General features: G+C 44.7%; 1 protein-coding gene and 1 non-coding gene across 8 annotated transcripts; one reads left to right on the forward strand and one right to left on the reverse strand.

Annotated features, from left to right (window-relative positions):
• The first annotated feature begins 4,333 nt into the window (after positions 1 to 4,333).
• LOC126531652 (sodium-coupled monocarboxylate transporter 1-like) lies at positions 4,334 to 41,352 on the forward strand. Of its 7 annotated transcripts, XM_050179284.3 has the most exons (17): positions 4,349 to 4,634; positions 11,040 to 11,231; positions 11,808 to 11,876; positions 11,958 to 12,009; positions 13,374 to 13,441; positions 17,413 to 17,493; positions 18,892 to 18,965; positions 19,434 to 19,574; positions 23,598 to 23,727; positions 24,486 to 24,574; positions 25,542 to 25,651; positions 26,218 to 26,285; positions 27,988 to 28,074; positions 33,226 to 33,386; positions 35,178 to 35,275; positions 36,345 to 36,475; positions 40,730 to 41,352. In XM_050179284.3, the coding sequence occupies exons 1-17, from the start codon at positions 4,488 to 4,490 to the stop codon at positions 40,838 to 40,840; spliced, it is 1,809 nt and encodes a 602-aa protein (XP_050035241.1). In that variant the 5' UTR covers positions 4,349 to 4,487; the 3' UTR covers positions 40,841 to 41,352. The 7 variants fall into 7 exon arrangements, 5 of the variants coding, with proteins under 5 accessions (XP_054927316.1, XP_054927315.1, XP_054927313.1 ...); XM_055071340.2 differs by lacking the exons at positions 36,345 to 36,475; positions 40,730 to 41,352 and adding an exon at positions 36,195 to 36,332 and having other exon boundaries at positions 4,336 to 4,634; XR_008612745.2 differs by lacking the exon at positions 26,218 to 26,285 and having other exon boundaries at positions 4,341 to 4,634; positions 40,730 to 40,818.
• Positions 6,500 to 6,573, reverse strand: TRNAP-AGG (transfer RNA proline (anticodon AGG)). Its single transcript has one exon. It is a non-coding gene; the product is annotated as a tRNA-Pro (tRNA).
• Positions 41,353 to 70,015: the final 28,663 nt, after the last annotated feature.

The raw sequence follows: 70,015 nt of genomic DNA on the forward strand, positions 1-70,015 counted from the left end.
CTTCTCTCTCTCCTTTTTTCTGTCTTGGTGTCGCCCTGGCTTCCCCCCCCCTTTCTCTTTCTCTCTGCCTTTCTTTCTTTTTTTTTCTCCCCACGCTCCTACTCTTCCGCTCTTGTCCCCCCGTCTTGGGAACGAAGCTCACAGATGTCGGACGACCAGCGCTCGTTTCCTCTGAAGTCTCTCCCTTTAAAACCAGCCGCCAGCGACAAGACCCGCCCCTGACGTCAGTGCACTAACCGTATAAAACTAACATGCCGATGACGACGAGGCCGCCTTTGACGAAGGTAGGTCCTCCTATCGAAACGTTGGCCAGCCTTTCTGAGGCACCTTATCCTTGTTTACAAACTTTATACCACCGTGTTTCTCAATACAGTCGTTTCTACAAAGCCATACTTACGAATCTCTGGCATTAGCTGGCTAGCTCATGCATCAGGTCACCGCGATATCTCAGCGACGAGTAGGTCGTGTCCTTGTACATACACATAGGTTGCGAGCTCACGTGAAAAACGACAGCGGTGCGTATGGAATAAAAAACGACGATAATTACTTGCCGAGAGTGCAGCAAGTTAACAGTGCTCTCTTATTATAGCAAGCAAAGCATAAAAATAATCGACGCTGAAGTGCGCAGTAAGCGCGCCAAAAAAAGAAAAAGAACCTTTCAGGCGTTGCCAGTACAGAAGTCCAATCAGGGTTCAACCTTTACTTTTGGAGGTTACCATAAAGAAAGTACCGTAAAAAGCGGATTAAAGGTAGCACTAAAAAAACAAAAACTAATCGTGGCAAAAAGTCGACTGTCCTCTTATGTACGGGCCATTTTTTCCCGGTTTACACCATTCTTTTTTAAAAAACCTTTTTAATGATAGTTTGGGGGTTGACCCACATTCTGGTTTTTACGGTAACTCAAGTCGAGTCAACGCCGCAGTCATCAAGTCATGCTACGGAGTATTTCGTCTAATCGAAATAGAGCTTTAACTATGATATTTCGAACTTTCGAAATTTTACGCGGCATGTGAAAGACCTCTGTGTTTTAATTTTTTGTTTGACAAAACGGTGCTAGCAGCAAAATGAGTCCGCATAGAAGAATATTACAAGAAAACACCCACCTGCGAAACATATTAATATAACGGTATCATCTTCTCACAGCCTTGGACACAGCTGCACCGAGAAAGATATGACTGAGGTGGTTCACTGAGGTCACTGACGGGGTTGCTTAGCACGTTTGATTGCTTTTTTTAATGTGTTTAACAATTACGCCTGCTGCACGCCAATCCCTTTGACATGTTTTAATACCTGGCGATCTCGTCTCGACACTTTGAAGGCGCTGTTTTATCAGTAATGTCGTCCTTGACGATCTGGTGCGCTCGTTTTAGTACGCTAACGCCAACTGACATGGTATTATCAGCAGCCCCTATGCGGTTGCAGCGTTCGGTTGTGCCTCTTAAAAACGCATGCAAATCAGTGAGCGAGAAGACGGAGTCGTCCAGGGGACCCAGGTTGTTTTCAACATGCCTACATAGGAGCAAAACCAATTAACAAAAAGCAGCAGTATACAGTGCTTCTGGGTAGGGAAGCACCACGACAATGCGATACACCAGTTTAAAGCAATCGTATGGCAATTTGCTCAGGTAGCCAACCACAATACCGATCGATGTCAGCCAGCGCCGAACAGAGTTTTGTACGCTCCGCCATTGAAGACCGCGCTGGGGGTCCAAGCAAATGCGTCATTGAGGGGCCGTCCTGTGAAGTGGCGTCACCACAGTTAGTTCCGTGAACGGTGGGCGGCCTAGCAACCACCGAGATGCAGCGGTGTCAGTGAGAGAGGGGCAGTGCCCATCCAAACTTAGAAGGCTGTAGGTCAAAAGTATGGAATACAGGCCGCCGAGATGAGTAGGCAGAAGCTGGACATAAAAAAGGAGATTCGATGAACGCAATGTCCGATAGGTCACAACAAATGATATTTTTCGCAAAATGCCTAAAGCGTCGTCATGAACGGAAACGTGCAGCGAATGGAGCTATATACGCACAGTGATGGACAGAACTAAACAGCGTTCATGTTCCCCAAAACAAAGGGTAATACCAAAAGAAAACCGATATATCCTACGTTTGCGCTGAAATGTGGACGCAGCTCTTCTCAAGACGCCATCAGATGGATTGGCCCTCAATGCCCTGTACCAGTGGTGCAATAAAAGTCAACAAAATCACATCAATTGTCCATAGTGCAGCAGCATAAATGGCGTACAGAGACGCGAAGTGCTTAAGCAAGCCACGTGTTAAAATTTCAAACACGTGACTGGCTTAAAAACATCCGAGATCGTTATCTTGCCGATAGCGTAGGTCTCGCTTGCATTTACCTTTTTTTTCTGATCTGCGTTTAACGCGTACGTTTTTTGTTTGTTTATTTCAATTGTGGTCAATATATTTCTTGACTTCAAGAAATAAAGAAATAGGTGCACTATATTTTTTTACTTTTTTTGGTGTGTCTTTTTCATGTTTCGCGATGTAATATTTATGATTCCGCGAATATTTCAATTGTCTAAGCTAAAGTGACTGGACGCTTCATCGCGACGTTTGTATAGAAGTTTCAGAGCATATAGGGCCAAATTGAAAGATATCAAGTGTACTGGTCTGTCGCTGCCCGCACTTGTGAAATATTTTCCGGGGCACAACTGCAGTGAATCGATTTGTTTTGTAAAAGGTCTACGAACGAGCGTAACGAGCAACACTTGTTAGGCGCCGAATACAGGATGAAGTGGTAAAGTAGCTCATGAATGCGAAAGATGGTAATACCGTGAGGATATGTTTATTTAGTATGGAGTGACTTATTTCATACTTTATTAGGGTCCTAGATCAACACCATAGATTTGGTGTGATCGTTGATTGCATCAACCATTCCTGATATTTCGCATTGCCAAATGTCTTTTATGGCTTCGTCATTCACAAGCAAGCAAATGCTGCTTGTCAAGGCAAGAAAGCGTACTAAGGTGGCCCACACATTGTTGCTCTTGTTACCACTCTGTGCCCGATGGTCTGCGCCCTACACTACATAGTCACTGCAGCAGTACTTGCCTCCATTATAGCTTTTGAAAGCATTTAAAATTTTGAGCACAATTCCAACATTTCGGTTTCAAACGCAAGTATTCTATTTGTGATTTTCTATTTGGCACTTTCAAATACTTAGTCAGATTAAATAGTCTATGCAAACGTCTCACCGATGCCAACCTATGCTTGTGGTCCACCTGCTTCTGCAAGTGGTTGCTGTAAGCCACTGCCGCTTAAAAGTACTTCGGTATTTCAGCAACTCAAATTGTCCACAAGGTGAAAACTATGTGCTGTGGAAACGTTTCCGCACAGATCAAATACTCATTGAGCGTAATTGTGCAGAACGCTTTAGTGCATAATACGAATGAATGAATGAATGAATGAATGAATGAATGAATGAATGAATGAATGAATGAATGAATGAATGAATGTAACGCCGGCCTAAAAACTAACAATGCGCATCCGACTTTGCTCCTTTGTCGGAGTTTAAACGTGGATCACGCTTGTATCTGCCAATGCAAGACATGTACGTGAGCATTTATAAATCTCGCTGCTCTTACGGGCACTTTCAGGCACAACTAGGGAGCTAGGCTAGAACACATTTATGAGTACGCAGTCAACGCTGGTGCAAAAAGTTACTACAAAGATCTTCATTCCAATGTTAACGAAATGCGTTATGTCCCTAGGAGTAGTGGCCGCTTCTTAGTGCTCAGTCTGGCTGCCGCATGTGTCTAAGATCTCGCGTATATACCAGGGAATTACGAAAACACCCTAATAAACACATCTGATGGCAGTGCCTTGCGCCCAACGCTTTCAAGCACACGGTACTTTCTAAACTGCCACCGAACAAGCTTCCCGGCAGCTGGGAGGAGTCGAAAAAGTACGGTGCCCACTCCTCGTACAGCACGTCGATGCTGGATCGGGAGGTGTCAGCGGAGAAAAGTGGCCGTCTCTGGTGTCTGAGTTTATATGAAACTAATAAATGTTACGTTCTTTTCCTGCTTGTCTTCCAACGCACTGCACGGCTTGATTTCAGGAACTGCCCAAAATTGGGTCGAATATTGGGCATGCCCTTAGTGTAACAAAAGGAATGTCGCCCGGGTTTGCAGGGATCACTGCTTGGAACACGCGCGTGTTATTCCGAAGCGAGACTTCCATTAAAGAAGAGAGAAACGTGGTCGTCTCGCGCTGAATCAGAGAACGGTAGACGGAAGGAGGAAGCGCAAATTACTAACTCATGAACGTGCAAGAACTATGTTTACGCTGACCGCTCTGCTAAAAAAGCAGTCGCTCGCTTTTGTTCTTCGCAAAGCACGCAGCCGCGGTGCAACCTTGGACCGCCGGATGCGCGGGCGGCAGCTGAACACCGGTCTGTCAACGTGTGGGGACACGAAAGCGCACCGGTTGAGGCCGACGTCGAGTTCCACGTTTCTCGCAGCATTGCCGTAATGGCGCTCCGGTACTTCCACGCGGCCGACTACTTTGTGCTGGTGGTTGTGCTGGGCATCTCGTCGTTCATAGGCGTGTACTTCGCCTGGAAAGACCGCCGCAGCACCAACAAAAAGGATTTCTTCGGGGGAAGTAAGCAGCTACAGGTGAGAAAAAAAAAAGAAAGGAAAAGTTCGCGAAATGTTGCCGCTCCGCGAGTAAGCAGCATTCACGAGGGCGCCCGTTGTCTCTGTGTTACCCGTTTTACAGTGAACACCCGCTATGGACTTTAAAATGGTAGTTAGCCGGATGTGTTCGCACGACGTTATAACATTGTGAACAGCACGAGAAAGGGACTATAGGTTAGCGAAAAGAGATGAGACGGGCGCTAGTTATTTCTGTTATTTATTTTGCAACACTTCAGACCACTAGGTGGCCCAATCTGGAAGGGTCGTACGAAATCCGGAGTAACAAGGAAGACAACCAAGAAAATTTTGAAAAAAAGAAAGTGTAACAAAGCTGAGCAATACAAGTAGAAATAAGCAATCCTTAAAGTAACACTCCGTTTCGCAAACAAAACAATTTCCGCCAAATATACGTGAATGCAGCGTGTTTGCTCTGGAACAGTCCTAGAAAACAAACTATATTTAAATGTATTCGTCTTAGCCAAAATTGGAACCAGCTATGTTTCGCGAATGTGCCTGGTTTTCCTTGTGTTGTGAGGCCTAACACATTTTGGTAAGCCTAAGGTAATATTCCCTGCAAGACATTTGAATAAAAATGACAATAGCAACATTCTTAGGCGCAATTCCAACTAATTCATATTGTGTTGGCGTATTAATATAGACGGTGAGTCAGCTCTTCCTTATTTATTTAAAATGAACCATGCCGCCTTTCTTAGAACGCACTTTAGCTCTCTGATACCTTTTTTATTGATGGGGTCCTTGAGAATAGCGGCATGTGGAGATTTGCCCTAATACAAGACTTGTAGGCTAATTGATTGGCGGCAGAAGGTGCCGATCTTAGTTTTCTCTTAAGCAACCACAACTTACATATTGCTGAAGGACATATAGCAGATATACGCGAGCACCAGGTGTGATTTGTTGCTGAAACAAAGCACCGAGGTATTTGAATCACGCCACTTCCATTATCCCGCGCTTATTATCAGAATGTGTTATCAGAATGTGTTATAAGAATGTATCAAATAGCACCTTGGGTTATTTTTCCTTGTTGCTTACACCAACACACATTTAGTCGTATCCAGTTCTATGTCCCAAGGAGTGCACGACTGATCAATTGCCTGTAAATTTTGTTGTAAAATCATGTTTTCATTAAAAGCGTAAATAAAAAAACACAATCATCTGCAAATACTCTAATGCACTCAGCACCTTGATTTACATCTACCAGGCCATTTATATAAATTATCAAAAGTAGTGGCTCCAATACACTTTCTTGGAGCACATTATAATAAACATTTAACAAAGAAGAAGGGGGATTCGAAATTTTTACAAATTGTCTTTATGTCTGAGTTAGGCATTCATTCCTTTGTCTATAGGACACATAAATCCTATGCATTCTAATTTTTGCAGTAACTTGTCATGCGGCACCTTCTCAAACGCCTTCGATAAGTACAAAACCAGCACATGAAGCTGACCTGCAACGTCGAGAGCGCATTCGAATTCGTTTAATGTTTGATACCATCTGCGTAACTGTTCATATATGTTTTCTGAAACCTTGATATTATGGGTGGCAAAATTTTTCGCGTGTTTGAGAATTCAAGAATGTGTTATGAAATGGCGCGTTATAGCAGTTTGCAGCATGTGCTTGTGATAGACACGGCTGAATTTATTGACTAATCAATGAAAAACCGATTGCCAGATCAATTATGGCAAATCAGTTTTGCGGAAGCCCGGAAAGTGGAGGAAAGTACCTGAAAGGTAAAATTAACATCCGCCAAATTTGTAGCACGAAGCTACGAAGGAAACCCGTACAAGATTCTCAGAAAGAAAGCCTAGCAGTTGAAGAGAAATTCGTCCTGGTCCAGGACTCGAACCCGGGACCAACGCCTTCCTGGGGCGGTTGCTCTACCGCCTGAGCTAACCAGGAGGCGACCCGATTGCAAAGGAAGGGCGAATTAATTATATGTGCAGTTATGCTCAAAAAATCAGTTATTTGCTTTGACCATAAAGGGCCGCTCTCATTGGGAAAAAAAAGTTGGGGCCACAACTATTTAACTGCAAAAACGCCAATAACGCACAGTTAGAGTCCTGAAAGAAGTTTTAGAAGTGACGAGAATAGCAGATATTTACCAGAGCGCAGTAACTACGTTCTGTGGTTATACGTGGCATTTTAATCTTTCTGCGAAGTGCCCTTGATTTTTACGTCATCACAAACTGTTGTGTAAGGTTGTATAATATTGTATGATGGACTCTGCTCCCTTGAACTACGAGTCAATTACAAGTAACTGCTCTATATTCTGAAATGACACTTCTTGCGGTGCAAATGATATGTTGTGACGTACCGCATGCCAATTTGAACTCGATGGGGACTCTGCGTTAGCGCTTGCGAACCCATATTTACCTTATATGTTGATAGCGTCTCTTTTCTTGTGTCCGTTTTAGCGGGCCAAGTATGTTACGTACTGTCACTGCCTTTTTCTTTCTCGTTTGTTTCTCTTGGCAAAAAGGAGTAACGAGCATCAACCATGATGTCACCCTCTCCTGCACGCACATTTAAAAATAATAATAATAATATAGAAAAACAGGTAACTGTAGCCATAGGTTTTCTGAAACCTTGCTGTTATTGGTAACAAAATTTTCCACTTGCTTAAGAATTCGAGAGTGTACGAGAGTCACTCAAATGAAAACTGACTGTGTCATCGCGATCTGGAGTCAACATTTAGTTTTAATGTGTCTAAGTTCATTATTTTTTATATATGTCTGCGTGAAAAGGAGTAGCCGGCGCCAATTAAAGGCGACATCTCCCAAATACCATGTAATAAAAAAAAACTAAAATGTTTCTTTAATTCTATATTGCACACAGATGGCACAAAGATATATCACTTTTGAAAATAATCTTTCTAACGCTCAACACATGTTTTCCAGCAGTTACAAAGTGCCTGTATTTCCGTGGAAAAGAATTCGTTTGGGAGTGTGCACACCCATACTCATGCACCCCGTGGCGCTCACTCTTCATCAGAACGAAACTTGTTGCCGCCTAGGGCTTCTTTCAGTGGTCGGAACACATGGAAGTCACTCAGGTCAAAATCTGGTGAGTACGATTGATACGGAAGACACTCAGACTTCAGGTCTGTTATTATCGTAACTGTTAAGCTTTGGAGTTTTACGTACCAGAACCACGACATGATTATTAAACACACCGTAGTAGAGGATTCTGGATAAGTTTTGACCACGTGGGGTTCTTTAGCGTGCACCAAATAGACGGCACGGGGGCTTTTTGGCATTTCGCCCCCATCAAAATGCGGCCGGCGTGGACGGGATTTGATTCTGCGCCCTCGGGCTTATCGACGCAACGCCATAGCCACTACGCTACCACATTGGTATGTTTCAGCTATTGCACGGGCTGTATCAGGGCCGTATATTGTCATGTTGCAACCGAAAACCTGCAGAAAGCAATCTACAGCGTTTTGATTTGACTGCCGGTCCAAAATGAATATTTAGGAGGTCAGAGTATGATTCACTAGTGATAGTGGTCCCTCGCGACGTGTAGTGTTCCAAGATGGCGCCTTTTTCGTCCCAAAAGGGGATCAGCATAACCTTTCCTGCTGGTTGTTGTGGTGGGAGTTTCTTTGGTTTGGGTGATGATGGATTACGCCATTGCTTATCCGCTTTCTTCGTTTCTTGTCGGTGGTAGTTAACCAAGGTTCCGTCCCCGGTGACGATTCTTGCAAGCAAGGTATCCCCTCCGTGGTCAAAGCGCTGCAGAAGTTGTTCATACGCATCAACACGTAGCTGTTTCAATTCAGGAGTTAGCAGCTAGGGCATCCATCTTGCAGACACATTGTGAAATCCGAGGACATCATGCATAGTGTGGTATGCTGAACCCTGATTGATGCTTACACTTTCTGCAATGTTATCCAACGTCATTCGGCGATTTCCAATCACGATGGCTTCAACGGCTGCAATGTTTTTTGGAGTCACAACAGGATGTGCCTAACCCGGACGAGGTGCACTGGTCACGGACGTTACACCGTTTGCGAATTTGTAACCGTAGACTTGCCGCTGGGACGCACGTGCATCACCATACTGGACCTTCGATGCGCAATGAATTTTGATAGGCTTCAACCTTCACTATACCAAAATTGAATCTCAGAACGCTGTGCCTCCCCGGTGCAAGTTGCTAGTGGGGCGAATATTTTTACACTGTTGCTGCGCCGGTGTATCTGCACCTTCGCGATGCCACCACCTAGTGAACATTCGGGGCACTGTTAGGAACATGTGCGCCAACGTTACAGCTATGCTACTGGCACCATCTCCTTTTATTTTGTTACATATTTGCGGCTTTTCATTTGACTGTTATATGAAAAAATGACGTGTATTAGCAGTTAGCAGCATGTGCTTGTGAGGGATATTGGTCTGTATTTATTGAACGATAAGTGATACGCCTTTTTTGTGAGTGAAAGCAATCCTCATACTGCGCCAGTCGTCTGGAATTGCACCTGAGCTCATGGAGAACTTCGAAAAATCTGTCAGTAACAGTGCTCTCTGTTCAGCGTACACCTTCAAGAAGTAATTCGGAATGCCCATCGGATCCGGCCCGTTTTTTTTTTCAGTAATGTTAAGCAGCCTAGACACAACACCTAACACCTTCTTCAGTTACCGTTGGCAGTGCCCCTGTCATGTGTTCCCTGAATATTAGTCTTATTTTCACGCTGTTCGTAATATTGTATCTGTTATGGCTTGTTTGCATTGGGACACAGCGTCTACAGCGGCGCGCCATGTTTCGCCACCGAATCGCCGTGTATTTCACATTCTTCACCCTTTGCGCCGCCGGATGCTGCCGCCAGCTCTCGAAATACCGCAAGAACAAAGAGAGCACGCAATTTTTTTCACTGTCGCTAGCTGCCCAGTATACACTGTGGTTACCCTAACACTGCCTGCTCACTTTTCGTTTAGTTTTGTACGCACGCGTGAAGTTGCGCGCTTTTGTTTTTCGCTTCGGTTTGTTCTTTGCAACAGCATATTTGTGCTTGGCATGCCACTTGTGAAGAATCGAGTGACTTCTCACAGCTTTTGTTAACAGCTCTGCTGTCGCGGTAGTTGACACGACCTTTTGAAAAAATTCCAAAATGCCGAACTCTAAAACTGTAGGCGCCATTTGCAGAGTACCGCGATGGATGGCTCACTTGCTGGTTCGCGTACTGATTGATATTGTCACCTGGTAGTGACGTATAAAGAACTCAGTATCAATACCCTGGAAGACGAAACTAACTTTTATTGGGCGAACCTGTGTCCACATAAATAGCCTACACTTAAAGAACGGCGACAGTGGCGAACACAGTCGGCGATCGTCAAAATCTAATCTGCGGGTCAAGCGCGTCGGCTTTTATACGTCAGTCGTCGAATGTTCCAGAGTAGTCGCTGGGACCCGCATGCCTGCCACAAAGTTCTACACCATTCGTGTCGGACATACATGCAATCAAACAGCGGATAGAATTATCGATAACGTTCTAGAAACTTCCGATGTATGTAGGCGCATCCTGTGCTGAGCGATAACATTGGTTAGGCGGTGAAACCTGGTCACCCGATAAAGATAAACAAGTACACGTGTCAATATGCGCGAGGGATTCTGGCAGCAGCTGCGGTAAAAATAGGTCTGGAACTAACACTCAAGGAGAGGGCCTTTTCGGCGAGATTCACCACAGCTAAATTGGATTACGCGCGGCTCCGATGCCGTAAGTCACAGAGTAAAAGGTTTAAGCTGCATTCGGCACAAGCTCTATTCGTCGCCATACCACTAACCATCTGCAAAAAAAAGCATTCCTGGCTACCTGCCCTTGCTCTCGACCGGCGCAGTATCACGCTGTGAGTAAGCGACTGCCATGCGACGCCTCCGTTCTCACCGATATAGTGGCAACTATCCTCTAATTTCGATATCGAAGATCATCAACCTTGAAGCGCAGTATTTCCGGCATGCGTGATACATTTATACATATGTGAGGTGATGTGTGGCGACAGCTAAATTTTTAACAGACTTACCACTTGTGTGCTATGTTCGCAGCTACAGCATAACAGTTAGTCAAGGCTTCTGATGAGCAGCTGTTTAACTATGTTCACCTTGCCTCCACTCTCTTGAAACGGTACCATACGTACTCTGGTAATTCGAAATGTTTTCCGCACGATTCGCACCTAAGACAAGTATATTCCACATTCTTTCGGCACCATTTGAACAAGAACAATGTTGTAAACGCCTGGAATTACCCAAACACGTGACTAAAATTCTAGTATGGGTGAAGCGAAAACTGGGAAAAAGCAGAAGAAACAAAGAGACGACGCATTTTTGACAACTGAGACATGCCCTGAACATCATTTTATTTGGTATTGCTTGTGCAGATGTGTCCGGTGGCAATGTCCATGATAGCCAGTTTCATGTCGGCGATCGCCATCTTGGGCATACCGGCAGAAAACTTCCTCAATGGCTCCCAGTTCATGGTCAGCTTCATCAGCATCATCATCGCCAGCGTTCTGGCAGCTCACGTGTTTATGCCCGTGTTCTACGATATGGATATGATCAGTGTGAACCAGGTATGCTGGTTGCTCGAAGACCATTGCACTATGATACACCGACAATAAATTTTGTACATTTTTATTTATTTCATTGACAGTTGCTTGTTTCACTTCCCATATAATACGGCAATGTAGAAATACATATGGCGAAGTGTATTTCTAAGTGCATCTGCACCGATTCCCTTTACTTTTTATAAGCGGTCAAACACGGTTCATCTGCCTGTAATACTGGGAAATCGTCTATTTATTTGCTCCTTATGAATGGCGGTCCCAGGCAGAAGAGTCACCGGTTTTTGAAGACGATAGATCTGCCTACAGCTGACAGCACCACTTTCACCGGTCACATCTACTTACGCGCTTCACTCGACGTCTCTTAATGGCACACGAATTGCTTGTCGCTGCACAGCAGAGAGTATACTCGGCGTCTGCTCGGCGTCTACTCAGCGACGACGTTCGCAACAACGTCATCGTCACGGCACATGGCCCGTATTTAAATTTTCTGATCACTGTTGCGCGCTAATCTCCAGTGCGCGCCGTAATGTGACGTGCCTTGTCTTCCCAAATATTCATTAGTGCTTGCCCTTTCTCTTGCAGTACCTGGAGAAGCGGTTCAATTCTATGGTGATCCGAAAGTTTGCTTCCGCCTTGATTGTGATAGAAATGGTAACGTGCGGATAGATGAAAAAACGCGTAGTGGTCTAAAGCTCGATTCTCACTCTTATAACACACTTCTCTTTATTGCAGTGTTTCTTCATGGGAGTAGTGCTATACGGCCCGTCACTTGCACTTGGCTCGGGTGAGTTCCTTCTCTGTGATAGACATCGATCAATGTGTGCCGCTGCAGTTCGTGGGATTGATAACTGATAGCTTTGGCAGCAATAAAGAACACATCTAATCTCTCCATCGTTAACCATACTATTAGCCAGCGACAGCCTTCACGCAAATACATAGGAGAATAGTTGGAACATCTGCATACAAAGGATTGATTCATCGGCTGCCTGAGCAATTGATTTGATTGTTTTAATTGACCATATCATTTATCATTTATGTCAACTCAGAAAATTTTATAGACATGAAAAACTGGAGGGCGTGGCCTGTCTTTTCGTGTTCATTTTTTTTGCTTGATTCTTTATTTGCCAGCTCCCAAGGTGCTCCGGAAGCACCACGTGTTTTTTCTCGGTGCAGCGATGGCTCACATCGCCCGATTTCAAGTCGCCCACTTCGCATTCGCATAAGCTGAATTGGAAGAAGAACTCATGCAAAGTCAACTCCCTTAAAGTGATGCTTAAATGAGGTCTCAGACTGTGCTTACGCATATTTTTCTTGTTACTTTTTGTTTTCTCGCTTTTGTTGCGAGAACCTTTTGAAAGGTGTTACGCTGACCCTGGAACGTGCAAAGCAACACTGAACAAAACCAATGAATGGCGGTGCGGCATAACCCATCCTTCTATTCAGGGCTGTTTTCTATTCATCTGTGCACAGGCTTAGGATAGATCTCGACGAATAAACGTCTCCCTCCGTGACTCTAACACTTTCATCGTCACCTATGCCAAAACGCGGCTTCTCTCGCTGGCGCCGGAAGAACCCCCGCGGTGTTACTGGACTTCCCGCCCATGTTGGTCGCAGCCTTACATGTGGTCATAGTGGCAACGTAGGCAACATCGTTCAGATTCTAGTAGACATATTTGAACACGTTCGCCTTTTGAACCAACCAGAGAGGCCGTAGCAGCAGCTCTATGAGCGAATCAATTAAAACAATATCGCGAACACATTGTGGAATTATCATCCCTGCTCTCGCTATCACGGGGTTACTAGGGATGACACAAGAACGAAACGCGAAACCAAGCATGGCTAAATTCAGGGCGCGAACTACTGGGACACAAGCTAAGGCACAAGAAAAGACAGGAACGGGCACTACTTGCAACTGCGTGCGGCCTTCTCTTGTGCCTTAGCTTGTGTCCCAGTTGTTCGCGCTCTGAATTTAGCCACGCTTCCATACCAACTCGCCCACATTTCATTTTTGAGCGAAAATGAGGCTAAGAAGGCAAAGAAATCTTGGCTTTAAAACTAGAGACCTTACATCTTTGTGAACCATCATTGAAGGGTAGTGATTGTAACGATAGTACTAATTATCTTCGATGTGCCAACTATTCAATGCAGTGACGGGCCTTCCAGTGTGGCTCTCCATTGTGCTGAACGGAAGTGTTTGTGCCTTTTACACAACACTAGTGAGTACTCCCGCGTTCCTCGCCCTTCAGTTTTCACCTGGGGCATGATTTATCAATCATGCGAGTGTTATACACGTACAATGACGCAACGGGCATATACTGAATTAAAAAGTTTAAATTACTGACACTTAAGTCATGGCATCAAGTGCAATGCTTTTCTTCTTTCCAAGGAAATGGAAGCGTTAGCCCGTCCCTGTATTCGAGGGCGGAATTTACAAAACACTTTGTTCACAAGTACCACTTTTGCTGAAAATATCTCGAACATGCAGATTGACTTCGGTTTTCTATTAAGAACACGTCTATTTTAAGAACGTTTTGTGAAGATCGATATAATGCGAGATTACACCTATAAGTGCGAGAGAGAGGTCATAAGGGATAGGCAGGGAGATTAACCAGGCTGAGCCCTGTAGCCTACCTTATACTGGACAAGGGGGAAAAGGGATTGAAAGAGAAGAAGGAAGAACGGGGTTCACAGTTTCCACTGCTACGCACACAAGCGTTCATCACTGAGTCAGTCATAGGTCGTCATACAGGCTGGCGCATTTCAAAAAACGCAGCAGTGCCTTTGTGGCTTTGCACCTAGCAGACGCACGAATCCACGGGCCTAAGATCTTCTCCTCTGTGAAATAACGGTCGTCTAAGTGCTCCAAGCTGCGCGAAGGGCCCTCCTCTGTCTTCGTATGTAGGTAGGGCAGTCACGCGAGAAATGTATGGTCGTTTCTTCGACACTGCATCCGCTGCAATTGGAATCGACTGTCTGCCATTCCAATTAGCCATGAGTAGACGTTTGTGAAAGAACCTCGTACTCGCAAGCGGTGCAGTAGCGTTTCTTCTCGCCGCGGTTTTAACCATGTAAAAGTTGCACTGTCATATTCGGGTCCATGGCATATAGGCGCCGGTTAGTGAACTCCGGTGTGTTTCATTTCCTTACAGTAATAATATAGGCAAGACCGCTGAGGTCGCGCACTGCATCCGTTCCCGACAATAGTATCGATGTGTTTTCACGTACATCATGCACCTCATGGGCAGCTTTGTCGGCACTTTCATTGCCATTATTATTGCAGTGCCCAGGTAGCCACTGAATTACAATGTCGTGGCCTCCATCCACCGCTAGATGGTAGTGTAATCGTATCTCTGCTACCATTTGTTCATGTGCGCTGTGGCGCAGAGCTGATCAGAGTGATTGCAGGGCTGCCTTTGAATCACAGTTTGTAGCCCAGTGACTTGGTGATAGTTGCTGCACGTATAGCACTGCGCTACGGAGAGTGGAAAGTTCGGATCCTGTCGGTGTTTTGTCGAGGCAGATCTTGAACATCTTGCAGATTGACATCAATGGAATAACTACCGCACCAGTACAGCTGGTTAGAGTCGAAGAGCCATATGTATAAACATGAACTCGGTTGGAATATGAATCATGCAATAGATGTAGAGTGGCTTGATTCAGGGCACAAGTTAGCAAGTCGGAGTTCTTTCGAACTCCTGAAATGGAAAGCCACACTTGCGGCTGCCGGAGACACCACAAAGGACAAGGTTATCTTGCTGCAGGCATGAAATCGGATGGAAGAGAGGATCGGTACGAGACTACAATGCCCGAAAAATTTACATCTGGTCTACTTTCCGAAAGAGAAGCAAGGCGTTCATACTGTAGTCAGGAAAGGTGACGAAGATAAATTCTAAGGGTTTCTGTGACGATATATGTACTGATGGGATGTTCCTTGGCGATCGCAATTGTCGTGGCTGTTGAAGCGCATCGCGGTAGACCAAGAAATGTTCTATGCACTTGAGCTTGTTGCTCTCAAGCCCTCTGCGATTTTTCCTCCGGGTGCTTGACAGCACCTGACTGCTGTAGCGCAAGAAACCCATGAAGAGCGCTTTGTACAGTTAAAACATATAGAACACACCGATGTTCCTCATGCTTTTCCAGCAATGGTTTGAAAAGGTGTCTGATTGAGAGGAGTCGCTTTCTTAGGTAGGATACATGGGGGCTCCAGGAGTAGTCGCGGTTGACAATCATTCCTAAAAATCGATAGGTTCTCTTGTACAAAATAGGTTGGCCATTAATAGGCACCGGGTATCACGTCATCGATTTTAGCGTGAAAGCGATTAATGCGTACTTTTCTGTTGAAATTCTGAGGCCTTGTCTCTCAAGATGAGTAGACGTCATTGCGGCCTTTTGTAACCTTGCGCGAACCTGCGGCCGAGTTAGTCCTGACGTGCAGATGCAGATGTCATATGCGTAAATTGACAAGATGACCGACTGTAGCAGGAATTCTGCCAGCCCAATCAAAGCCAGGCTGAATTAAACCGTGCTCAACACACCACCTTGTGGAACTCCATGGCTGTTGTAGTGGTCGGATGTTTGACCATCATCGGTTACTACAAAGAAGCACCTCTCAGTCAGGTAGCTCCGTATCAACCGAAAACTGAGGCCTCCGATTGCAGCAGCCACGAGCGTGCCAAGAATGGCTTCGTGAGAAACGTTATCATAAGCACCCCTCACATTTGAAAATAGCGTTACAGAGAGGCGTTTGGATGATTTCTGTTGTTGAATCGAAGACACAAGATCAATGACGTTGATGACCGACGAGCGGCCACGTCGAAAAGCTGTCGTCGCGCCTGGATAAACATTGTAGTGTTCAAGAAACCACTCGAGGCGCGTGAGAATCATCCTTTCCGTGAACTTGCCAACACAGCTGGCGAGAGCAATATTACACTTCTATGATATGCAAAGCACCAGCAGAAAAAAACTTCACCCAATAAAAAGATACCTTTTTTTGTGCTAAGCCAGAAGAAGTGGTACAGCATAAAGGTCTAAGCCAGAGCATTGCTCGGTAAAAGGAACAATTTAATTTTATGTTGCAACTTCTGAACCTGAATTTGGAAAGAAATTTCTTTAATTTTAATTATACGTAAAAGCGGATGCCGGTCACTCGTGATGTTGGACACAGTATTAGTGAAGGCGGCTCACCGATGGCAAAGTACATCTACGAACGAGAATTTGTGCATTCAGCTCTCGTGCCTGTATTAAAGAAAAACAGACGTAATTACGCTAAGACTGTTCGTAAGAGCAGGCGGAAGCCAATCGTGATGTTCGATATACTCGTATCATTAGCGAAGGCAGCCGGCCAACGGCAAGCACCTCTTACGAACAAAAAGCTTTGTGAATTCGAGCCCCGGGCCGAATTAAGAAAGCTTTTCGTTCGTAAAAGCTATTTGCCATCGGACAACTACATTCGCTAATGGTTTGTCCTGCATCAGGGATGATGGGAATTTGCTCTTAACAATTAATTTATCGTAAGAGCTTTTTTCTGAATGCCAGCACTATCTCTTTGTGTTTTAAGCTCATATAGGGCAATCTCCCTACCCCTCGATCATTTCCCATTGCGTATTTTCATTTAAGGAGTATAGCACGCGAGTAACAGCACTGGTTGCGCCATCACGTGAAGCTGAGTTCAGCTAAAGTACATTTAGATGAATTTTTCGGCTAGTGTCATGCACTAGAAACAAGAATCTTGTGCTTTTTTTCCATATGGTGAGAACACTCTGGCGGGGAAAGCATGAGTATCATCTTGTGACTGATAACAGAAATAAAATATTTGCCGCTACAACCCTGCTTCTGGCGCCTATTTCTTCGTTGCCATGGTATTCTCGAAACGGCAATACGATACGAACAAGCTATAGCTGCGTTTTGTTTATTCCATGCACACACGACTATTCCTCATACGAACTTGTGCCGGCCACTCACAATGGGGAACAGTTGCATAACATTTTTTCTTTTTGTTATTTGGTGGACTTGCGCTTTATGATAGTAGTGGGTGCTTGAGGGAGTTCCCATTTCTAATGCTGGCACTTTACACACTTTTTATAGCCTGTGCTGAACGTTGATGGCGGAAAATTTTTAGCCTAATACATAGTTCCCTTAAAACATGGTATATACACTAAGAATGTTGCTTGAAACCCCTAATCCGCAGGGAGGCATCAAAGCCGTCGTTTGGACTGACGTCATGCAGATTCTGCTGATGATTTTTGGACTCCTCATTGTCTCCGTCAAGGTACTCCTGTTTCTTTTTGGGTGGGGTGTTATCATATACAGGGTTGAATTTCGATGAGCAGCGCAAGTTGAAAGTAAAACTGTTACGCTCAACAACGAGGTTAACCATGGCTGCTTTAATAAGTATTTAGTCGTCAGAAACGCAAAGATTACGTCACGTTAAAATGTGACAGCGGGTGTTTTGATATATGCGGTATCCTTGCGTGAGACAGAAATCGGATCCCATTGGAGCAATGGGCCTCTAGAATATGGTATATTCCCTGTTCTTGCTCACTTTTGCTTTCTTTCGTGCCAAACCGGCTTGTGTTATCTGGCGTGACATAAATGTAGACTGCACATGATTGTCACGGTCAATCACAAGAGTGACTGTGTTTACTGAGCCGCCGTATCGGTGCCTTAGGTAGACGAGTTTCAGCGCGGGTTTTTGGCCTACTGCTTTCGCATGATTTGTCGCTGCAATCCTGCTTATCGCTTGTTGCGTTATTTGTGCCTCTTTGTGAGATTTACTGTGGCTTTCACGTTTCCAGAAAAGAGTTGCCTATGTCGACTATATTGAAGAGAGCCCATGATTTTCTTTGAGGGTTTTGTGTTATGATGATTTCGTATCGAGAATATTGTTATTCAACATTGCGAACATTCATTAGCGCACCGAGAATGTTTCTCTGAAAAAAGGGGGGAGGCGCAATTGTCGCGAGAAACTACGTTGGTATTAAAAAAGAACTGAATCTACTGGCATAATATATATACATATACTATAGACATAAACGTGTCATGACTCGTGCTCCCTTTAACCTTTACTTTAACTATAGTTTAATATCTTTTCAGATTTATTGTTAAACACCGGTTGGGTATTTAAACACAACATTTATTTAAGGTTAACTCGAAAATGTCAACGAAAGCTTCGGTGGCTACCTTACGCTCCGTTGGATAAGGGGCAAGCTGGGTTGGTTGACTTTTGCAATATGGTGTGAGAGGTTGAAAGAGAGAGAGAGAGAGAGAGAATTACAACTTCCAAAACACCCCCGCCGGGGCACTATTGCTAACATTATCCTAAACTTCCTACCTGCTTTTGGTGCTCATTTAGGAGCTGTCGCAAGCAAAGCGAAATGCAAGCAAAGGTGAATGACAATGGCTTCATGACTTCCTAAATGGTAAATTGGGCTCCTTGCGGAATACGTGCCTTTATACTGTGTGAATAGCACGCCAAACATTGTGCGCGTCGGTCTGCTTCCTCAGTGTTGGCTACCCGTTTTGACGACTAAGCAAAGGGCAACAATACTATGGGAGCTGATTGAACTCTACCTGGAAGTAGACTTCTCAGCGTTCCTACGTTGCTATAGAGGAACAGTGAACTGAACAGCGTTTGTTTTTTTATGTGTGTATGTGTCTGCTGTTACAGGGCTTCATTTTGACTGGTGGGCCTAATGAAGTTTTCAACACTGTCAGAAAACACGGACTACTTGAGTTTTTTGAGTAGGTATAAAATCCGCTTTTTTTTATCGCAAAAGCCTTGCATCCTCAAATGGAGGTGCTGGGTTTACATAACTGGTGTTTGCATGTCAGCATAGCTTGCCAACGGCGTTCTGCACAAACCTAAACATTGCCTGAAGTTAAAGTTGTGAACGCACTGTCTGGTGCATATGCATTAAGTAATATGACATGTTGCGTGAAATGAAAATAAGGACTATCCGATGCATCGAATCTAGTTGTATGTCATTTCACATGCCAGTTCACGGTAGATTCGCTCCACATAGATTCCAAGATGCGCACTGGATCTGTGCAGTTTTGCTATTCATCTCAAGGTTTTATTCTTATGATCTCGAGGTAAATCTTCCTGGTAACTGTAGCTAGCTCGCTGCCTATGAACATACCTACTTAATGCGGAGACATGGCTGCTAGCGCAAGGTAACGATTTGTTCTGCTCTCCTTTGCGACGCCAAGCATGAGCTTGGACTTTCAGAAGACGTTCACCTTCTGGAGCGTCGTGTTTGGGACCGGGATCAATTGGATGACAGGATTCTGCACCAACCAGGTCATGGTCCAACGCTACTGCAGCCTCAGCTCGACTCGCAAGGCACGCACGTAAGTTTGCGCCCTGGCGCATGCATCGTTCGATAGCGTACAGAATTTTGTATCAGCGCAATTTCGTGGGACGTTATGGTTGCCGAGAACGCCACTGCAGTGTAGAACGCCTCAGTTATGAGTCGTAATGACTGCAGCTATTGAATTTGTTCCGCGAAACACTACCGTGTTTCAATGACTAAACATAAGAACTATGAGAGGAAATGTTAATTCATGCTGGACAACCTTTAAGGCAGCGTCAGTCATTGAAAGTGCGCGGCAGCAGACTACCGGTAAGCGAGTTAGCCCATGCCGTTAATGTAAAGTGAATAACACCATCTAAATGTTGATATTGTGTCATTGAGACCGGTCAAGGCTGACTATATATTGACACGATTCCTAATACAAAACCACGACGTTTCACGCATTAGTCCCTTTAATGAATGACGAAGTAAATTTGTGTTCCACGCAGTGTTGCCAAGAAATTGATAAAAAGTCAGCGAATAATTACAATTGATAAGTAGAATGCGAATGTATTTCGCAGTAAGGAGATATACAAGTACGTTTATAGAATAAAAAAATGTGCTGCCGCTATGGTGCGGAAGAGCTACTATTTCCCGCTGCCTGATAGTCTTCCGTCCCATACACCGTTGCGTAAAGTAAATTTAATGTAACTGCAGGCGTCTTTGGAAGCTGCGGTGTTGTGTACGTTAGTATTTTCCTTAGTGTTTAATGGTAATGATCGCTCATGGCATTTCCATTGAATTGAAGTCACGACAAATAATTACGCAGCCGGTGTATGCTACTTTCATGTTACTTCATAATAATCTGTGTCAGTGTTTGTTGGTTTCTGATGATATGGCATAATAATGTAGCATTTTACATGTCTATGTCTCTGACGATCCTGTCTACATCTCGTCAATGTAATTTTTTTTTGTTTATTCCTCATCGATGGTTCCATGATCTCTTGCTGATCTCCGCCTCTGATCAGTTATCGCTCCGATCAGCTTTGAACTCGAAGTCTTCAGCAAGTTATACTTTCTTTACGGTTCTGGCTGGATGGATGGCTGTGCATTTCATTACAGTGTAGTTAGTCGCCTGTGGAATTTCTTCCGCAGCAGGCACCGAAACTCTACTGTTGAAAATAGAATTCTGTACGCTTGCGTCCTCATTTCAAACAGCCAGCTCGGATTTCTAAAAGCAATGTAGGCCCTTGTGTGGTGCAGTAAATTTTTTTCGTGGTCTTTTGCGGTTCTTCTATAACTTCATGGACTTTTTTTGTGTTCATTCTTTTCCTCCGTTATACCGTCTCTATTTTTCTCCCTTTTGTTTTTATGACTGCGGTTCGCTTACTTGTGCTTCTTTTACCACGTACTTGCCTACCAGCTTCGTCGACCTCTTAATCCACTCCTACGTGCCTACGCTATAGAGATACAGGTAACTGTCCACTCTAGCTGCAAAAGTTCCGTTACCCTTGTTCGCGAATGCTTATGCAAAAGTAATTCTGGTATGCGTTTTTCTTACTTCAAAAGAGGCCCATCCCATGTGGCTAGTGCTGCCTCATTCGTGGTTTTATCTTGGGCATATAATTACGGCTGTCCCGTCATCCTTTGGTTAACATTTAGCCCTGATAAGATCTCTAATTTGAAGCACGTTAACTGGGGCAGCATTACTCTTTTTCGAATGTCTCGTGCTACTTCATAGTTGATGTTTCTTTGGTATATATAGCTGGCAAACTTCCCGGAGCAGATTTGTGAAATCTGCGTCTACGCGTTCCTGTTCGAGAATAAACCATAGCAGCTCCCCGCCTACATTTTAGTAAGCTTCCCTAATAGCTAGAAACGATATCCATAATGATGTGCCCTCATCACTGACATTTCTATGCACTGAGGTGGAGGAATACTTTCTTCGAAACCGTGGCTTTGCCTGAATCTATTCTTTAGTTTCCCCACTGTTATATTCTTCTCCCCCAATATAACAGCCCAATTTAAGTTGTTTGCGTTGTCATTCTATATCGCACACGTTACGTTACCTGGTCTGTACGAACTTATCATGCCCTCATATTATTGATCTTCATAGATTGAATTAAGCCTCTTTTCACGTCACCCTATCGTAGAGTGCCTCGATGTAGCGCGCCACCAGAGCGCTATATCGGCGGTGTGCTATATCGAGACACCTTCCCCTTTTGGAATAAGCAGCGACGCCTTGCGCCTGCCATGGTAGTCGCCTTTCTCCGGAAGTAGCGACAGCCGTCGAGCGAGGGCACCACACATCTCGCAAACGAAGAAACACCACCGCGCTTGCTGGAGCTTCAGCAGCTTTTGAAGCGGTAGTTTGAAATAACTCAGCAAACAAGGCAGGTATCCACTCTACGCGCACGGTAAAAGATCGCAGAGGAAGTACCAGAATGTTCCGCCACAGACAGCTGCCTTTACGCCGACCAATGCAGGTTGTAGCATAAGTGCCATGGGAATCGCAATGGCAGGGGATTTGCAAACCGAATACGTGAAAGCAATACGCCACACATACAACCGAAGCTGTAGGCGGTGCAATAACGAGTTGTCAGCCTAACAGGACCGTAATTGAAACGGATCATATTTTTACCAGAGGTGTACGAAATTCAACACTGGAAATATATTATACATTAGCGTACATAATGAAGTATCTAAGGAGTTGAATGGCAGAATTCCTCAACCAAGTCACGCAAAATATAGTCATAAGAAGGATTACAACAACAAAACGGCAACAAAGTTATAACGTCGCTTGCTTTTGTGCCTAAACAAAGTGCGCGCTAACATTGAAATGCTATTGCAATAAGATGTGCACTCATCGTGACGCGTTCTGCGTGATTTTTTTTCTTTGCGACATCGCGTTTTTGCTGTCTACCGAATTCTGCTGTCGTGTGAAACCACACATTTAGAAAAATTGAAGTGCTGGCTAGCCTTTTTGCGGTATTGTTTTTTTTTTATTCTATATTCAACTCCCTCATGCATATTTGTGGAAGAAGAGCTTAAATATGCTTAAACGATTGATTGATCGAGTAATTACACCCAACACATGGCACAATAGTGTTCTCACATTTCGCCCTCATTGCAACGCTGATGCCGCAGATGGAATTGATCCGGTGACCTCGTGCTCGGTAGCGGAACACCATAGCCGTTGAGCAACCGCAACTCGTTTTCGTGTGGCGCAAGCAATTACCCCAACACAAAGGGGGTCACTTTAGAGTGCGCTTTTGTTATTGATGTCCACACGTTCCGTAATGTTTAGTTCTATCGCTGTAAGACATAAAAATACGGCTGTAAAATATAGAAAGAACCACTCCTTTTGCATACGTGGCGTAATTCATCGCACAGCTTCGAGAGACTTTCTCAAGCCACTGCTTCAGACTATGGTATAACGTTTGTAAACAGGGATAAAGTGCCTCAGAAAGGCTGGCCAACGTTTCGATAGGAGGACCTATCTTCGTCAAAGGCGAAGATAGGTCCTCCTATCGAAACGTTGGCCAGCCTTTCTGAGGCACTTTATCCCTGTTTACAAACTTTATACCACAGTGTGCTATTCCATCTGTCAGCCCCTTTCTTGCTTTTGTGCTTCAGACTAGGTAATTCAAAAGTTAGCCATTGCGACATAAAAGCTATGCCTGTTCCGAAGGTAGCCGTCGCTGGAGACGTTCGTTGTCAGTTCCCTGAATTTCCGAACATAGTAACAAAAGCAGTGACTGTCGCACTACATTCCTGTGGTCCCACATTTTGTCATATTTAGCTAGGGATTCACTCCTCGCCATACCACTTTTTTACATGAGAGGCTCCGACTTGCAGCGCCGTCTCCCGGAGGGAACTTCCCCCTCGACACTTTTTACCGTGCATGCTTGGGATTCTTAGTAGTACATTGTGTAGGTGCGGCTGTACGTGCATGCGCGCATGCGTGCGTGTGTGCCTTATTACATGCATCACCAATCTCATCTAGAATAGCATGCTACGCGTATGGCCAGGCAGACATGTCCAGCACTCGTTGAGCAATGCCTATCTCTTCCAATTGCAGGGCGCTATACATCAATATGGTCGGAATCATAGCAATATTGACGACTTCCTCGCTATGTGGCCTGCTCCTCTTCGCACTCTATCATCACTGTGACCCGGTCAAGGCCTCCATAATTAGCAAGTACGACCAGGCAAGTTAAGGAACGGCCTGTCCTCGATTGTGGTAATTGCAGCTCTTACCGGGCTCAGTGAAAACTATCGCTGTAAATACCTAACTATAAGCTTAGTTTCCGACAACCTATTACTTAGACAAACCGGCTTAAAACTTGCACCTAATGTATAGCAAAATTATACAGTAAAGGCATGGTGAAGAAAACACGCGTGCACCACGATGAACCATGATGCCTCACAATATACTCATCTTCATTGAATGAAAAACAAGGTAAGATTGCAACGTTCGCAAAACAGCGAGCCCCAGTATTAAGCTGGAAGTTGTCTTTATACATGGCTTGCAATTTTAAACGTTATCCGCTAGTTTTTTGCGGGGTTGTCCAGACTAACTCACTCAATGATTAAAAGCGATAACTCGAGGAGAAATAATTGTATTAGAGACGATAGTTTCATAGAGATGTCCGAGCCACCCATGACATGAAAAGCTTTGTTAAGTTACCTGCGAAACCATACGAATATACACCACAACAGCGACAATTACTCTGGACAATATGACACCAGAAATACTCGCTAACCCACGCTCTTTGCCTGCTAAGTTTGTTCAACTGGCTCTGCGGAACCATGCTGTCCATCCATGTACTAAAGTACCAACACGGTTTTTGTTTTGCTCCCGCTTCGTTCGAGGCATAATCCATTGGTAATTTCAAAGTTCATTTTGAGAAACAAAGGGGGGTTGTAACATGGTTATTTGATTATTGGAGGGCCCCTTATGTCGCAGTTGATGCCGTACTTTGTGATGGACACGTTGGGCCATCTGCCTGGGATCACTGGACTTTTTGTCACAGCCGTTTATAGTGGATCGCTCAGGTAAGACTAGTTTTATAGGGGATTTTGCGCGTATGTAGCGCGTGTATCAAACAATCTTGAGCTTTGACTCAGCCGATAGTATGTACGACCGTTTGTCACAATATGAAGCAGATCCGTTACAGCGCAAGTGCGCTGTCTTGAAAAATTTTGGGCGAGGCATAGCTTGCAACTGTTCAGATTTTCTTCAAGCTTGTTGAAATTGTTTTTTTTTTTTTTTGCTTTTTAGCAGCTACGCTCCAGCTGGATGCTCGGTATCATGAAAAACTTGCTCAGAAACAACAGAACGCAATGTAGACTTCAATATGGCACTACTTGAATTCCCTCGAACGCCTATTATGAAAACCTTAAGCAGGACAATGTGTTTCGAGTATCGCACGAAGAATTCCTAAGACACAAGTAAAACACTTGCAGAAACAAGCAAATGTAGTTTTCACCGACAGAATTTCAGTCGTTATTTGTTTTTTGTAATGTTTCCCCTAATCGCTTCTTTTTCGCATTTTCCCATACCACCTTTACAAAATTAAAACTGAAACAGCGCGACACAGGACGAGCGAGTAAAGAGCACAGGACAAGTGCTCTGTCCTGTGTTCTTTACTCACTCGTCGTGTATCGCGCTGTTTCTTTTTTCATTCTGAAGATGAACCAACCAGCGCCTTTGAACACACACCTTTGGAGAAAATTTGCCTAAGTCTATTGCTTTAGATCCTTATAAGTATGTTAGAAAAAATATTATAAATTCGAATCTTTCGAGAATAAATAGAGAAATATATGTTAGGTAACAATAACAAGAGATACCTGCAATTTAAACGCGTCATATATATACCGTTGCAACGAGTAATGTATTAATTGGATGTAATCAATGTAACTAATTCAAATAATGTAGCAAACCTTTGCCGGTGTGATTGACGTCTGAACGACACGAGTTAGTGGCCTTCAGTTTTGATAGCATTGCTTCCTTTAATTTCAGCACTTTGTCGTCTGGCTACAACGCCCTGGCCGCCATCACGTGGGAAGATTTCCTAAAACCCGTGGTGAAGCTCTCTCCGACAGGTGTTATGTGGGCAATGAAGGCGATAGGTACGGATGCAAAAAATTTCCATTTATGGTATTCTCAGTAAGTCACGATCTATGCTCGTTATTAAACATATCACCCGAGGTAAACATTGTATTCCATATATCTGACATTCGCGATAAAACTAGACAGGAAACTAGACAGGGTCTCGGTGAGGCATATTTTCGAATTGCATGTCTTGCAGGTAATTCTTGCGCAATGGGTTGGCCCGTAATCATGGTAGTAAGCGGCACTCCATAACGAAAGTCACATGATTTCAGACCTTGTAGCAGTGATTTTCTGGGTGAAGCACCTGCCCGAAGACGCTTGCAGCAGTGCTCTTTTGGTGGCTCGCATCTGCCGAGATAACCTTTTCTAAATAACACATGGTGCAAGTACACTGTGTGGGATCTCTTGAAAGTCAGTGGATTCGCATACTGCTCAATAGTTATTGACATTACATGTGAAAACATCACTTGATATGGTTCAAATTTGCCCTTGGTGTGCCGCGTATGGGACATGGGAATTACTGTGGGACGTTGCCTGCCTTTGCTGTCGGTGAGAATACTTAAAATACGAATCTACTTTTCAGCTGCCGGTTTCGGTCTCATCGCGGTGGCCATTGCATTTCTCTCGGGAGGCTTGCCTTCTATCTTATCGGTGAGACAGTGTGGAGTTGCGGCTTTGGAGTTCCTACACGAAGATGGCCGCAAATTGAATAAAATGCTGCATTATTCGGTTAAATGAAAACAGACAAGAAAAGCGTTATGCTAGTAACTTTTATTGTACTGTTTCAAGTGTTTCCTTCGCCATGTAGCAGTCTTAAGCAACCGTATGTGTTACGTTTAAATTATAACCTAAAATTTCCACGCTGTGTTGTCTTTCATGTTATAATTCTCGAAAAAAAGCCTTCCTATTTTGCTTTTGCTGCCTTCCTCGATAATGTGAAGAAATTTTAAAAACCTCATATGTTAGATCTTGGATACCAAAAAAAATTTTTTTGAATAATGGTCCGAGTTTCAGAAATCCCAGAAACTAATTTTTTTAGAGAAAAGAGCAGTGACATAATAACGCCTAAGGACGTTAAGATTACAGTGGCGATACTATTGACTAAAATTATATAATACTTGCGTTAGACGATCAATAAAATTTTACTCTTGAAGGGCAAATAAACAAATCCGTTCAAATGATTTGAAGTGAACTTGATAACTCATCCAAGTGCCTGCCAGATAACGCGAGGGAGGTTGTATATTATGCTGCAGCTTGTAACAAATATTCAGTGGGACTTAAGAAAATAACAATAATAAGCACCTCTGTCACTGCTAAATGAGGCATAGGTACCGCGTTATAACTGTCCTAACAGTGGAGAGGATAGTGTGCGGCGGAATATTAAGACGATGCTGTAATGTGTGTGTTGCAATGCTGGCCAACATTGGACACTATATACTTTGACAGCTAAGACAACTAGGAGCCCAAGTAATTGAATGCATGACATCTCTGCGACTCGACGCACTTCTCGTCGTCAATATCAAGCTCTGAAAAACACATGTTATCGTTATCTCTAACATCTTTTTTTATGGCACCGTATGAAAAACGCAACGTAAGTTACATAAGATGCGCAAGAAAGCCTGACTACGTTTTCATGTGCGCAGACGACTTTTCCGTCGAGTTTACAAGTGTTCTGCTCAGCCTCCTACTAAGCTGAACAGCAAAGAAACCTGTATTGTTTGCCAATAAGGCTTCAAAGCCTTATTGACATCGATGTGTGTTCGCGTACCTGCCTCTTTTGCTGGATTAGATACCATTGAAACGAAGTTAAAGATGGCTGGTTCACGATTAGCTGGTTATATTATCCTTCTACGGCGAGCATTGAAACATAGATAATATTATTGGCTAAACCTAGACTTACACAATTGATCGGATCGCGGAATCAGTGCGCAGACTCTCATGACGTGGCTCACCTGCAACGAATCGAGTCGCTAACACTTCGTCTTCGGTGTCCTTGTGGGCTGTGTGATTTGGCTGCACTTAGGCGCGTCATGTTTGTTCGCGAAATTGAGTCCTTTATCTGAATCAAGTTTAAGTGGCACCTGCAAAGTGTGGGCCGCTGTCAAGCACTAAGAACTGCTTGGCAGCGTCCGACTGCCTTTGCAAATGATACGTTAGCTGTCAAGATAGGAACGCGCGTCTTCTTAAGAAGAACTTCACGAGTTGTCATTGAATAGGAGCGTTGATACTCTCTTAATTTTTTTTTTGTTTTCGTGGCTCGCCGACTGAACAAATTTTATGCCACATGTGTCGCGTTCCCCTCGGTGTGTGACAAGACGAAATAAACAAAAGGCAACACTCGTTTCGTTTGTAGGCCGCTTTCGTCACGACAGGATCAATAAAAGGTGCCACTTGCGCAGTATTCTTTCTTGGCCTCCTGTGCCCCTGGTGCGGAAGCACAGTAAGTGTTCGATTTCTTTTTTGTTCATGTACATCCGAATTTATTACATCGTTCATCCCCCGAAGGAGCAACATATACCACAAGTTAATGACGAGGTAGCAAGAATTAAAGGAAATTTCTTCTGTTTTAAACACCCACCATGGTATTTTAACGCCTATGACATTGCGCTGCTATGCTTGAGGTCGCGGGTTTGATCCCGGCCGCGACTGCAGCATTTTGATGGAGGAGAAATGCAAAAAACGCTTTTGTACCTAGATTTGGGTGCACATCAAATAACCCCACGTGGTTAAAATTAATCCAAAATTCTCCACGAAAGCATGCCTCATATTCATACTGCTGTATTAGCAAGTAAAAACACAAAATTTATATCAAAATATTCTTTTAACCGCACTAGCTCCGCACCGCAGCGTTCTGCTGGCATTGCTTGTCTGCAGTGTCAGAGAGAGAGATAGCAAAGAGAGGAAAGGCAGGGTGCTCAACCAGACAAGCGTCCGGTTTGCTACCCTGGACTGGGCAAAGGGAAAGGGCAACAGAAAGAGCAAAGCGGGATAGAGTGAACACTGCGTGTGCATGCAGCAAAGTGCCGTGAAATCAGCCAAGCCCAAGCAAGTGCCTCACCGATACATTAAGCTGCCGTCATTCTGCTGTCTGAAGCTAATCTTGGTGCTTCCCCATAGCTCCTGATGCACGTTGACGTCACCTGGCCAAGGGGCCACTGAAGACCAAGGGGCCACTGGTCGTCAGCAGTACGTCGCAGTACGTGACAGTATATAGTTGAGCTGAACCCCAGCCGTTTTGACTTCAGTGCGAATAGAATGTTGCAAGTAAGTCATGATGCTTACTGAAGATTTGCAAGCATTAAATTGCGACCGTCCAGCACTTGCATTGCAGACAGAGCGGGCAGGTTATTCCAGAGCATTCAAGAAGTACTCATCAGAGACCGGATCATTATAACCACTCGCCGGTCTTCCTCGAGCAATTTGTGAGGAACCCGCGCTGTGCACTCTACAGCGGTGCGCAGCTGTATCACTTGACGAGGCTCCAGCTCCAGCTCTGTCATCGGCTGTGGCGTCGGCTCCAGCTCCGACTGTGGCATCGGCTGTGGCATCGGTTGCGGCTTCAGTTGTGACTTCCGCTGTGACTGTGGCTTTGGCTGTGGCTGTAGTAGTGTGGACCAATTTGTATTGTTTTCCGCCCTGACCTTGTCAGATTTAGATTGGATTCCGTCAGGCCTAGGGGAGAGAGAAGGAGGTGTTGTCGGATGGGGCGTGCGCTTCACAGGGGCATCAGCGTTCTTTGAAATTCGAAGGCGTCGGGAGCGTCGCTTTCTAACAGCCACAACAGCTTCCCGACGAGACGAATGGCCTCTAGCCATCTGCTTCAGGACCGCCTTTTCTTTCTTCCTTTTGGGGCAGTTCTTCCAGGAAGCATCATGGGACCCAAGGCAGTCGGTGCATTTGAAAATTGTGGCTGCGCAAGTGTCTGCAGCGTGAGCAAACTCTTTTGTGTTCTCGCACACGGCGCTAACGTGTCCCAGCCTCACACAATTGTGGCATTGGAGTGGCCTTGGGATAAATGGTCGCACAGGGTGCCTAATGTGGCTCACCTTGACGTGCGAAGGGAGATTCTCGCCCTTGAAAATTATTTACACATAGCGGGATGTGCCGAGGCGATACACATGGGTTATGGCGACGTCATCAAGGGCAGGCTTCACTAGAATCGGCACGTCAGCGTTGGAGATGGAGATGTCCGCGTCGTAGATGACACCAGCACTGGAACCACTGTTCAGGGGATTGTGCGAGCGGAGCTTTATGGCACCAAGTTCTGTAAGTTTACTCAAATGTCTCAGCGCCGTCTCATGTGTGGTGTTAATAGCCAACACATTTTTTCGTGGGTTAACTCTAACGTCTGTGACTTGATTCTGCGCCACCGCTTCGAGTTTCACCGGTACAGACTGTCTGTTGAGTCGCCTCAGGTTCTCGGTAGCGAGTTGTGGTACAAATGGAAAAGTACTGGCTGCGGTATTTCGAGTTGGTCTGACCGTTTGCGTACTCGGATACATGAATACCCTGGTGGTGTCTTCGTTTCGCCTTGCGGCTCCGCACAAGCTCGAAGGCGTTATCGGAGAAGTCCTCACTGCGGAGGGAGCAGACACTGGTGTCATCGCCGTCGGTGTCGCTCTGGAGGCCGGTCCGCTTCCTACACGCAGCCTTCGCTGAAGCCGCCATCCCCCGCAGAGGTACGGGGACGTCAACTTGCCTCCGCGCCGCGAACCATGGCGGCTCTCTAAAGATGTACGCAGGAATCAGGTGAAAACAGCTGAGATAGAGAAATGACGTGCTGGATTGGATTAGATTGCATTTCCTTCTTCGATGGCGCGTAGCCACTGCGGGGGATTGGCCAAGATTTTGATGATATTAACAAGATGTTGGTAGTACAAAAACTGGTAAAAGTGTCATGTGGAAACGGATAAAAATAATGTTTGAAGAACTTAAGAAAAATGTTTTGAAACAACTATGAATTCCTCCACGGCTGAGCAGAAATCGCTGCGGTAGTTGCGAAGAGAGGAGGCTTCTGGAGAAAGGATATTTAAAATGGAGAAATTTAAACGAAGTAACGTCCTGGCTCGCAGACACTTCGTCTTCGTCTCTCTGCAGTGTCAGGCTGGTCATAGCAATATGCCAGAATATCATAAGCATGGCCTTACCTTATTTAGTTAAGCAATAACTCACTGGGGTTTTGATCTGTCGTAATAAAATTTGTGAGAATGTCTTACGTTCCAGGTTCTCTCTATAGAACATCAAGATAAGCAGAAATGAAGATCCTGAATAGCAACCAAAAGTAAAAACCTAAGCAAACTGAATTTTCAATAAAGTAAGGAGTCAGCAACCGCGCATTCAAAAGTTAATAGCTTGCTCTATCTATCATAATTATCAGAACCTCAACAGTTCGATTGTTTGCAGATGACTGCGTTCTTTACAGACAAATTATCACCTCTGAAGACACTAATATTTTACAGGCCGACCTAAACAAAATTTCACTTTGGTGCGAGCAATGGCAAATGGAAATTAATGTTTCTAAAACTAAAACAATGACATTTAGCAGAGCCAGTAACGTTCACTTAAGTTCATATTTTATGAACAGCATATGCATAGAGAATGTGTCTACATTAAAATATTTGGGAGTCCATTTAACTTCTAACCTTACATGGAATGATCACATTGATGAAATAATTTCGAAAGCAAATAAAACACTTGGATTCATTAGGCGAAATTTGTATTTAGCAAATGAGTCAACTAAATTATTAGCTTACACAGCTCTAGTTCGCTCAAAGATTGAATACGATTCCATAATATGGAATCCAAATCAGACTTACCTAATAAACAAGCTGGAATCTTTACAAAATAAAGCAGCACGCTTCATCACTAAAACATACTCTAGAACATCCAGCATCACGGCTATCAAAGAGTCCCTCCAATTACCGTCTCTAGAAACACGACGACTGTTAGCACTGCTTTCCCACTTCCACAGATTGTATCATACCCCGTCATCCTTTACAGCATACCATATCAAACCCCCACAAAAATTTTTTCCCCGCCTCGACCATCCCTTCAAAGTGCGTCCCATGTTTGCACGTACGAATCTCCTGCGACAATCACCGCTCTTTCTAGCTATTCATCACTGGAATAAGCTGCCAAAAGAAATTGCTTCTATACGTGATCATGACTCATTTGTTAGTAATTTGAAGCGCAGTTTTACGCATGTTGGGTAAAAGCAGAATTTTATGACTTTGACGCATTGTAAGTGTATCTACATGCTTTGCACGGAGTGTTGTTGTTGTTGTTTTCATCATGTATGCAATTCTCCTTCCTTTTTTTCTTTTTATATTTTCGTGTTGTATTCGGTGATCTTTACCACGGTGTTCTATATTGCCTTCCCCCCCTAATTGTGTTTGAAATATCCTGTTGTTAACCCCCCCCCCCCCCTATGTAATGCCCATAAGGGCCTTTAGGGTATCTGAATAAAAAAAAAAAAGAACAGCTTACCGTTAGCGCACCACATAAAGATGCGGGTAAGAAACAATGGAAAGGGTATTCGGGGGCAAGCGACGATTAGATGTTATGGTGATATTACAGAACTTGCAGGTACAGCGTGGATCGGGCTGATGAACGACATGTGTAATTGGAGATCTCTGGAAAAGATGAGGTCCTGCAGTCTTATATTAAGTTCGAACACATAATTCATTATTGCATTCAGTATTTCGAGTTATGCAATTTACCGACAGAGGAAAGAAGTGCCTGCAGTATAGATAGGCTACACGCCAATTTTTACCCGGCATGAAGACATTGGCCTGCCAAATAAAGATTTGCACACAATTTTTTCGTAATATTTTGGCAGCGGTCGAGAAGTAGACAGTACGGCCTTGGTAAAGTTAACAAGTGGGTACTGAGGAGTTTGTGTAGGCGCTCAGTGCACCGAGACTGCACACAGAACACGCACATGTGCGTTCTCATGTGCTTGAAAGATCTGCTTCAACATGACAATCTCACTTGATCATTGTGAACGAAATTACAGCGGCCTTCTTTATTTTCGAAAACATTCTTATTTTTCTGTCAGCTTGGCAACTGTTAGGGTCACTTTTATTATTGGCCATTGATTGTCGTTCCGAACGAACCTAGCACTTGGGAACCACTATGCGGTAAAAAGACTTAGATAACTTACAGGCTTATATAATACGGGACGTGGTGCTTTCGGGAAGGCCGACGCTCCCATTACAAACCATCCTATGCGAAAAATATATGTGCTAACGATGCTGGTTTTGGCATTCTTAAAGTAGGGCCTTTCTGTATTTATTTGTAAAAGATATCCCGTGACATGCATGCCTGGAATTTATGTACGAAATTGATCAAGGCATTGGTTCAGGCAAGCTGGTCCATTGGAGCGCCGTGTTTTGGCGTTTGTATGTCTGTCCCTGTCCTTTTAGTGCTTTTGTGATTCCCATCTACGAAGTGTTTACTCGTGGACAGCATTTTTCCAAGGTGGGCATAATATCGTGGCCCATACATTGAAGAGTGCGCCCGGCTCGTATGATAGCAATGCCACATGCTTGACATGCTTAAGTTTTTCGTTCATTTTATTTAACTGTTTCAGACCGCCCTGCTATCCATGTTTACGGGCTTGGCGATGGCCTTGTGGGTGGCTGTCGGACGCCTGCTGTACCCCGCCAGGCCCACTGCTGCCCGCACTACTCTAGGGGCGTGCACCTTGAACTACACCGTCCGTGTGCCTCCACAGCGGACTTACTACTCGGGGTGAGGCAAAATCGTTGACGTGGCGAGGGCAGGCATGTTGAGTGCGAGTTTTATTCGTTAGGTTACAAGTAGCGGGCACGGACAGGCTACTTATTATCAATGCGTTAATCACTTAGACGCATTAGTCAGTGACAAAATCAGTGACAATCAGTTTTTTTTTGACAATGACAGCTCTTTGAACACACTCATGTTGCGGCACCAGCATTTCTTACAGTCAAGTTAAAAGGAATTTTCCTCACGGCAGCCTTGTAACCAATAAATTGTAATCCTAAGTGTGCCTGTTTTCGCTGAAAACTCAAAATCTTGCCACAAATCAGGTAAAGGCCACACCATTTGCTGCAAGGCTCAGTAGTCCACATCAGCAGGGACGCACATAAAAAAGCAATTGGCGGCTGCTTTTCAGCGTCAGCCTAGTAGTCACTCTTCAAATGCAACTATGAATTGTTGGCTTTGATGAATTATATACACAAGCACGATAGGGTACATTACTTTCGTGCTGGGAAAGCACGACCAATGTAGCAAGAAATCAACTTGTCGGGTAAGTAATTCAAAGACGACCTCGCGCTCATAAGTGAATGCTAATCTAAAATTAAATAAATAAACTAGGCATGCGTGAAGTACGATACGAGAATTCCCATAAAGACAGAAATAAAAGAAGTGGCACTGATGCAATATATATAATGAGACTCCATTATTTTAGCTATATGAATAAAGACGGTCGCGGCGATTCATTTTGCGGGACTGAGTGCTTTTTTATATGTACATATTTATTTACTCTCAAGGTCGAGTCATTACAGAGAGGCGTGGCCACAACAGACAAAAAATGGAACACGATAATACAATTATGCAATGATTGTTTTGATGGCAAATTTGAAGGCATTTGCATCTGCGACTGAAGCAATGGCAGCGGGAATGTGGTTCTAGAATATATATTTAAATCCACTCATTAGAGTTATCGCAGCCGTATGTAAAATGTTTTTGCGCTCATTGGGCATAAGCCGATGAATTTTCTCTTAGGGGTGCGCGAGAAGTCTTGAAAATGGAGTTGAGTACTGAGAGCCTAGTTGCACCAACGTGAAGTAGATAGAATTCCCTAGTTTATTATTTGTGCACTCCTATAGTGGCAGTTACCAGGATTCTTAAAGTAAACCACATACTGTATGAACATTCCATGGCTCAACTATGCTCAAGTATAGATGGTTCCAAAGACTTTGTTATGTGAGCAGATTATTGCCGACCAACAGGATGAGAACCATACAAGGAATTACGCCTGGCTATAAGTACGTAGGTGGTTCGGCCATATCATAGTGTAAAATTGAAGTCTTGCTGCATTGATATATATCTCAGCTTCCCTCCTAGATATAATCTCTTTTTTCCCTGCAGCGCCTCCTTTGTTTACGCGCATACAGTTTGCATATGACACGTGGCACGCTGCTACACAGAAACAACGCACCTTTATGGCAAGTGTTTGTGTGAAACTGCACTGCCAATAGCAATTCAGACGGAAACCAACTCCCGCACTGGCCACCCTATTCTGGCATGGCAACCGCCTCAATTAATGACAATATTCGAGAAAACTGCTAGAAAGCTTGCGTGCATGTGAGACATCTCGCTTTTATAGAAAAGTATTACTTGTGGTGTTTGTTGCATTTGTTAAATTTATGGTAGGCGCATTTTCACACTAAATTCAGCTTTTCTAGCGCTCATTTTTTTTCCATACACCTACAGTACAGCATGTTGTGGTTGGCCACTCAGTGTCAAAACTGCTTTTCCTTTTGTTCCTCTTTCCAGGGGCATATACGACCTGTACAACGTGTCGTATATGTGGATTCCGGTCATAAGCTTTTTCGTCACGCTCGTGATAGCCATTTTCTTCACGATTATTTGCGGTGAGTTCAGAGGCTTCATTTCTAGAACGCACTTTTCCTAAAGGAGAGACAAATCGCGGAACATATCTGATGCATCTATCATAGTTTACCGTGGGAAACGACATCGCTCCACGCTCATTGTTAAGCCACTTGCGAAAAGGAAACGTCCGGCCAGCTGTGTTAAGTGCGCTGATTTACCAGTAATTAATGTTTACACTTATAAGGCTTTTGTGACGTATTGGCTGGAGCCTAAGTTATACATTTATTTGCACCATTGGGAAAACTATAGTAGCATTTACAAAGCAAGCTTCTCATTCGTTAAATATTCACGCAGATTTATTAGTCGCTTTCAAAGAGCTGTTTGCGTACGTGTGTAATCAAGTGCTCTGTGATTACGGCATTCCTCATGACCGAGGTCAATCTTGCTATGACAGCTCTCTACAGTCGGCAAAATTCAATGCAAAAGGCTCATGGAGGGCAGGCTTTTCGAAATTAAGACACGTAAACAGGTACCACTAAGATTCAGTTCTCTTGACGCCATGACGTTACATTCCAAAACCAGTGGCACCTGCGGCTTTTTTATGGCTCAGAAGTTAAACCTACAATTTAATACAGTCCTAAGCTTGAATGACTGTCCACATCCAGCTTTGAGAGGCGCCAAAGAAAGGCCACGATTTCGTCTACAGCAGCGTCCTCATGTGCCGAAATAGAAACATAGTTTGAATACTTTCAATATTAACTGAAAACAGAAATACATTGTAATATCCAAAAGAAGCGGGCAAAGAGAGACTAAATTGTTGTCACAGGAGACCACATAAGAAGCTATTGCTAGTGCCTATATGCTATTGTCATGATGCTATGAATGACAATACGCTGCAAATGTAATCATCACCGGAGTTTAATCGAACTATGGCGTAACCTGGTACGGATTTCAATACAGCCAAGTATCAAATACGCAGTACAGGAACTCCAATTTGAGTACCTGAAAGGTCCCAGAAGTAGCCATCTTGGCGCAAAGTAAGTAAGTTGTCTACCTTTAGCACATAGATTGGCTGCAACAAATGTCTCTCATTGCCTTGTCTTTGCATAGGCTTCAAGAAGTCCGCCGACGTAGATCCAAGCTTCATAGCACCGTGCATGAGGAAAATCTACCTGAAGACTAAGACCCAGGAGAAACAACAGCCAGCCAGAGAACCGAAACATCTGCCGTTGAAGCCGGAGGTAAGTTGACTGGGTTTGAATGTAGGTTGGAATGTTCGCAATTATGTTATCGGGCGCCACTACAAAAACAATAAGCTTTAAAATGCGTAAACGGTAATAACGGGACGTGAGGAAAATAGTTGAGTGTTACACCTCTCAAACATGCCGTCAAATATGCGGTGGCTTACACCCAGGCAAAGGAGTGGACAGAATTCTTTTGTTTAACTGTGCTTCATAACAGAACTATGAGAAAGGATCAAGTAGGTATGGCACAAGGTTTCTAGGCTGAGTACATATAACCTCGTTTGATGGCTAAACAACATTTTATTAAGCAGTTTGAGAAGAAAGGTGGAAGGTCAGTGCAAAGAATCCGCCAAATTCGGTGCAGTGAAAATAAAAAAAAAATCAAAGATAATTTTATGACGCACGCTGTTTATCATCGCAAGAATACAGGAACATTAAACTAGTTAGGGAACACGCGAAAATATTTATTGAGGTAACTATACCACTTTACTTGGAAGGAAAATAAAGCAACATATCTCGTCCCGTGAGCTTATAACATGAGTGAGGTGATGGCAAGAATGGCACTGTTATTTCAGCGTTCTGTTGAGGAAACGCGCGTGCGTAGCACATTTTGATGAACGTCTCCCAGAATAAATGTCTGCCTTTCTTTGCTCCTCTCTCTCTGTATGAAATTTCAAGCAAGTACCTCCGCGTAAGAGCTGATCTGCCGTCATATTACAATGGGCCAAGAAGAGTCTTGGCGACAGCGTTCGAAAAGCTTGACAATCACGCTTTCACAGAAGATGTTCTAGGACACTAGTCCAGAGGGGTTTCGGCACTCAAGGCCTTAAGGGCTCTGCTCAAGTTTTTAAGGGCTTGTGAATTGCGCGACTTTCTTTGAATGTTGTAGTGCGTAGCATCGCGTTATTGTGTAAATTTTTCTCAACATTTTTTCTTTCGCCTTTTATTCCCTTTAGCCCTTTCCCCGGCACAAGGTAGCCAGTCAGTACTCACACTGATTAACCTCCCTGTCTTTCCTCCCCTTTTGTCTCTCTCTCCCTTTCTCTCTGCCTTCATAAGCGATGGAGTCAGTGCCGCGAAGTTTTCTTCGTTCGTGCAGTGGCGGAATCCAAATTTGTTAGCGCAAACATACGTGCAGTTCTGCTTAACCATACAGCCTCCAAATATGTTCTAACCCTGTAAGAAATAGACACAAAAATACCCGATGTAAATGTTTGTTTCATTAAAATATGCAAAGTACACCGAGCATAAGGATATGCAACGAAAATAATTTTTTGTGACAACTTTTCCAGTCATATATACATGGGTAACACAAGGTAGAACATTGGAGGCGAGCTTGCCACCAAGTCACCAATGACTTCAAGTGGAACTTTTACAGATAGTTCTTGCCGTATTCGAAACATACGTGTACATAGTATTTGTTTTACATTAGTTATGTGATACTAACGCAGCTCGGGATGTTGCATCGCTGACCATGCTTTTAAAAGAAATAGAACCGCACCCTAACCTTCTTGCTTGTCCTCTGTTCCTGCTCTAACTCAACAAATGATGCTTGCCGACGGTCATTCAGTGTTCATTGAGGACAGCTAGCAAGAAATTTTGTATTCAAAATCGAAACGAAGCAAAAAAAGGTATTGTTGCCCGTTGGCAGCCGTTCTCCGTAAAATGCCAGTTCTCCAATATACTCTACAGGAAATGGCCGGTCACTAGATAGAAGTTTGCCAGCTGGCAAAGTACGCGTCATGTAACCGAGGCGTACTTTAGATACATGTACCGACGACGATAATGGAAGAGAGAATAGTCTAGAGGAATTCAAAATCCCACAGGAAACGCCGGGAGAAGTAAAGAAAGCCTTGGGAGCTATGCAAAGGGGCAAGGCAGCTGGGGAGGATCAGGTAACAGCAGATTTGTTGAAGGATGGTGGGCAGATTGTTCTAGATAAACTGGCCACCCTGTATACGCAATGCCTCATGACCTCGAACGTGCCGGAATCTTGGAAGAAAGCTAAAATAATCCTAATCCATAAGAAAGGGGACGCCAAAGACTTGAAAAATTATGGACCGACCAGCTTACTGTCAGTTGCCTACAAACTATTTACCAAGGTAATCGCAAATAGAAACAGGAACACCTTAGACTTCTGTCAAGCAAAGGACCAGGCAGGATTCCGTAAAGGCTACTCAACAATAGACCATATTCACACTATCAATCAGGTGATAGAGATATGTGCGGAATATAACCAACCCTTATATATAGCTTCCATTGATTACGAGAAAGCGTTTGATTCTGTCGAAACCTCAGCAGTCATGGAGGCATTACGGAATCAGGGTGTAGACGAGCCGTATGTAAAAATACTGAAAGATGTCTATAGCGGCTCCACAGCCACCGTAGTCCTCCATCAAGAAAGCAACAAAATCCTTATAAAAAAGGCGTCAGACAAGAAGATGCGATCTCGCTAATGCTATTCATAGCGTGCTTACATGAGGTATTCTGAGACCTGGGTGGGGAAGAATTGGGGATAAAAGTTAATGGAGAATACCTTAGTAACTTGCGATTCGCTGATGATATTGTCTTGCTTAGTAACTCAGGGGACCAATTGCAATGCATGTTCACTGACCTGGAGAGGCAAAGCAGAAGAGTGGGTATAAAAATTAATCTGCAGTAAACTAAAGCAATGTTTACCAGTCTCGGAAGAGAACAGCAGTTTACGATAGGTAGCGAGCTAGGCACTAGAAGTGGTAAGGGAATGCATCTACTTAGGGCAAGTAGTGACCGCGGATCCGGATGATGAGACAGAAATAATAAGAAGAATAAGAATGGGCTGGGGTGCGTTTGGCAGTCATTCTCAGATCATGAACAGCAGCTTGCCATTATCCCTCAAGAGAAAAGTGTATAACAGCTGTGTCTTACCAGTACTCACTTACGGGGCAGAAACCTGGAGGCTAACGAAAAGGGTTCTACTTAAATTGAGGATGACGCAACGAGCTATGGAAACAAGAATAATGGGTGTAACGTTAAGGGATAAGAAAAGAGCAAATAGTGTGAGGTTTAGTTGAAATCAAGAAAAAGAAATGGGCATGGGCAGGACATGTAATGAGGAGGGAAGATAACCGATGGTCATTAAGGGTTACGGACTGGATTCCAAGGGAAGGGAAGCGTAGCAGGGGGAAGCAGAAAGTTAGGTGGGCGGATGAGATTAAGAAGCTTGCAGGGACAACATGGCCACAATTAGCGCATGACCGGGGTAGTTGGAGAAGTATGGGAGAGGCCTTTGCTCTTCAGTGGGCGTAACCTGGCACATGATGATGATGACCCGTTGTGAACGACACCCCCCCCCCCCCCCCCCCCCCACATCCCCCAACATTTACACAACAAACGCGAGCGAAATTGAATACGCAGGGCTCATAATTGAATCACGACTTGATCCGAGCGTAAGCGGCAAGATATAAATGAGCGTCGTGTTGATATTACGTTAGCCCAACAGCCTACAGTACTCGTTCATAGGCGGTTTTGGAAAGATGCATCCAAGCACACTCGGGATAGTTTGGCACTTAGATATAGCTTTATACAAGGACCGTGTTATTGAGCGATCACAGTGCAGTGCACTTTTACTTTTGCGTGGACTAACGCGCCGCGCGAAGCAAAACTATGTTGGCGTATATACTGTCAATAGTATTGAGAACTCTGTGGCGTAAATGATATATTGGCGTGGATTCATAGCAGCCGCATACCTTACTGGTGAAGCAGCGCACTGACACGGACACAGTGAAGACACACAAGTAAAGACGACACTCGCTGCGTGTGTCGACTGTGTCTGTGTCAGTGCGCTGCTTCACCAGCAAGGTATGATGATTAATCACCAACTAGCCCAGCTTTTCACAAAACTGAACTTCATAGCATCCGTTAGCTTAATCATTAAATGCATCCTAGAAGAGGTTTTTCAGTAAGTGAATAGCCCAAAATATCGTCTCTGAATGCATCGCTTGAACGGTGTATTGTCTTCGTAGGAATCAGGCGGCTGCACAGATTTCGGGCATCAAGAAACGAATTTATGGGTAGCGTTCTTGGTGCGGGCTGCTTATGCCTTACTTCTAAATTGACTCGCACTGGCCGGGTTCCTGTGACCAACACTACAAAGTGTGTAAAATAGTAGAGTAAAAATACAGCACTTTACAAATCTTTGTTGTCCACCAAGCAAACTTTCTAGTTACACGCACTTTAGGCGTCTCACACCACTATCTCCTCTTCTTGCAGGAGAAACCCTATGACAGACCACAGGAGTTCAGCGTGATCACGAGTAATGGGACCGGTTACGTGAACAACGCTATGACCGATGACGACGCCATGAAGCGGACCGTAATTTAGGCGTAGAACCTATCCCAATATGCCACAATTGCGAGTATTAGCGCGGCTGGTATACAAGAATTTATGAGCCTTCAATTGTCTATGCAAAGAACTGTCACTATATTGTAGATAAATATGTAGTATATACAAGAATGCGCCCATTATCGCCATGAAGGCTAACATGGTCATGAAAAATAAGCGAGAAATTGATCTGTCGTCGCTTCAGGCCAAGTATTTCGAACATGCAATTCATCGCCATTTTGTCACGGCTCGACGGACCATGTGATGTTGCCATTAAAGGCGTCAGTTTCCTCCCATATTATTTTGCAGTTTAATCTCAAATTAGAAACCCAAACACCAAGAGCATCACGCTGGTTTTGTCCGAATATATGTATTTTATTGTCTGTTTTTCATTGCCCACAGTTGTCCTTTAAATGTTTTATTGACTGCTTTATGTACATAATATGGGAATTACTGGAAATACGTATGCCGCCGGACTCTCACGACAATAAATTGTTGAATGAATGAAAGAATTATGTGTGAGAGGCCATTTCTTCGATGTAATCTAATGTGTTTAGTGCCATCGTTGACGGCTTTAGATACTCACCAGTCATTTACAACAGAGATTCCGGGCTTGATATGCGCATTATAACCGGTGCGCTTTAGAGTTGCTCAGTAGAGCAGCAGTCGCAACACCACGGACCAGGGGTTTAAACATCCTAAATTCGCATTCGCTATGGATAACGGGGCAGCAGGGGCTGTAGGTAACATTTACTACTTAATGTCTGCGAACGCCCAAATCAACCTTAACATTCGAGCGTATTGGCATTTCGCATCCATAGGGGAACAGACGCCACAGCCAGAACAGGAATCCATGGCAAGGTTCTGAACTGCTGAACTAGGGCCATTTGCGAGTAGGTTTCACCACCAATACGTTTGCCTTTTCGTCGTTAGGGAAAACAAGAAACATAAACGAATCAGGGGTGCCAATCATGGTGAGCTTTCCTTTTGCGCTATGCAACAATATTATGTTCTATGTAGTCACAATTTTAATTCTTTCTTGATGCGTGAGAGCATTACAACCTTCTTCAAGGCTAATTCCCCCTATGAGTATGTGCCAGGTGTTGCGGGCCGCAAAAACTAATACATTCCTTAATTAAGTTCTGAAGCGCATTTAGTCAAACATATTTTGTTTTACTGTGCAATGGCGCTCTCAGTGACTTATATTTTATATTTAGCCCACTATTAATAGATGTAAATTCGTTTCTCACTCCTTACAAGGGTTACATCCTCAGAGCTACTCGTTTGCCGTATTGCCTCTGTGACCAAACAAGTGCCTGCACCATTTTCGCTTAATCTTACCAAATTTTTGATTGGGCAGATAAACCGAAACATCGGGGCACAATATTCATTAAAGATCACAGCACCTAATAATGCAGGATAAAAGCGAACTTAATCCCGCCCACTCGCACACTAAAAAAAGAAAAGGAATGTTGAGTGCGCTGACGTCGGCTTCACTCCATCGGCAATTATATGGCTGTAGTACACATGGCTACTGGCGCGGCGGTGGAATCCCGAATCCTGAGTTTTACCTTTAAATAATTGGCCCGCAACCTCAGCTAGGCCAACTCTCGTCAGCATCGGGAATAGCCCAGAGGGATGAACGGACTGGCCATGTTTTCATGTAAACGCAAAACGTCAACGTCAAAGCGCAGCCATTTGCAGGAGCTAATGCTAACCCTTCAGATAGCCTACATTGTGACTTGCGATTCATTCTGTAGAAGCAGGCATAGCATCGAGTCGAGGCAGTGCGAAACCTAATTTTGAAGCAGGAATGAGCGCTTTTACTTTGGCGTGTTTGTTGTCGGCGACCGGAAAAAGTGCGCCGCCAAAGCTGGGTAGCACGTTAAAAGAAGGTGAGCACAGCATAGCCTGCAGCAAAGAAGTCGGTTCCTGCTGGCTTTTGCAACCTTCAGAGTTTCCTGGTTCCTCCGATTATCCCGTGTTTTCCTTTCTCTCCTCGCTGTTAGCGCTTTTCTTCACCCAAGGGAAATCTTGCTCTTTGTGCGGAACTTGTTAAATATGGCCGAGGGCGGCCTCAAATCCGCCAAGGCTCCTGCATCCGTGCCATGTTTCTTTGAAGCTGAACGAATTTCAAAGCCCCAGTTCCTGCTATTTCATGCTCCAGTGTTTATGCTTATCCATAGGCTCTGTGCGAATACAAGAAACGGCACCGACACTTGCTTGCCAACTTCACCACTTTTGTTTCTTTAATCTCCGAGTTTCACTTTGGTGGGACATTGTTGAGGGTTAGTTGGTTCATACTTGAAGGAAGGTTAAAACTGCCCCAAAAATTCATGGCAAGCGGAAGGGACACACAACTGCGCTTGTGTGTTCCTTCGGCCTGTACTCGTTTTCTTTATGCACTTCGAATCTTCCCGAGTTTCACCCTTGCCCCGCAACACCAAGTGCAATAAATCACGCAAGAAGAAATGATCAAGTCTGACTGTGCCAACTGTGAAAGGCGCCAGGAGAATAAGCAAACAGATGTACCAGACAAAGGGGTGTCACGTAATGATTCGCAACGCGCATGACGACTCACGCTTAACATGGAAGAGATTCGTTTATATCATTCGCCGCTACAGAAACGACACACAGGCGGAGCTGTGGCGACATTGCGAACTAGAACAATAACGCTGGTAACGAACGGAATGTCATTAAATGCCTCGTGTTTGCTTGTCCGTCTTACTACAATAACATTTATGCAGACATGTGAGGCGTGCTTTCGCCATCGTCGCTACGGCTGTGTTGTCACGGTACCGACGACGCATTGTTGTGCCACACTACGTGCGTATCATTCAAGCAACACGCGCTCTCCCTTCCCTTCCCCCTCCCTCGTTCTTCTGAAGCGGTTGCCCTCGTGACAACCTGCAAACTTCCTGGAAACTCCTAGCCCTTTTCCGTGGCTCTAAATGAGGAGTTCGGGGGCACAGAACGCCTCGACGAATCCACTGACAGCCTTCAAAATTCCACAGAACTGCTGTCCCCTCGCCATGGAAACCGGTGGTATGAAGCTTGGACTTCTTCAGCGAGGAAAGAGGAAGGCGATGCAGTTGATGTCAGCAACGGTCTCACCTCGTTCCTGCCAAAGGAATTTAAAGCAGAACTGGCCTATCGTTAGAGAGATAATCACCACCAGCCGCCCCGTCGGTCTGGTGCTCTCTTTGGCACCGCAACTTGCATGCTATTACCTGCTATATGTACATATTGTATAAAGCTCTTCGTCTCCTCTTCATCAACTCCAAGAGTACGCCCCTCGTCTTCGACCCCGAACGGCAATAGTATGCAAGACCCGCGCCCGGAGGAGTGCGCTTGGCTTCAAATAATGACCTAACCGATAGGACGTGCTGTCACCCGCCACTCAACTGACTCTGCAGAGGAGACCCCGTAGTGTCTTGTCTGCCGCTGTTGGCATGGGCGTTGTGCGCACAGGAATTCCAGCTTATCAGGAGTGCGCATGCCACATCGAGGTGTATGCACGTGTCTGAGCGCAACCGACAGTAAGCGCCAAGCTGAAGCTAAATCATTCTTTCATTGGCCGCTGAAAAGCACTGATTGTTTTCCGTCGGTCTAGTGGCGAGCACCATGGGAATTTTATTATTTTCTTTCAACGGAAACGAAAACGGAGCAAGAGCTAAAGGCACGAAGCCTGAAGACTGCTCCTACGAAACGCACATGCGAGCGATATACGTTTAAGCACTGACATTGAAAATATAATAATTGGGCATGCTATACATAGAGAAGTGCGATGTTTATCAAACAATAACTATACACAGATATTCCATACACACACACAAAATGACATGTGTTCATAAACAGAATGCATATATACACTCGCGCATATAAAATATTCAAAACAGTGAAGGAGAAAAAGCAGAAGCAAAATTCGCCAATATATACACAAAATACCTCAGTCATGTCCAATGACGCATGCTTACACCAATATTCTAAGACACTTTCTGTTCAAATACATAATGAGATTAACCTTTCTAGTTTTGTTTACTTAATAATACTGAAAATTGGCAATTTTATGTTCTGTATGCCGTAACGTGTTCTTACATCTGGTGTCCTCGCAACATTTCTGCGCAGTCAATACTGCCTCGAGCGTTTTGAGGTCATGGTTTCATAAAATTGATTATTTTGAACGGGCTTTGTCAGAACTTTTAAAGATTTATGCCTTTGGTACATTAAATATATTGTGCTTAGGTTGTGTGGTAAGGATACTTTATGTCTTCAAACTTTAGCCAAAATATCCACACCTGAATGACTTCTGCCATTATTTTGGTTCAGACCTTTAACGATGTTTCAAATGCCCAGCTTGAAAATTTGCCATGTTGAGAGTGTACGAAGAAAGGCCGCAGCATATATGTTGAAAAGTTACACTCTCCGCGCATGACTTTCACTTGCTGGCTAACGCCAACAGTTATTCGTGCGAGCAGTCATATTTTCCAGGGTGTCAGTGGCTGTAAAGGCTTTCAACACATTACGCTTTCAAGATATGCGCCGTCCTCTCCTCCACAGGCTAGCGCTTCGGGAATGCACACACACGTGAGGCAGTAGCAGCTGTTAAAAAGCTCATCCATCGTAAGAAACCCAGGGAAAACCCAGGGAAGGCGGGAGATGGAAATTCAACACGCTGAGCAACACGACAAGGTGAAAGCCGGAGCCAACGTTTCTACAAGTGGACCTGTCTTTTTCAAGGCAAGTCCACTTGTCGAAACATTGGCCCCGGCTTTTTCCTTGCTCTAGTTTTGCTCATCATCCATGGCAACAAAGCAAGAGCCAGCATGTGGTCGTACACCTTGTACCTCTAAGCGCCTTAAATAGTGGCTAGTTAAATTGAAAGCCTATAACCAATTACCGAACTCCTCGTGGAACTTGCTAAAGTGGGCGGGTGCCACGGCAGCCGTTTTGAGCCTTCTAGAAGTTTATAAGGTTGCTTTGCAAATTGAAAGCATATGTAATCTCTGTGAACAACTGTTTCGTAATTGCTGTGGAGCTACGCAATTCACCCAACTCGCATCTTCCAGGTCGTTTACATAGTATTCGGACCATTAAACGGCTATTTAGTTTTATTCGTCTGTAAAGCAATAATTCTTTTTAACACCAACACCATCAACTGAACATTTGATTTGGAACTCCCGGTCAGATTTTATGGGTTAGCTATCAGCTCGATCTGTTCTTCGTATTGCCTACTAAAAGTCTACTCGTCTACAATATCTGCGGTTCTTTGCACCATCATATTGGCAAATATACTTCCATCGTCCACGTAAAAATATCGATCAAGAGGCGATTTTCTTCTCAGGTGACAAAAGAAAATACGAAATCCGGAATAATAGCGAATATTTGGAATATTCGGATGCAATGATGTTTCTTGCGAGTTATATACCTTAAGTTTAGCCGCGAAAAGTGCGTTGGGCCTATTACCAGTCTATATGCTCGCCCACATATTTTAAAGAATCTAAACCATTCAAGAGTCATTTTTGAGCAACTGGTACATGCGTAAAGCGCTCGACGTATCGACCTGCACACACATCGCAGTCTGCGGGCACAGTGCAGCCAGCCTAGATGGATTGCAGACAACGCTGACGTAGGAGCCAACCCCAAGTCGCAATTAGCACGAGCAGGCCGGTGACAAATGGTCCTGCGCTATATGTATCCGCGAGTAGGGGGTCAGTGCTCGGTCACAGAACGCTGATGAATGGGGTCTTATTTCGCTCTCGTGCTGTACATTATCTGTGTCTGACTCCTGTGTGTGTCGAGCTTTTCCTTTCTGTTACGCATTACCTGTCTGGTATCTGTCATCCTCCCGTGCGTCCTATGTTATTCGTCCAACGTACACATCACGTCGACTACTCTCCTGGGGGCTATATGAGGCGGCTTGCGGTGCAGTCGAACAAGGAAATGCACTTTGATATTTTTTGCGCCATCATGATAGTTGGTCTTGGCTTTACGTATAGCATGAGAATAAACTGGGCAACATTTTTACGCATAGCAGAATGGTAGGCGTATAGCTAATAACGTGTGCGAGCGATAGTCCTACTTAGGAGTCCCGCATTGAGATGCGAGAACTGCGGGCTCATGGTGGAAACATGCAAGCAGTGCAATAATCGATCCAGTAGTATCGCTTCGTTTTACAGATGCACAGCCACCTTACTTCACATGTCGTTGCAACTATCCAATTTAGAGCTAAGCAAAATATATCTTGACGCATATTGCGTCAAGATACACGTTGTAAAATTCTGGTTCACAACTCTTGCTTGGAGGTATGTGTACACAGTTACACAGTCGTCTTGTCACTTGTCCTGGGATTAATATTCTTATCAAGATTGTACCAATCTTCATTTTATATGTATTATATAAAGCATCATCATTTGAAATGTGTACATTTGCTTCTTTCTTGTTCTATAAGTACATCAAAACAAATAATGCATTAACATATCTTACCAAGTGAGATTATCACACTTGGTCGCCGACTGCTGCTGATGCACCAGGGCTGGCCAACACGCGCGCTTATCGCCTATAAATGAAAGGCAGCAACGTAAACCACTCATGGCGTGAGATGGCTTTGTGAGAGGCAGGAAAAATAGGCGCGTACAAAAAAAAATTTCACGCAATGGCGCACTGCCACGGTGGTCCTCATTCCCAAACCCTGCAAACCCCTTAACCTGGACAACTTACGACCCATCTCTCTTACTTCATGCGTGGGTAAAGTAGCGGAGCACGTCATTCACAACCGAGTGTCACGCTACATTGAGGAACACGAACTCCCCCATACAACATGGTAGGGTTTCGACCCCACCTATCCACTCAGGATGTTATGTTACTCCTAAAGAGACAGATCTTCGACGTTAAAACAAGAGACGTTCGAGGCATCCTCGCCCTCGATATCACGAAAGCATTCGATACCGTCTCGCACCGCTTCGTACTGGAGTCTGTTGCAGGCCTCGGCCTCGGCCAGAGATTTCAGGAGTACGTACGCTCCTTCCTGAAAGACAGAGAAGCCCGACTGCGAGTCTTAGAATTTAAGTCGGACCCTTACACGCTGGGCTCCGTCGGAACACCTCAAGGCTCAGTCATCTCTCCATTACTATTTAATATAGTGATGAAGGGACTCGCAGACAAACTACGAGACATCCCGAACGTAAACTGCGCTTTATACGCAGATGACATCACCATTTGGAGCCCGGGAGGCTCCTTGGCAGACATGGAGCAGGCATTACAGTCTGCCCTAGATGCCACAGAAGACTACCTACTAGACACAGGCATGAAACTATCCTCCAAGAAATCGGAACTCTTACTATTTCGCAAGTCTTGCCAAGGAGTCCGCTACCTAACACCTCTAGACGAACTTCCGATCGCACTACACACAAGAGACGGACAACAGATTCCGCAAGTCGACCACATACGCATTCTTGGGCTCCTAATCGAAGCCACCGGATGCCACGGACACACTATCAAACATTTAACCGCCAAAACCGAAAACATTATCAGGCTCATCCACAGAGTCTCGGGGCGCAGAAAGGGTCTCTGCGAAGATAACCTTTTGCGCGTATACCACGCATTCCTTATGAGCCACATTAATTACGTCGCCTCTGCCCACAACTGGACGAAAATAGAAAAGACGAAACTAAACACACTCATTCGCAAGAGCATCAAACAGGTCTTGGGCATTCCACAAAGAGCAAGTACATCAAAGGTTGACCAGCTAGGCATGCACAACAACATCGACGAAGTGATCGAGGCTCAGACTATGGCGCAAATACTACGCCTATCCTCGTCCAAAGCCGGTAGACTAATCCTAAACGAAGCTAATATCTCCCCATCTCCCTATTTCGAGCATGCGATTACCCTACCGAGCGAAATTAGAGACAACTACAAGGTCTCACCATTTCCTAGAAACGTCCACCCGCAACACAACGTGGGCAGGCGCCGGGCCTGCGCCCGCGCGATTCTCGATCGCACCGACGCGGATCGCGAAGCCACCGCATTTGTGGACGTGGCCCAGTACGGCAATACATCCCCTTTCGCGATAGCAGTCGTGGACGGTAACGGAACCTTACGATCATCCGCATCGGTTAAAACGACCACCAGCGCTAAAGCAGAACAGATAGCCGTAGCCATCGCCATGGCAGACCCCACATTTACTCATGTCCTCACGGACTCGCGTGCCGCAATTCGGGCCTACGAAAGCGGCAACGTATGTAAAGAAGTGGCGCACATACTACTAGCGAGCTCAAAGGAGAGCAAACGACGCCTCTCCTGGTTCCCCGCTCACATGGGGAAAGACATTCACCCGCGGAAACCAAACCTCAATGAGACGGCCCACGACCGTGCGCGAGAACTTGTCCGCCGCGACGGTCCCACGGCCTCCGAGGGGCTGGACATTCAGTTTAATGACCCGCTACTCACTTATCACGAAATCACCTCATACTATCGAAAAGGCAGAATGAAATATCCGCTCCCGCACTCCAAACTCGAACGCGCGCAGGCGGCCGCGTTTCGAATGCTACAAACGGACTCGTATCCGTCACGAGGCCTACTGAGTCACTATAACTCAGACATCCCGGCAAATTGCCCAGACTGCCAAGAACTTTATTGCTCACTCTCGCACATGCTATGGCAAGGTACCGCGTTACCAAAGGGCCCTCTCTCTAGTGAGCCCGAATGGGAAGAAGCCCTCAAAAGCCCGGACCTCAAACTCCAGCTCAAGGCCGTCCAGAGGGCCCAAGAACTGGCGGAGCGTCGCCACGTTCCCGTCCCGATTTGGGCGTCGCCTACGGTTTCGGCCCGAGGAGCTCCCCGTATGGGATCTCTAACGGCTTAAAGCTCCTCAGGACCTCACTGAAGTTCTTGACTGACTGACTGACTAAGACTGGTGGCCACAAAGCGTGAAATCGGATGCAATTTATTTTGTTTTGCTCGGCCTACGTATGCGTAAAAAGTGTGTACATCTCATTTCAGATGGGCGTCGTCGCGGTATTTGTGACTTTGCGGGACAGACAAGCGAAGTAAGCGCGGTCCTAAAATTTGTGACCAATCACAGAGCGCTAAAGGCGATAATGACATAGAAGCGATTGGAATAACCTTGCGTTGCAGCGACCCCTTTGTGACACACACCATGTGATATCAGGGAAATTTGGGCGAGTTGGTGTAGTTTCACATCTTGCAAACAGGAAAACGCTGTGATCCCCTTTTCATCATCATCATCATCATCATCTCCTTCTTTTTCTTCTTCTTCTTCTTCCTCGTCTAGTTAGCCCTGCTGCTTGTCAAATATGAAGCACTACAGTACAACGATGACTAAGAAAACTGGCATTGTGGCGTCATTTAAACGCAATGGTGCAAATGTTTGTGTGCGTCCTAAAGGGTACTTTTTATTTTCAAGTATTGTTACTTTTAATTTTTATTTAACAAAAAGTGTACATTTTCGCGTGCAAATTAAATATTGTAGCCGGAAGCATACTGCATCACCTCTCCAGTTAAACGCCATTCAACCCTACCTACCTATGTCAGGTAGTGTCAATCCGGACAATACAAACACATAAACACAAAATTCAGCGGCCAAACCATGAAATGTGTATTCGAGGTGGCACCATTAGTGGCCGTTGCTCGTCGCGACTGGGGTGGTTCGCCTTGATAGCCGGAAGGTGTGCTTCGCCTCCACGAGAATACGAAGCGGAGCGCACAGAGCTCGCAATATTGTTCTTCCATTTTTCCTTCGCGTTTAGCGATCCCAGCGAGCGTTCAATCGAGATTTATCAAGCTGGCACTGTACATACTCGTAAGCATCGCGACGATTACCAGAAGCCATTGAGAGGGCTTTGCAAGAGGAGGATTCGAGCATAAATGGATATGCGGCTGACGTGGCATCCTAGAATGGCTTTTGGCGTCGTCTCCAACAGGCTTTCCAACATTGGCTTAGTCTCTTTACCGGCCAAAAGCAATAGTAGTGCCGGCAGTTGTGCCTGCCTTGGGGCTAGTTCACAGTATATACCGTAGACCAGAAATTTGGTTGCCCAACGTGATTTCTTGACCGTCGACGGAGTGAATGGTGCGGCTTTATTTCAAGCAATGGCTCTCAAACAGCTGCTTCGGGAGGGCTTGTAAAGGTTACAGGCCCCCTTACTATGCGTAATTTCCCGCGCATTTTTGCTTACGCGCTTCCCGAAGCAAACATCGAGCCATTGTTGAAAATACTATGATCTTAATTCTGCGCGCGTGTATAAGTGTGCGTGCGCGCGCTTATTGGGGCATATATATGTGTATGTATTTATGTGGTTGCTTGTTTATGTGAGTTCCCTGAGGAATTCAGGGCGCACCGCCAGGAGGTGGTATCGGCGAATGCAATTTTATAGGATGTTCTCTTCCCAGACCCTGTCTACTTTCGGTATGTGACAGCAACATCACACCTACGCGCAGCTGTGACTTAGTGTAGCTGCTGAGAGCAAGGTCCCACGCTCGATTCTCGGCTGCTGCGCTATCCTGGTGAGAGTTTTCGGCATAGTTAGGCTGTGCTCAATAGTTCTTGGCCGACATTTCCCACCACAACTTTCGTATTTCAACGAATAGAACGTATGTATGTATGTATGTATGTATGTATGTATGTATGTATGTATGTATGTATGTATGCATGTATGTATGTATGTATGTATGTATGTATGTATGTATGTATGTATGTATGTATGTATGTATGTATGTATGTATGTATGTATGTATGTATGTATGTATGTTGAAAGACTGCACTAATTTACTAGCAGACCCCAAGCTGACATACACGAATACTCCTGCACAATGAAAGTAATAAAATGTGTTAGACTACAATTCGCGGGAAAGGGCCAACCTGATGGCAGCCAGTCGTTAGGCTTAACTGACCCGCCAGCGTCCCTGGGGCCACATTCAGCACACGAGGTAGGGTCGTAGCGTGGCAACAGCTACCGAAGCTGCCATGATCAAGGCGCCTGTCTTGCAGGGGCGTTAGTATTAAGAAGTAAGGCATATCAAAAGCAAGAGACTGGAAGATCGCTCTGGGCCTGGGTGTTTCTCTCATTACACTTCGGGAAGCACGAAAAGCAAGAAAAAGAAAAGCGAGTAAGCAGAAATGTGGGAGAATACTGTCCAATTCCCTGGTCGACGACAATGGTGCGTCCGTAGCAGTCAGGGGAAAAGCAGAGCAATGCGTCCCCATCGAAATGGATAGAGCTGTGAGACGGGTCGAAGCTTGTTCCGCGCAGGCACAACGAATGTGGCGTCACGTCCCTGGCGTTTGGTACGCGGGAACGAAGTGTTCCGCCATATCAGAGCCTCCCCACGCAGCAGTGACCGTTGCCCCAAGGAAGGGCACTGCGAAATTCGATTTTGAACAGGAAACGACGCCATTCGGTTCCACTAGGAGTGGCGACCGTGGCCGCAGGAAACGTGAGCAAGGCTGCGCGGCGCAGCAGGCAGTCAGCGCCAGAAGGTACGTAATGATCCTTTTCTAGACTCTAGAGCCCGCGATTTTCCCAACTTAATTGTCTCGTTCTTGTTTGGTTTTTGTTATCTTTTGAAAATATTTCTGAGAAACAAGCTTTTAGTTAATAACTAGCTCGTAGTGAACAGAGACCATCGTGGATGTTGTCATGTTAAGGTGGCAGCAAATTCTATAACTTCGCTCAGGCAATACCAACCATCCCACCGCTGCAGTTGCAATTTGATGCAAATCTCACACAAGACTTCATGAAGTACCGCGCTGATTCATATGTGCACGCAACCTTCAATTTTGTTAACCTTTGCAACATTTTCTACACGATGCTTGAAAGATCCCTCATTTTCCCACTTCCTGAGTGGACCCCAAAGCAAGAATTCCACGTAGTCAGAAGAATACGTCTAGATTTCGTGCCTTGTCGAATGTACTGGAATAAAGGTGTGTTTTTCAGACAAGCTGTCGTGGCAGAAATCACCGAGGAATGGTACTGAGGACGTGAATTCTACTGTTGAGAAGCGAGGTTGTGCTTACTTCACTACACTTCAGTAAAAGCATTGGTTTATTTCTAGAGTAAGAACTGCTTCAAATTGTTTCTTAAAAGCCATCATTGCAGAAATACTACCCAGCCTCTCACGCGATAAGGGGTTGCGTACATTTAAATAGGTTCTTTGATCCCTATGCTTACGGCTGCTCACCTGGAAATGAAAAGCTTTCTTTGCCTTTATTACGATTAAAAAATGTTATGCAACGCTCAAATATATTTACATATGTGTCGTATTTCTCTACCCATTTACCTTTAATCACTGTTGTTCTCTCAACAAGTATCGTACGTCGCCCTTGTGACACAGTTGTGACGAAATCTCAGACGGTGTATTTAAGTATTCATTCTTCCCCCTTACAATAGCTGAATGGAACCGAGTTGATCCTGCTATAACCGCCATCGAATCGTCCGAATTTACCTCACAAGTAGAAGCTGCAGTGCATAAATAAAAGAATTTATCATCGCACATGTCATCGTCCCGAATTTAGCATTCTGTTGCTTTCGACATCCCACTTTTCTTTTTCATATTTTTTTGCTGGTTGTCGTTATGTGGACATATGGTTCACTCTTTTCCCAAAATAAATTTTCATTACTGTTTCACTTCTAGTCCTAAGATGATTGTCGTAACTGCCATTTTCCTGCTAATTGCTTGCCTAGAATTTTTTTTTTTTCATTCGCTCTCAAAGTGTATGTTTTAAGCGTATCTCTTCACACAACTTTAAAATTTCTTGACGCGTTAAGTGTTATCTTTCAGTTCGCTCTTATTTCATGTATAACTGGTTACTTACATGTTCTTCACTGCTAGTATCATGTTAAGTAACTGTCATGTGAAAACTTGCATTTTTGTTCCTAAACTCAGCTTCCTTCTTATATTGCCATCCTTGGGCAATTGTTTTCTTTTTCTTTCTTTTTTTTTCGATTAACTGTTCTGCCTAGATGCGTACTGATATACATGTATACTGTATCGCTGAACCGCCACGCTCTCAAATCAGTAGCAGTATTGTAAATAAATAAATAAATATATAATATATATATATATATATATATATATATATATATATATATATATATATATATATATGCATGCTATACTTCTTCACAATTACATTACAGAGTTGCATATTTTTTCATCGTCTTGCTTTTCTGCATCAACTTGTCTCTTATAATTCTTATCGTATTTTTTCTGTCCGTTCCTCTTTCTGTCTGCTCTTACACGAACGCGTAGTAGCATCCCAGAAGACAATGGGGCCAAGCCCTTAGTTCTTCGCCTATAATGAATTCTCCGCCTTCTCACAGCTTACCGCCAAGCTCCTGATCGTGCTCGCGCATCTTCATGTTCGCCAAGAAAGTGCACTTGTCATCGCAGCTATCAAAACTGTAAAGGTGAAATACGGCGCGTACTGCGCTTGAGAACGCTGCTTAATTACTGAGGCTCTGCACAATTGGCATACTTCATTTTTATTGCGAAGCAATACTACTTTAGGTCGCACTTCAGCCCGTTCCGTGGCGAGGCGGTGGTAGGCACCATTGACCTTTAGCGTGACCTCGCTGCGTGACGTCACACCACGTGACCTAGAGTGACGTCACACCAGCTGTGTAAATACGGGGCCCCATCTCACGCCGTCGCGAGGCGAGGCGGTAGCCACCAACGGCGGCGCGGTGCGGCGCCCGAGTCATCCTCGCGTGTCGCGACATCAGCACCGGCCTCCTCGCAACCGCCGACGTTCGGTGGGTGTCGAGCATCGAGAACGTCGTCATGCGCTACTTGGACCTCTCGTCCTTCAGCTCGATACGGGCGTTCGCCAACGGCGTGCTCAAGTCCGAGATGCACCTGGACGTGCTGGTGCTTAGATGATTCACTGTAAGCCGTAACACTAGCATAACCCAAGACTACCACCAGCCATACTACCAGCTGATCCGAGAATAACACACTATTGCTTCGCAATCACCAGGCTTAACCAAGCTAAGCCACGGCCGTTTTTTTTTTCATGGTATGCAAGAAACGAGTTATTGTTTTCTATTGACCGCATTAGCTATGCATGTGTTGCCTTATTCACATATTCTATCGATCACAAGTGCTCTTTACCAATGCCCGGAAGCCTACTCTATAATTGTTTGACCAGCATCAGGATAGATAGAAGTTTATCTTACGACTTCACACGCAACGACATCTACAGGTTCCAAGCTGACGGCTGTTCGCGCTGCTGTCCAATACATTGAAAAGGAACCGCCTAGTAAATGGGCAATATTTTGTGATTCGAAAGCAGCCCTCCAAAACTTGCGAGGCTTAGCACGTTGTAATTACGAACAACTGGTGAGGTATTCTGTAAGAGTCCACCTAGCGGACATGTCCATTTCGACTGCTGCTGAAGTGCTGATTGGCTGTGGCGCCTCGCTAAAGGGATGCCCAGCCCGGCCAATCAAAACATTAACAGCAGACGAAGTAGACATGTCCACTAGGTGGACTCTTGCAGAATTAATACCTTCCCTTATGTCCCAAATTAACGAAATTTGTCATTGCGAGTCTGAACGAGGACATGATATAATCTTTCAGTAGCTGCCGGGACATTGTGGCATTGTTGGTAACCACGTCACCCATGCCGCTGCCCGACGTGCCCAGACTGGAACAGCAACACTCATTATTCCTTTATAGAGCGTAAACGCTGCAAGAGAGCTTCGCAGTCTCGCTCCTACCGTCACATTCAGTTACTGGCATACACCTCGGAACTCTAACCGTCGCTTATGGAGCCTCGACCCATCATTGAAACTGAAATTACCAGCAAACCTTTCACGACGTGACGCAACACTGCTGTGTCGGCTGTGGATAGGAGCAGCCTTCACTAACTACTACAACTGTCGTGTTGAAATGGCGGGCTCACCGATGTGCGCTAAGTTCAAGGGTGAAGAGGCCATCACTCATCTTCTGTACCACTATTCTCGCTTCGATAACCAACATCAGACTCTCCAGTGCGTCTTTAATGGGCTGGGCGATAGGCCTGTCACAGAAGCAAAGGTCTTGGGAGCCTGGCCTAACAGTTCATTAGCCCAGAAAGCCATTCAAGCGTTTCTTCAGTACCTGAAGGCAACGTAATTTAGCGCCCGACTGTAGACATCCTGCACCTAACGTAGAGCACGTGAAAGTGCGATATACACTTATGTCTTCTCTCTCTCTCTCTTTAACTCCACTCTCCCCCTCCCCACGTGTAGGGCAGAAAATTGGACTATATCTGGTTAACCTCCCTGCCTTTCCTTGCTCCCTTCTCTCTATCTCTCTCTTATCTTACGAACAATCCTAGCGTAAGAATTTTTCTTTGAATACGGGCTATACTGTCTCTGTTATAAGTTGTATGTTATCTACCTCTTAAGCCTTTATTATCGCATACTTAAATACTTGTCAATCTACACGTTGTCGTAACAGTGTCGTCACATCTCGGTTAACTCTTAGCAACTCCATTCGCACGATCGCTGCAAAAATCGGCCGCAATTTTTTTGTCCAGACCCTACTGCACTTTTTTTTTTTGCTATGTCTCTCAGCTATCAGATTACGGACTGTAGTTACTCGGTGTTTGGTTTGTTGTTTGCCATACGGTTCTGCGCTTCATTTTCGTCTAGTCATTACGTTCCTTCTTGTTCTCTAATGGCTCTGTCATAAATAATAGCGCCGGTTCCCGCCAGGACGTGGCCGTTGTCGATCTCGTAGATATCCTTCTCCTTCTACCATCTCCGCCTCCTCCTCCTCAAGATGTCGCCCGTTGCGCTTATGTGCAAATGCCCGCGGCGAGCAGCTATTCCAGGCGCACAGGCTGGCTCTGGCCGATCAGCCGCTTTTGTCGTGGCTGGTTAGCGTCTGCCTTTTTTACACTTAGAGTGAGCCTGAATGTAAGAAATATATCAGGTTAGGCTAGAATTTTGAAATTATGTGTTTATGACAAAGTTTTCTCAACGTGCACAGGTTATTAAGGGGCCAGAGAAAATAGTTATTTGAGGTACTAGCTTCTTAAGGTCCGCATGCTGTTGCTGTCTTTCTTTCTGCTTTCCTTTTTTTTTTCTTTTACAGCGAAGCTTCCTACGGCTACGATCACAGGATCTTTTGTGGCCTAACGTCGGCAGAATACTATGATCATCGTTAACTCATACCCCCCAGTGCAGTGGCTCATAACCCGGTAAGGCAGAGGCTAGAAGCAGTCAGCAAAATGAAGCGCACAGTGCATACACTGTTTGGAATCACGCATACAGCATACATTACAACATACGTTTCAATAAAGAACGAGCTCAAAACAAGCCTGCGACCACATAATTGATGATAAGGCGCCCCTGCCTACATATGCAATGCGAAGCGCGGAGCACTCCCCGCATAAGCTTCCCAGTAAAGATTACTGTTGCGCACGCTGCCGCAGCGACGGCAGCTTGCGACGTGACGAGTCACGTCCATAGCTTTTCGTATATAACATAACAAGCCTATGGACTGCTTTCAATGTTGTCGCAGCACCGGTATGGGCGACGGCGTGCTGTCAAAATTACCATTACTCCCATCACTACCAATAATCTAAAACCATAAAGCGTTGCATACCTCCTCACCAGTTGTAGTGGTGGGTTTCGACACCTTCGCTGCACCTGCACTGTCGCAGAGCTGGAATGGCGACTCATTTTTTCTAAAATGATAAGAAAAAATAAACAGAATATGAAAAGGTGGTATCGGTACTAATAAACCCTACAATATGATCGCAGGAGAGCACTAATCAACACGTCGCACATTTTTAAAAGGAAGTCTTTTCTGATTGATATAACGTATGTGCCCGTGAGCTTTCATTCATTCATTCATTCATTCATTCATGAGTGAGTGAGTGAGTGAGTGAGTGAGTGAGTGAGTGAGTGAGTGAGTGAGTGAGTGAGTGAGTGAGTGAGTGAGCGGTTTTTCAGATGCTGTCCTCGCAGCATAATGACAGCAGAATGCCACCCATAATTTCCTGGCGTGTTGTGTAATTAGGCTGCGAATTTGCTTCCTTACACTTTGTAAAAATACCAACAAATACATTAAATAGTATTTTTCAAAATAATGCTTTGACCTTTCATTCCACTACATGCATCGTGTGGGGATAACTGTTTATATTTCTTTACCAAGATGATACATGGCGACGAATAAAACTACCTTCTATACCTCCCATTTAGTCCTTATTCTACCAGTGCATGAAGCGCAAGCCTGAATAAAGCTTCCTAAAACATTGTTGAGTGTTGTCGGACACACCCGTTTTACTCGTTTTGCAAAGGATGTCTAGGGAAGTGGTGTAGCTGCTGGCTGTGCTAGATAGCATTGACAAATATACGTGTCCCTGTCTCCGTCTAATTCCTATACGAAATCAACAAACAAGGTGTGCAATATCTAGTGATTTGGTAAGTACACGAAACGCAAACACACACAGGAACACACAGGAATTACTAAGCACAATGCATCAAATAAGAAATAACCTATATTTACTTCTTAAATATATACAGTGCGTCCCAGATAACGTTAGCCAAAGTGTCCAACGAAAGAAATATATATAAAAAAAAGCAAGGTTAACAATGAAATTATAAGACCTACGAAGTTCGGTGATTACTGAGACGACTTAACACCGTAAGGTCTTCAAATCGTATCTTGCACCATGTTTCCCTAATAATTTTTTTTTGTTGAACAGCTTCTCTAACTTTAGCTTGGACACGCTATATATTAACTAAGATGGGCAGAAGGTAGAAGGTGCCTGGCAGAAAGGTAGGAGAAGAACGTCAATATAACAATGCTACATGATGTGAAAATGATGACCTACAATAAAATTTCACAACCACAACATAGACGAAGCATATCAACATAAAAAATTGTCAAACTAACGAGGCAAAGTAGTCGCGAAATACAAAGCCGAATTCCAATAACAGTTCTTAATGTCACAGTAAACATTACCGGAGATTTTCTCATGAATAACATTTCAGTGAGCTACCGAAACAATTGAAGAAATTGTGCTCGGCAGAAAGTTGTAAATGACAAAAAAGTGTAAAGTAAGCGATGCCAGCAAAACACATTTATTTATTTATTTATTTATTTATTTATTTATTTATTTATTTATTCATTCATTCATTCATTCATTCATTCATTCATTCATTTATTTATTTATTTAAAATACTTTCAGTACCCAAAGGCACTACATATAGGAATAGGGAAAAAATGGCAAGGCGTGCAGCAAAAAAAAAAAAAAAAGAAAGAAGATATTACAAGGCATCGTGTAAAGCAACCTTGAACTTGTGGTCATCAGTTATGCTGGTGAATGTGGAGGGCAGGTGGTTCCATGCGACACTTGTTCTAGGAACACAAGAGTCATTACACAACTTTGTGCGACAAGAAGGTATACCCACCTTGAAGCGATGATCGGTCCTTGAAGATATGTAATGAGGTGGATGAAACAGAACGTCCTTCATCTCGTTGTTATAATGATAGAGTTTATGACAAAGGCTAAGGCGAGATTACTTTTGACGCAACAAAGGTCAGGCAAGTTTAGGGTTTTATTCATAGATGTGACACTGGAATTACGTGAATAATTCGATAAGATGAAACGTGCTCCGCGATTCTGAATGGCTTCGCGATTCTGAAAAGCTAGAAAATGCTTTTTTGTGTCTTAACTGGTTTAACAGAATATGAGACTCTGCATAAGAATATTGCTGAGTGGTGGAATAAGCTTGTAATGCCGAAAGACGTTTTCACGGCAAGCATAATTAAAACAACTTACTAACTTTTATTTCTTACCATGTAGAGTACACTTATGCAAAATATGAAGTGAAATACAGAGTAATGCCTCAATAACTATAATAGTTAAATACTTGATTATTGATTTGCTGAACCACTCACTACTGAGAACTGCCATCAGTGTGTCAAGAACACTACAATAGGGTGCTATGCGTGGAGTTTCTCACGCCTGTATAAGAATTTTCAGGTATCAAACTAAGCGTAGTATAAATTATACATTGGGGATTACATGGACAATGTTTTGCAAGAATATAATTGATGAAAAATGAAAAGATTCTGGCATGCTAACATATTTATTACGGTTGGTGTAAAAACTGCCCGCTTCCTTCATTGTAGAGAAGTGCTGATTTTGGTCTCAAAATATTTTTGACAAAATTTATGACCTCTCCTCTTTCGTTATGCGTCTACATTTCATTCTGTGTAGTGATAAAATCATTACATAATTTGGCTCAAACACAAAGAAGAGAGCATTTCGACCATGTCCACGGCACTTGCGTGATTGTAAATGAATGCGTGAGCGGCTGTGAACACCAACGTGAACGGTCAACACAGTAAGGCTGCAGTGAGAAGTATAAACTCAAACGAACAGCATAGAAGAAAAAAGTGAAAACGGAGACAAAGCCAGAGCACTGCATTATTCGCACTTCGTGTTGAGGTGCACAAGACAATGAGTGAAACTTGTTCCGTGGAGAATGCATCTGGCCATTTATTATAGCGGGAAAGCCAAACGCAAGCAAGCTTGAGACTTACATAATTGTTAGGAATGAAGAAAATAAAAAAAATAAGAATAGGTGGTTTCATTTTGCAGCGAAAACATGCCTATGTCTCGAATTTCATTCTGTTTTACCCCTGAGATTCCTTCTGTTGTGTAATAGGCGTTATTTTCGAGGATTTATCGATTGGTAACGGCACGTGGCCACGCCCTTCTCAGTAAACACACCCTTCTTGCTTTCTTTTGCATCTCCTTCTAGATTAAATGCGTAAAATGCTGTCGTAGGACGCATAAGCATCCCTTTTAGCACTGAGAATACAGCCGATATCGTACACTAACCTATCGTGAAGTGGAACTTGCATCAAAATTGCACTATTTGATTTTTTAGATTATTGACAAATGGTGTACACGCAATATCTAGAGTGGGAACTAACGTAAACGAAGCTAAGGAAAATTGCTGTTCTCTGAAGCCAGAAATAGATGTTAGAAATAGAGCTGATAGAATTGAAATAGAGCCAGATAGATATGTCTTCACCTTATTCTTCCGAATCCTGACTACCGTCAAACTATGGTGGTGTAGGACCGTCTGAATCAAGAGCAGCCAATGTTGCCAATTACTAGCAAAATATTGAAAGAAAAAATATGGCAATCCCCCTTTGTTGGAGAATCAGTTTGAACAAAGCTTTCATTGGTGTTTGCAAAGAACATTGCTTTTGCGTAGTGACCATTCGCAAGTAAGAGCCGTGGACCAAGTTTGACAATTTCCTCAGGAAAACGCCTCACTCATCATGAACATGGGGGCGGGGTTCATTCATGCGCATCTGACGTATGACGACGGATGAATGACAATGGCGGATCGACCACGAAGACATGACGACAACGGCATGATGACGATGCAATGCCGGTGATGGAATGAAAACGACTGTATCCCAACGGCGCAATGACGATAATGGCATAACGACACTGAATGGCATGACGATGACATGCAGATGACATGATGATGCTAAGACCGAGTGCCGATGATAGGCTGCGCCCCAATACATGACAACTGTACGAGGACAATGCACTTAAGACCATGACATGGCGACAATAGGATGGCAACACACTACGACTGAACGACGATGACGAAACGACCACAATGGTATGACGACGACGATGACATGACGATATTGGAATCATTACGACAGAAGGATGAAGATGGAAAAACCGCGATGACATGACGATGAAAGCACGACGACACTGGTATGACGGCACTGGAGTTACGATGGCAGCATGACAAGAATAAAATGGCGACAATGGAGTGACGACGATAGCACGACGACAACGGCATTACGACTATTGAATGGTGAAATTGGAATGATCACGATGGTATGAGGATAACGCGCGCGGCATGACGAGAAGGGATGAATGATGCTGAAATAATGTCAATGGTACGACGACGAAGGGGTGATGACAATGGGGAGGGGGGAAGGGGGGAGGGAAAACAAGAAGTGAAAGCCAGGGAGATTAACCAGATTTAGCCTTCTCTGGGTGGCTACATTGCAAAGGAGGGGTGGGGGGTAAGGGCAAGAAAGATGGGAAAATTAGTGAAAAAAAAGAACGCGTCAATTTGCACGAACTGTAGTTTTTCGATCAGTACCGTCTCCTTTATAAAGCGCTCTTGCACTTTTAAAGCAGTTCGTGCCGACATCGGCCGGGACAAGAGTCCAAGAGAGAGAGAGATAAAAGAAAGGCACGGATGTTAACCCGTCAAGAGCCCGGTTGGCTACCCTGCGCTGTAGAAAGAGAAAAGGGAATAGAAAGAATGGAGAAAAAGAGAGAGATGGGGGTATAGAGACACGGACGAACAGCACTACAAAGTCAAAGGCACTCGCACAAGCCAGACGTCCTCAGAAAGCACAGAAGTGCCTTTCGTGCCTTCAATTCTGGTTTCCGTGAGGAGACGGTTGCTAATCTTGTCGAGCATGGTGTTGAGGACTTTGTACGCTGAAACGACGACAATTACACAGAAGGTGCGCTATTGTCTCTTTGCGTCCACAAACTTCACATTCTGGACTTGTGGCCATGCCGATGAAGTAGGAGTACGCATTAGTAAAAGCTGCTCCAAGCCATAGACGACAAATGAGAGTTACCTCCCTTCGTAGTAAGCCATATGTAAGACGGAGCTTCCAATGAGGATTCATGGAAACTGGCACTGGCTTTTAAGATCTGCCGAATTCCATTGGACCAATGTAAGGTCGCGATGGATGACCACACGATGGTTTGTGGGAAACTTGCTTCAGAACGTAATGGTTCTGGAAGCGTCCGAGGGAAGGTGTGAGGGGAACTGCGTTTTTCATCTTTGCTGAGTCGCTGTTCAAACGAACTACCAGCCGGCGGGCGGCTTCCGACATGCCTGGATTTTCTCTAACGTGCCCTTGGCTCGAGCACGGGGAGCGTGCAGAGGACGTCATCGCCATCAACCTGGTAGTAACGGCTCGCCATAGGCATAGCGACAACTGTGTGAGGGCGCTGGAATGACGACGTCACGACGACGGAGTAACGATGATAGCGCGACGAGAATGACATGGCGACACCGAAATCACTGACAGAATGACAAATATGATCTGACGACGAGCCTATGACGACGACGCAATAACGACGATGAAATGACGCTGATGGCTTAAAAATGGCGGAGTAATGACCACGTATTAACGAAGACAGAGGGAAGACGGCGGAAGGATGATGACGAGATTACCACGGAGGAATGATCACAATAAGGTGAAGGCCATGGAAGTTGGCATTATAGCTCGCGCCCTCACCTGTATCACCTGCTTCCCCGGGTAGTCTCGATTTGCAAAATCTCATGTGATTGCACTTGGTCCAGTATCAGCCAATCGTGCAAGACAGCAGGCTGGGTCCGGAAGAAAGAAAGAAAGTTTAGCGTTATTAAAACCGCAATGTGTTCAAACATTTAATGCTTAACCAGATGCCATTCAATAAAATATTACCTTGAGCAAGGAACCTCGTAGTTTATATTCGGCTCACAAATGCAGCAGACAAAGTGCGCTAACAATTGATTTACTCTGTATCAGTTTTGCAAATATTTTGCTGGTTATCACATGAAATAATCGTTCCTATTTTTCGCCAAGCCGCTAGCCCGCGTACACATAACGAGCGTCCCACTCTGGTGACCAAAAATGTGTTCCTCTGAAGCTTTTCCAGCCGGACACCGCAAGCAACGTAGCGCTCGATTCAAACAGGCCCGCGAAAGCCGAATGCTTCAGCCGACTCCCTCATACTTCTTTCATTGTGCAGAATCATCTCTCATCTGACAATCACATACCCTCATTATCCCTAATGATGCAATCATTCATCGCAATGAGCGTATACCAGGCGACCCCACCTGTCAAGTCTGTGGGGCACCGTAATGCGGTACAGACGTACTGGGAATTTTCGCGCGCCCTCTCCTGACCCCGCATAATTGCAGGCACTAACATCCCCCCGTCCATGCATTTCATCTGGGAGAGCTGGGGCGAACCACCCAAAGACTTGCGCCAGACTCTAGGGCTCACCCTGGTGCGTAACGTCCGCCACATCTAGAGGGCGATTGCAGCCGTTGCCAATCCGTCACCGTTGAGAGCCAACTGGCCCTGCAGGGACAAATCGGAATAGAGCCATCAAGCAATGAAGTGTTCTTCCTTCCTTCCGATGGTCCCATAGCAGGTATGAATCATATAATTATTGACTAATGAATGTCATCAAAAACAGTAACTGAGAGATGGAATCATTGCTGCTGCTTGACACTTTGGCCAAACAGTTGCTTTATTGAAGCCTAGAAACCATGGTCAAATTTCACGATTTGGCAAGGGACAAGGGCCGAGAGAAGGAACGTGATTCTATTGTCACTGAAACCAGAGCGGCAAGCACAAATGAAAGGGTTTATAAGCAGGCGTAGGCAAAGAGCAGCCAGCTGACGGCCAGCTGTAGCGGTGCTTTAGCCAGAACTTGCGAAGCATTGGCTTTCAATATATCCAGCTTAGTCAAAGTAGTTGTTTTTTTTCAGAGCTCAAGTGAGGTTCCACACGAGCGCATTCGGAATGAAATTCTGTTGTTTCTTTAGGCTAAAAACTTGCTTTATTTCTTGTGAATATTTTTTTCTTTATTTTCCCTTCAACTGTTCGTGCGTAAAAGTCTGGATTTTGAGTTTTTGCCCAGTGAATTGCGAGGGGTGTAACGCTAAGTTTCTCGCACGCTCCGTGCCACTGTCACAATAGTGAGAGCAGTGAATAGTGTCGTCTCTGCTACCATATACACACACTTTAATCAATGCGTTACTTAATTTGTGCTTTCCTTTTCTTCTATACTGCGTTCTATGCAATACATGCTAAGATACCATTCTTGTGGCATGTTGAAGAGAACACCTACTTCTTTTTACGCATTTTAGGCACGTTTGAAATGTCACGATATCCGCTTGCAATGGCTTGCACGTACACCGTGAGTATTTATTGCAAAGTCTGTGATTCATATATCGAGGAAGCTATGGTGTGCTCGTTGGGCTGAAGCTAGAATTTTCGTAGCTTACTAGAAAAACAAGTCCAGATAATTATTTATTGATTATTTAGCTTAAATGCTTGAGGGTTTCTGTACGAAAGGTAGATATACATTTAAAGCCATGCCGTGCGAGTCTAGTTCGCGGTTACTCTTTCTTTCTCGACCAATGTAAAAGTGCAGGAGTAAATGGTATCACCTAGGGTGCGTTGGCGCCAAGCTAGTCTACGAAGGTGTGCCTGTGTTACTCATGTAGGTTGGACTCAGCCACTTAGAAACTGCACTTGTCAGACGATGACGACCATATCAAAATCAGCTTGTTTGCCAGAATAAATCAAATAGCAGATGCGAGCCACCTCCATGGTTCGAATGGTGAAGGTTAGGTGTCGATAAAGAGTGGTTCAAAAGTTAAGGAATCACATTCTTGAACTGTCCATTTCTGCGTTGACTTTTCAATGCTTATAGTGGGCCGAAGCTACTAATGTTATGGTGGTCTAGAACGAATGTTCATCCTAGTGATCGGCGTCAAACTCTGCAGTATGACATGGTACACCTCAATTAGATGAGCGACTTGATTCGATTCAGTATAATTTAACGATGACGTACAAAAACGAAAACAAAAGCAAAAAATGTTACCAGGAAGCCCACGCAGCCGCGTACATACACAGAAAAAAAGATGAAAGCCAGAGCTGCTATTCACTAAAAGCTTTTACGTTAGAATTGTTGTAAAAGCAATTTACACATAGTTCTGATGCTGGACATATAAACTAAGGCTACCTGCAATGGCAGAACTTTTGCAAATAAACAGCTTCGCCAATTCTGCCCTATAACACCAAGACTGATGGCACAAGCGCTGCTTTCACAGTAAAGCACATTGCAGGGCTTCTGGACCCCTTGTTATTTTACGTGCATTGCTTCTTGTGTGCTGCTACCCAAACACTGAAGGAGAAGAATAGTAAAAAAGTTATGATAGAGAAAAAAATAAAAGCCCCTTTTCTTAAAGAAAGAAAGTTGAAAGCTAAGCTTTCCCCCAGTGCAAATTGAATCAAAGGGAAAGTCCAAAACCAGCGAACATGCAACGAGCCCAAGGAATACTGAGCGACCCGATGCTATGCATATATGATTTGATTGCTTCTTTAGGATTTTATTTTTTGAACGTTGAAGTTGAATGAAAATTCATTTCGTTAAGTTGCATAGCCTTTATTTTAGATCATGTAGCCGTTGATTACACGCACGCACTCACACTCGCACGACTCTACACTTGCACAGTATTGCCTTGTGATCGCTGTGGTAGACGGTCAGAGGCTCTGCCATCGTAACGGGACACAGCCTGCTTGTGTATGCTGACAATCTCGCACCATACAGAACAGCCAGGAAGAAGTACCCAACACCACATATATCCCTCAATAAGTTGGAAGAGAGCACTCTTAGGAGACTACAAACTAATACATACCCGACGCCAGCTAAGTTACACCATTGGTACCCTACACTATACTCCCCGCAATGCCCACACTGTGGAGAGGTAGCTAACCTCTACCACATGGTGTGGGCTTGCCAATTTAATCCCATAGTTGACCCCATTCCAAATCCCTCAAAAGAGCAGTGGGAGGCTATTCTGCTCAGCGATGATCCTGACCGTCAGCACTGGCTGGTGGGGAGGGCCAGCGCAGCAGCAGTAACCAGTGGGCTACCGGAATAGGCGGCCCACCCACGAGTTCTACGAATATCCTGCAAATAAAGATGTTTTCAATCAATCAATCAATTGCAAACGTGATATCAAAGCAGGAACGGTGTTGCGTCGTGGGTGTCTGTAGCATCTTCAGTTTCAACGAGTAGCGATCTAGCAAGAAACTCTCGATCCATTTGCCGTGCTCTTTCGTAACATCGATGGTAAAGTTAGCGCACACGAGGATCGGCGTACTATGTAGGTTTCAGGTCTTCATCGTTTCTGCCAGGAACGTTTCCGCGCCCCAACGACACGTGCTCGGTCTGATGATGTACACGCTGACGATCACAAGACCACTAGGCATCTCGACTGCACAAGCGTCTTCCACATGGCGTCTGCATGTCGTTGCCGATACACGGGATCGGTCTTACGGGCACGCTCACGCTTACTTCCCCGTACAGCAGCCTCTTCTGCCGTGCGCTTCACCCGCAACCTACCCATGGGGACGGCCGGGAATGCATTACGTGACGCCCGTAATGCAATGCAGATGTATGCAGTTCGTCTGGGTAGCGTGGTGTTCAACCACCTTTTTTTTCCTTGATTTTGGGACTTAGATTTTTCTTTCCAGATCCTAAGACGAGCCTGTCTTCACGCGCACTTGCTGTCTCCAATAAGCAGGGAAGCTCAGTTAATCGCAACAAGGGTGGTGTCATGCCTAGCAGACGCAACTTGCGCGTACAGTGAACTTGCATGTCCAGGCACTGACCGGCAGGCCAGACGACGTTTGGGCGGTACTGCGAATGTAAACAGTAGTGTTCTGCGCGGATGTGCAAGTTGGCTTTTCTGGAATGCGTTTTAGGCCCTCACGGACGAATCAGTGAGACATAGAAAGCTTCGCTTTTAAAATAATGATGGCAGAGCACCTGGAAGCTTGGGGGTTTTGAGCTATTCTTGAAAGTGTCCAATTTCGTCAGGCTGTGAAAACTCGCCATTATTACCACTGAATCAAATAAATAAGATACGAGTGTTATATGAATAAATAAAGGCGGTGAAGGGGAACCACACGGCCGATTTTACATTGTTCGTGACAGCAACTCTTATATTCGATTAACGTGGAGGCCGAAAATAGGCATACAGTGCAGTGCGCTCGGTACGAGAAAAAAAAATTAATTTGTGAACTTGTGGGTGCTGTTTGTCATATTGTCTTCTTTCTGAAGTTGAGCATGGAACTTCTGGCGTGACACGGCGTGAATGTATATGCCCGTATACGTACCTACAAGAATGTATACAGGTGAATAATACGAGCCTTACCGTATGAGGATGAGTGCGTAGAATTACGAGTTTATGGTTTCTCAGTCAAAGTGCATGTTTAAACGGCCCCTCACCAGGCCCCGTAGCAAATTTAGGTTATACGCTGGAAGTTGTTACGTGTCCTCTAGGGAGCGTTCTGCCGCAAAAGTTTTCAAATCGGCTCATTAATAGCCGAGATAGAAATATTTCAGTGCCGCGAACCCATGATTTCTGCAGGCGGGCTCCACTGCCAAGCAAGACGCTCTCTCCACTCGCCCCGTCTAGCCTTCGCAAGCGAAATTGCTTCCCTGCGTTCTCCCACACTAGACCTCGAGGACTGCGTGACGCATACGTCACAGGCCTCGCCTTCATTGTTTTTCTTCTCGCTTTTTTTTCCCCTGCGCTACGCATTTCCGCTGACCGTACCGCGCGCGAGCTGTTGTCTGGTTCGCGCAGCGCACGATTTTCCGCGCTGTGCACAAGGAAACATGACTAGCGGTATAAATCAGTGCTACACGAATACTGAGGCAGAACAAGCGGATCGCAGAGCGTGATGAGGCGCTGGAACAATGTAGAAAATGGCATAGTTTCGGTACCTGCGCATTTGACCGCACGACCGTGGGAACAAGCAGACGAAGCGGAAGTACATCTTTCTTGCTTCTGTGCGAAGTAAAACAATAAAATGCGCAGACATTCCGTTTGTGTGCTTTATTATTTCTCTAAACTTGAATTCGTCAATTCAAGCAACAGATTGTCTTGAATAATTATCATAGTCACGTGTCACCACGAGCGACATCACACTGCGGACACGATTACGTAGGCGCAGGAGCCCGACGACGTCATCGTCTCTTTCCGGATTCGCCAAGAGGGAAGAGGGAAACGGTGTTCGGATTGAAATTTCAGGCCTTTCCGCGGCGCGTAGCGATGTAATTCTTTGCAAACACGATCGTTGGCGCGCATTGTATGCTCTGCGCTTGTCAGCTCAATATGGCCAGATCTGGTGAGGGGCCCTTTAAAGCATACACAATAATGTTCGTCTGGACATCAATTTCTTCTATGGGCTGTGTCATCTACGTTCGGTTTTAATCAGCGCCATGCTTCATTCGTGCGTATGTTACTTGCAAAGCCTACGCCGAGCTAAGTTCACGTAGGCCTGCCATGTGTATGAACACCTCTCAAGCGTCCGTATTTCTATCACTTTATTTTCTACTTTCTTTGCCCCTATCAGTTCGGCGATTGGTGTATCCTACTTCAATTCCATTGGTTGGCAGGATGCTTCATTTTGGAACCCAAGCACTAACCAACGAGCCCAGTCGTACATTGCACACAGATGGGCCGAAGCCAAACGGATCGATGCAATTTCGACGTCGTGCCTCCACAGATTCGCTCGTTTAGCATAACGGGGTGGTAGCCGGGGCCTCCGCAAGTAGCAGGCGCGCATCGCGGTGTTCAACGGTGTTCTCTAATAAAGCTAATATTCCCTAATAAGGCGCGGTGCTGAACGCTGTTCCCTCTTACGCAGCCAATGTTCTACAGGTAGGCTTGTGTATCTTGCTGGTATTCGTACGTTTGGCTACACGCGTGCGTGTGCGTGTTAGCCTGTGTGTGAAGATTGGCGCAAACATATGCATTTTTTGATTTTCACCTTAGTTTATCTTTACAAATGGCCTCTCTTCTGTTGCCGATTCCCTCCTCAAGTGGCAATATTTCAGACACTCGCTGCGCGTATACTGCGCGCTCTCCTCGTTGTCGTGCGAAAGACTGCTCTGTTTTTCTTTTGTTTGTTTCTGGGAACGGTCTCAGCTATTACGTATACGGGCCAGCACGATAACGCATGCACGCTAGGCGGCTAAACCCGGAAGTAGTTCTGGCGCTGTCGCGACGGTAAGTAAACACGTGGTTGCAGCGAGCTCAAATAATTAGCACGCTCTGAGCGGGGTAGGTGAAATAGTAAAAAGCAAGCACAGAATTCACGGACAAAGTTTTGCGGACCACGACCTGCACAAAAGTACAAAGCTTGTTCTTTTTTTCGCAACCTAAGCCGAGCCGTGGAATCGGTACAAGCAGTTTGCATTTGGCAGTGGGGACGTTCCCATTACCGAAATTGTAAGCCGCGTATTTGTTGAGCCTTTTTCTGCGAATCCCATGACCTAGATAC

Source organism: Dermacentor andersoni, chromosome 5 (assembly GCF_023375885.2).
Source record: "Dermacentor andersoni chromosome 5, qqDerAnde1_hic_scaffold, whole genome shotgun sequence".
NCBI classification, from domain to species: domain Eukaryota; kingdom Metazoa; phylum Arthropoda; class Arachnida; order Ixodida; family Ixodidae; genus Dermacentor; species Dermacentor andersoni.

Coding starts and splice junctions, on each gene's coding strand:
- LOC126531652 (XM_050179284.3), top strand. CDS start 4,488: ATGGCGCTCCGGTACTTCCACGCGGCCGACTACTTTGTGCTGGTGGTT. Junction 33,387..35,177: donor CAGCGGACTTACTACTCGGG/GTGAGGCAAAAT, acceptor TCCTCTTTCCAG/GGGCATATACGACCTGTACA. Junction 36,476..40,729: donor ATCTGCCGTTGAAGCCGGAG/GTAAGTTGACTG, acceptor CTCTTCTTGCAG/GAGAAACCCTATGACAGACC.